At 38.4% G+C, this 72,089-nt stretch overlaps 2 protein-coding genes across 2 annotated transcripts in view; one reads left to right on the top strand and one right to left on the bottom strand.

The window, feature by feature from the left end:
- atrnl1b (attractin-like 1b) overlaps positions 1–22,171 on the top strand; it is a 74,953-nt gene extending 52,782 nt beyond the window's left edge. The window contains exons 25-29 of the mRNA XM_079658475.1: positions 1,465–1,543; positions 9,611–9,718; positions 9,918–9,989; positions 19,552–19,666; positions 20,302–22,171. Of these exons, the coding sequence (XP_079514601.1) occupies positions 1,465–1,543; positions 9,611–9,718; positions 9,918–9,989; positions 19,552–19,666; positions 20,302–20,426 (499 nt within the window). The 3' untranslated portion in view covers positions 20,427–22,171. The remainder of the gene's footprint in view (positions 1–1,464; positions 1,544–9,610; positions 9,719–9,917; positions 9,990–19,551; positions 19,667–20,301) is intronic.
- A 15,462-nt stretch (positions 22,172–37,633) lies between these two features.
- Positions 37,634–61,106, bottom strand: gfra1b (gdnf family receptor alpha 1b). The gene is made up of 10 exons (XM_079660528.1): positions 60,597–61,106; positions 59,986–60,294; positions 59,201–59,284; positions 50,377–50,555; positions 46,361–46,533; positions 45,720–45,829; positions 44,087–44,221; positions 43,031–43,233; positions 40,135–40,182; positions 37,634–39,281 (listed from the first exon to the last, which is right to left on the bottom strand). Exons 1-10 carry the CDS (start codon positions 60,634–60,636, stop codon positions 39,141–39,143), a joined length of 1,422 nt encoding a protein of 473 aa, XP_079516654.1. The 5' UTR covers positions 60,637–61,106; the 3' UTR covers positions 37,634–39,140.
- Between the last annotated feature and the right edge of the window lie 10,983 nt (positions 61,107–72,089).

The raw sequence follows: 72,089 nt of genomic DNA, 5'->3' as shown, positions 1-72,089 counted from the left end.
CGTTCTCATCTGTCACCAGGATAATGAAGTGGAAGCTTTCAATCAGTCATATTTTTATATTCAAGCAGCCCTCGGACCTTGTTGAATTTCCCTTGACTAATGATTTTACTCTTGGGTTATTAAGTGAAGTAATCGGCCAAAATATTCAGTTTGCCAAGAAATTGATGTGATACCTTTTCATATCATATTCGTTTTTTTAAAGTAGGAGCCAAACTATGAATTAGGGATGCCAGTGATTATTCTATTATTCGAATATTCGTTACAGTCTCCATAATCGAATATTATTCGCCAGGGCTGCCGAATAATCGATTTTGATCATGGTCAGTTTCTGGCAACCCTACTATGAATATTCAAGTCTATCCTGTTTGAGGCAGTAATAATTACATGTTACATTACATTACATGTCACTTGTTAAGGCCGCTACACACCAACCTGAGACCAAAGAACGCGTACCGAAGGCATCCCGACTTTTACGTCCGCTACGTCGCCTGTGTCGGCAACGCCGCCCGCCTACGAACACACCTCAAAGACTTCAGTCGACGAGTGGCAATAACTGTCCTTACCAGCAGGCAGCGGTAGTGTGTATTCGTCATTCAAAAGAGGCAACAGCCAATCAGAGTGATTTCTTTGGCCGACTTTCTTTGTTTCTTTGTTTGTTGAATCGGCCGCGGGAGGTGTGAAAATGTGCCGTAAAGCAACGACGGTGCGGGACACACCAACCTGAGTAGAACGCCGCGAATGCCCGACTGCCTCCGACTTACGTACTCAAAACAGCGGACAATCCCCACAGGAGCAATTTGGGGTGAAGTGTTTTGCCCAGGGACACAACGACGCTGACTGCAGTGGGGTTTGAACCTGTGACCCCCTGATCCCAACACCAAGGCTCTATACACTGCGCCACACGCCTCCCAATAATGTAGTTGCTAAGTAGTTTTTCACAAAATACTATATCACCTATTATACAGTAAAGGCTTTAATAAAATCAAAAAACGTGTGCAATGCATATAGATATAGGATGCAAAGCAGCACAATAAGTACAGGACATATAACCTTGATAGAAATCTGTGTAATTCATTGTCTGAATTAAAAGCGTAAGATGTGAGTGCATTTTGAAAGTCAAACTTATTTGGCAGACATGAGGAAAGACTCAAATGTGTGCGTTAATGTTTAAATATATCAAGAAAACAGTGTGAAAATACAAATGATTGACATGTAAATTCCTAAAAAATGCTTGGAAGAGAATGTAAAACCACAACATTTGTTAAAAAATCCAATATATATTGTAGATAATCTTACAATATTCTAGGTTGCATGTTCATATTCTGTTAGTATCTACTGATGCTTTGAAATACCCAAGGGTTGACCGCTACCTATATGCAATGGAAATATGTGTGTACTTCCTCGGGTACAGATGTTATTAGTTAAAGTCATGCTGATTGATATTGTTTCCTCTCTTTCCTCCAGTTGCTTCCTGTCTCTCCTCCTGGTGGCTGCAGTGGTTTGGAAGATCAAACAGACCTGCTGGGCTTCACGACGGAGAGAAGTAAGTCCTTAAAACACATTCTGTGGACATATGACCATTACAATATTTAAAAAACTTGCAGTTAACATTGTAGAAATACTTTAACAATATGCTAGCTAAGGCAGCATTATTGTTAAAATCTAAACAACAATCGAAAAGGTCAGTATGTGTCAATGGCTAGTGGCCAAGTCGTCACATTTTAGAAAGGTTTATTTTCTCCAAAAGTAAATATGGTTTAAAGTAGAGATCATTCAGAAATGAATGATTGAAGTAAGTCGAGATACTGTGAATAACTCAAGGAAAAGGGGATAGAAAGTAACATTAATATTCAGAGTTTCTTTGAAAGATGGGGTTGAGAAAAGATGGGGATGAAAGATGAGATGACTGGCAGTACAAATAAATAAATAAGAGGGCAAGAAAGAGGAAGTAAGGAAATGGAGGAAGTGCGCAAATATATGTAAATTCAGCCGTGAACTCAAACTGCATGTGGTGGTTCCTGGTTTCTTTAAAAGCTGCCATCATTTCCATCTCTTCAGACCCAATCCTGTATTCTCCTAGATGCTGTCAGATACTTGATATCAGGAAGTTTCACTTGGTGCTCATCCAGCCTTATGACCCGCAGTCTGCTAATAAAACTCCCACAATTTATTTCCCCTTTGGGCATGACATTGATTATCAAAAGATCCACATTTTTATACCCTGTAATTGATATATCAAAGTAAACAAGAATGATAGCTACCGCAACTCGGGAATCATGCCTATCCAAAGAATTAAAGTCAATAAAAGTTAATGCAGGCAGATGGGCTCACGTCATTGAAATTCTGCTCGCTTTTGCTGTCTGCTCTTGGCATTCCCGTCATCTGTTTGTCACTGCCCTTCAGCTGCCACATGAAGACAGATTCATATTTAAATTAAGATCTCTCATCTCTCAATTTCAGGTGATTGAAAAGTTTTGTCACCAGCCAAACTAAATACTTCTCATTCTCTGAGAAGGACTGACAGTTGTTTGTGGATGAAGCATCAGCTTGTATTTATTAATTAAAGTTACGTTAAACTTTTTTTTAGCAACAGGACATTATTTATTTATTTAGCTTCTTTTTTTTTAAAAACATTACATTCCTCATAGTGATCTTATTTCTGAATTTGACTCCTAAACCTTTTTGTTGGGTTTTTGCTACAGCTGTAGTTGGCTGCTGATTTTTGATTTATCCAGGTTTGATTTGAAAAGGTTTTAAAACTGTAGCTACAATCTGACTATCCTAATCCTTTATGCAGTTAAATCCTGTTAAAGGTTCAAAATATAGCCGTCATACTGGTTAACCAGTTTCTCAAAAATGTCTGCCACATGGCTTTATGAAGCTGAGAAAAAGAATACCTTAAGGTTCCTGCCGTGGCATTTTCAGCTGCCCTACTTTTGACCAGAAGATGTAAAGATGAGCTGTTTGTTGGTCACCTCTTCCTGAAAGCTGTGACAGTCTTCAGGGCTTCAGTGCCTTTTCAGCTTTGCTTGTAGACTTTAACATCTCATGTGGCTGTCAACATTTCACATGTCCAAAACCAGCAGGACAATTTGAAGTGATGTTATCTAAAGTAGTTAAGGTCTGTCTATCACCCTGCCAGAGTAAAATGCTTTTATGTTTGGAATGGGGCATCCACTTATGTAAGTACTCGAGTCTGGAATGTTTTTAGCTATAAGGTCAAACCACTATAGCTGTTTTTATATCTGCAGACCTCAAGCTGCAATCAATGTAAGCTTTTTATATAGGTGTAGAGCCTTATGTTTATTACCACCATTATGACTGATACAAAAAGTACCCATTTAATAACACAAACACACATTTATCATAGAATTGAATACAAATAAAAACAACAGTTTGTCCTCTGGCCAACCTCCAATTTAAATATTGTTCTCATTTGTTTTACTCTGTTATCAGACAGGTGCAGACATAATAAATCTCTCTTTAAAAAAATGTATATGGAACAGTACATTTTTGTTTTGTTTATGTTTATTTGCTTTCTTAAAGGGAAACTATACATTAAAGTATTAGTCTCTAATTCAAAGTGCGCACAATTTCATGCTGCGGTTAACAAAACCAAAAGTGCATTTGTTCTTGTCAAATTTAAAGTATCATATGAATGTATATTTTTAGTTAAGCATATAAAGATGTTTCTATATTTCCCCCCATTTAGACATTTTAAATATTAAGAATTATAAACTGTGCTGTTATTTTTTAGCTTCCTCATATGGTACAATACAATCAGCATTTGTCTTAATTAAATGCCTTTCTTCTTTATATGGCCAATTACAAAAATCCCAGTTCATTAGATTTGTATTGACCAGTTTTTGGAAATGAAGAACAAGGTATTATGAAAGAAAACATCTCTGGTTGTGCTCTACGATTTAAATTGTTCCTTAACTGTCCATCCTACAATGTTATAGGAATCCAATGCTAAATCAAAAGAGTGCCCTTTGACGTTCATCACATACAAAAAAGTGATCCAGTTTGTGATGGCATTAATAACAAATCATTTCCCAAATGGCTTGTAATAATAGCCGGCAGCCTTGTTGCATACAGCATCCCATCATAAAGTAAAGTGAAGTTAGAATCAGAGTTTCAATGGAATTTGTGATGACTCACTTGTGTTGAGAGACAGGAGCGAGTCTTGTATGGTATCAGATGATTGGCTGAGTGTTATGCCTGTTTCATTTAAAAGGGCTTGTGATCAGCCCATGCATTTACGAGGCTTGTCCAAATATGGACAGGGAGGATTTGGGCTGGAGGCCATCTAAAGCTCACAAGCCCCCATTTAACATAAGTACATGGAATAAACTAGTGGTAATGAGGCCTCTAGAGATAGCTGGGACAATAATGAGTCACTGATCCAGCCCAGTGACATATGGAAGTCTGATAGTGATTGATCTTTTTGGATTGGCTTCCTGGTTTGGAATCTATTGAAGTCCGACCGTTTCCTGCTTGACATAAACAGCTATGTGTTAAAAATGAAACCGTTTTTAAAAAGAAAAATGTAATTCAAGACATTTGACATGAATATTTGTTCTAAACCAAGCTGCCATTGTCTGTTTGTAATGTGGAAATGAGCTGAAGATAAGAAAAACAGCCTCTTAAGAAACATTAGGTGGTAAATGTGTAATTCCTGGAGTGCTCTTATCCACTCAAAGCAGATCTTCCAGCACACTAATGCACTAATTGGATAAGCAATTTCTCTTTTTTGTCAGGAGTTGAAAGGACTTGGTTGCAAAGGGGCAACGGTTGTATTTGAATAATTTGAGTTGAGGATAAGTGACGAGACTGGGGTCCTGAGTGGGGGGGGGGGACAAAGGGATGAAAAGACGGCAGCTGTAAATGCCACGGAGGAGGACGAGGGCTGACCTCTTTGAAGCTACCTGTGGGGGGAACGGGGGGGGAGGGGGCGCTGACATTTCACAAGACTGCAACACGGAAGATGTCTTACACACAAACATGTGGATTTATCTAATGCTCTCTTTATCTCTCTCACACACTCTTACCAACACGTGCATAAACGCTTGCAACACGGTGTGAGCGGCACTCTGAAAGCCCTCCAAACTATTATTCAGCAGCCGTTACCATAAAAAGGTCCATTTTTTTTTAAGCATTCCATAAATCGACACTTAAATAATAAGGATATTTATTTAAAAAGCATATATGTTTTCTGCTTCACTGATGTTGTTAATTTCTTATTGTCTTATAATAATAATAAAAAAACTTTTTTTCTATAGCGCTTTTCTTGAACCTTATGAATCTTATGTACATTATTTAACAACGATAGTGGTGTTGCTATAGAGACAACAATATTGGTTTGATACAATACCTTTTTCTCTTTCACCACCAACAGATCACATTTTTATTTACCTATTTGATCAACTACTACCTGAATTGTCACCAAGAAATTCACGGTGACAATTATTTTATAATTTGTCATAACAATTGTGAGGCACACGGTAGAATTACAGAACTTTAACACTGATATTATTAAAGAGAATGTCAGCTTGCACATATTTGATGGCAGATAAAGTTGCATTGCGGTCCAGGTTTATAATTTTAGGGGGATTAGTGTTATTTTAATTTTGATGCCCTCCCAGCTGGCTTTATTTACTGGCTTTTTACATTCAGATTTGTAGTTGTTCGGAACAAAGTGTTGTTTCTGTAAAAGGAAAGAACATATATACGTTCTCAGTGTAATACTAGTGACTGTAAACCACCCATTTCGATCAACACAACTCTTATTATCTATGTGCTTGCATTGACAAATCTGAAAGCAACACATTGTCCACATAATCCTCCCATGCCCCTTGAACAGCTCAATCAGCGGCCATCGATTGCTATAATCAGATTACCCTGCTCTTAAGCCCCTGGTCACCTTGATTGTCCCGTGTTCGGCTTTAAAGTTCGCACTATAATAATTTCCTCTAAAGAAACAGATGATTGAGCGTTCCTGTGATTAGGATATTGGATAGGAACTCAGGATATTGTTTACCCTTGGACTGTACCACTAATGAGCAAAAAGAAATTACAGCAAGGGAACATTTAATGAATATGTTAGAGTTGAACCTTATTACTTATCTTTTTACCACGACTTTAAGTTTTTCTATTTCATTGAGTTCTTGCTTCTTAAGCCTACACAAAACCATCAGTATGGCATACAGTGATGGAATATCTTCATTGAGTTTAGTCCTTTAATCCCATTGTTTGTACAGATTGTGAAAGCATTTGTTTTATTTTATTTTCCGTTTTTTTTTGTTTCCTTCAGTTTCTTCTGCAGGGCAGCGCCTTGTGGGCACAGCCAGTGATCTTTGAAAAGGACAAAGTGACCTGCTTAGGTGTAGGAAATGCTCAGAGGCGGGATGACACATACCCTTTTATAGGATCCAATGAAGGGAGCAAAATGCTGTATTCAAAAGACGGATAATTCATGCACTCATCTGCCAAGTTAATCAAGAGGCATAGCAGTGCACCCTTATCGCAAAAGTGAATGGCTCCAGCTTGTGTTCTTGACCAAATCAGAACGAGTTTTTGCTTTCGAAGGGTCCACTCCTGCCTTTTGTCTTTTACTTACAGTAGTGTTCATTTGTGGAGTCTATCTGGTAATACAGTGGCCTTTTGATGATTGTATTCCAAGCACATTCTTTGATGCCTGTGCCGCCGCACACAGCAAAAGCTTCTGTTCTCCTTTTTTGCTATAAATGCATTCTGCAACATGATAAATAACATTACTGCTATCTGACATTTAGGATGAATGTTGTTGGATTTGAGGCTCTTGTGTTGGAAACTGTAATAAGCCGCGAGCTGTTTTCTTGTTTTGCAACAACCCCGCCGGGCCCTCCATCTTGCTTTTATCTTTTGGAAAAGGGCAAAAATTTCTCATTTTGACCTGCAGTGGCCCAGCAGCTTAAATGTAGCGGTTTGGTGTTGCTGGTTTTGATGTTTAATAGTAGAGATGTCCAACAATCTAACCCGAGCCCTTTGATTTAAAGTTTAGAAATCAACGCTTCAAAAAGAAAAATCAATCGCGTGATCAATCTCAATTTCATGTGGCTGTTGTTCTCTCTGTCCCACCTTAACCTCCCCCGGGGAATGTTTTCAGAGTGATTCAACAATTCTCTCACTCACTCCCCCTTCAGTGATCCTTGACAACTAGCCAGTGTTGATCATTCAAAATGTGTCATTATGGGCTGCATCGATACAAAAAATGCCTTATTTATGATTCACAAAACATAAATAAAACCCACTGACCATATTTCTCAGTTTTTGCATTTTTACATTTTGACTTCTTTTATTTTATAAAAAAAGGTGGAAGCCTAGGCATTTTAAAATAAATAATAAACACATTACACTTTGAACACGCATTTAGAAGACGTCATTGTGTCAGGAAGTGATTTTCACTGTTGAATATCAAGAAGAAAATGCTTTTCATTACATTGGTGTCTGCCATTTCCTGCGTTTCAGACAGGTTAGAGTGCATTTACTCAAAATGTTTCTTAAAGATCAGCTATATTTGAAAACATGCTGTTTTGATTTTTTGCTTGTAAGCCTGTGCAAGGTCTTTTTTTAGTCGACCTCTATAAAAAGCCACAGATGATTGAAGTGCTGGACGTAGAACAGCATGAGCCAGTACTAATAATGAGGCAATGTTTGCTTTCAAATATCTAATCAAGGTTTTTGACATAATTGAATAACACCATTTCCATGTTTTCCTGTGTACACCCCTAACAGAAATATAACAACTTGATAAAACGAATACAGTGCTCTGGCTCTCTCCGTTTGTCACATAGATGGGGACATTGATTCCTCATGAGTGTCATCTTAAGATTGAGTTTTTCTTCACTTGTTTGCTTGTACAATGCTATCAACCTCTCCAGACCTCATCTGAAATTTGCCAATTAATAGCCAGACTAATGAATACTTAATTAAATTCAGAGTGAGTGAGTGTGGGGGGTCTGGACAGAAGAATGCCAGGGTTCATTACTACACCAAGGACAAATTCCTATTCAGGTTTCAAGACCACCAGAAAACTCAGAGCCATAAAACTATTGACCCAGTTTTATTGTACGGGTAATGTGAGATAATTGGAAAGTGCGAAACAATCGAGTGTACCTGCAAAATCATTAAAGAGGTGGACAATGAAATCAATGCTTGGATTTACATAAATGTAAGACCACAGTACATAAATGTATGCTACTCACTTTAGCTGATGACCATTTATTTTGCCGCTGAAATCAAATATGTTGCCTTCAGATTTTATTTGCAGAAGCTAGCTAACTTTATAAGCTATCAATGTCTCTGCCTGACTTTCTAATAAAACCAACTGACACATTTTGAACCAAAATCCATATTAAAAGTGTCTTAAATGCACACGTAGTATAGACAATTTAAATAAAATCGTGCTACAAGATTGCTAAAGCTAACCGTTCCCAAGCAAAAAGGCAGGGTCCATGTAGAAAGGGAAACTTTGTAAATCAAATTTTTTATTTTTTATTAGTCAATTTATTGAACATGTCAGAAACAACAATAATTATAACAAAGAGAAGCAAAACAAACAACAACAAAAAAAAACGTTCAAGGTACAAAAACACACATTTCTCAAATAATCTCTGTCATGTTCAACAGGAGCAGGAAGAAGCTTAAAAACGTTTCTTGTCCTACCGCCTCTAGCGTACATTTTTCTTGAAAATAAAAGATTAGGTCATCGTCATCAGCATCCGTGATGTTAGTTGAAAGTAATGCTGAGATACAACTAGCTTAATACCTAACAAGCTTACGTTTGGTTGTAAGCTAGTTAGCCAGGCATGCTAATATATGCAGCCATGTTGTTTTTATTTCTTCAGTAAAGAACAGGCACATCTTGATGCCCATCATCACAACCGCTCTGTGTGCGTTGTAATCCGAAGTACAATTAGTTCCTAATGCTCAACACTTAAGCTCATCACAAATCCAATACCCATCAGTGATGTCCTTGGCGCTAAAATGGTGGCTTGTTAAGATATCGATCCGACACCGCGTTGCTGGTGAAATGGTGCTAGTTGTTTTACAATATTGATTAGTGGGGAACAAGAGAGTGTAGTTTCTTTACAGTTTAGGTAACAGGAATGGTGTCATTTCTAAGCGGAGAGTTTGTTTTTTGAATATTGAAAAAAAGGGTCTATAATATTCTAATACAAAATGAAAGACAACAAAATCCTCAAATTATTCTGGGCTTGGTGGGTTTAGAGGCACAATTAAATAATATTGTATTTATTTCTATTAATATGGATATTGCATAAATATAGTGTATTTATGGCACTAAGGAAGTTGGAATTTACCAACTGTCAGAAGTTGTGTTTTTATGCATGGTATTGATTTAAGTGTCTTCCTGTAAGTCCTCTTTAATATAAAAGGCTGAAATAAAACATATGTTTTTCAGTTTTTTCAACATCATGCGAACCCCAATGTGCTTCCTCTTGATATATGATGCTATATTTCATGTAATCAATGTACAAACTTATATTTATTCATATTTGGTTATTTAATTTAACCATATTTCGAACTCCTTCTGTGTTTGTTATTACAGCAGCTGATGAGAGAGCGTCAGCAGATGGCCAGTCGTCCGTTTGCCTCAGTCGCGCTCTCACTGGATTCCAGGGGAGAAGAAACGGAACTGTTGCGTCCTGTGGTTGAAGTGAGTCACACACACACACACACACACACACACACACACACACACACACACACACACACACACACACACACACACACACACACACACACACACACACACACACACACACAATGTTAACGACAACTGCATACCATAATAGTCTTCCATATTACAGCCTGGCACTTTTTTTTGTTGTATTGTCCTCATCTCACCATCACAGATTTCACCCAAAGTGTTCTTGAGTCCTTCAAAGCACCAAAGACACCCAGTGGAGAATCTCAATCCAGAATTTGTAAGTGCTTCCACTGACATCGCTACAATAGTTTTGTTGTGCCACATAATTGGACGTCATTGTGATGTAGTCAACCAACTCATGCCCTCCACTCGCAATAAGTCTGCCTTTTATCCACTTCTCACATCAGTGAGAAATCGGCCATCGATGGTCCTTTATTCCCATGTCCCTCTCTCTATGAATTGTCCTCTGCAATCAGGGCGACAGACTTGCTGACATTTTTCAATCGATGTTATAAATGTTCTTTATGCGAAATGATGTCATCATGAAGAAAAAAGGTTATGGTTGTATTAGGAAAAAAGTGGTCATTACTTTGAAAAGCTTCGCTGAATTGAAAAAAGATTGCTCTGATATTAAAAGGATGACGTCAGGATGCTTTATTGAACATGTCATGATTGTTCGTTTGCCTGTAGTGTGCATGTCTTCATTTAACATCATTTCTCCTCCAGGGTTATTTGCTGGGAACATGACGCATGCTATTTCCTTCAAATTGTGATTCATTAGGCTCACATGATCATCCCCAAATGTTCTATCCAATCCTATTTATTCCCGCCATGTGAATACCTCCCATAAAAATAGAAAGCAGTTCTGAAATCTGGCGCTTAGCACAGTCCAGGGCTCGGTGACACATGGGATAAAAGCATAGCTTGAAGCAATATGGGGAGCTACATCCTCAAATTGACATCTGAGGTCCAGCAGTGTTTCCTCAGCCAGAACCACCTCTGTGTCACCTGCCGCTGAGAGGAATAAAATCACTGTGGCAACCAGGAAAGAGGCCCCTGCATTAGCTATTAATGTATAATGCTGAGTGGTACTCACCGTGCATTACTGTGTTGTGAAGGGCAAGAGGAGAAAAACAATGCTTCTTAGCTCTCTTGAGTGCACCTTTTTGTTGTGCTTTTAGAGCAGCTACGTACCTTCTGAATCCGAACAGTTTAAGAGACTATTGCTTTGCCTTGATTTAAGTAAAAGGTTAATTATACACTTGTCCTCAGAATGTATGCTTTAATCTGTTCAATTCAAGCATTTATACCAGGAGTGTTGCTCCCTTTTCTGCACTCTCTGCAAAAGTGTGAGAGTTTGCATCCACTGGAGAGCATTGCTGTGTAAACCATACCCAAAGCTGTTCTGGAAACGATAACTGGGAAGAAGTGTCTTCACTCTTCTGTTTCTTGACCCTTTCAAGATGCAGAGTGAACCTAGGAATGCTTGACTTTCAGTTTCCCTTAGATGTCCCTACAGCTTTGTAGAAGTTAGTATCACAGTTTTGCCAGAGAAAACACCTGAGAAACCTGATTGACATGCCTGTGTCCTGAATGTATTTCAGCTTTATCCTGAATGCTAATTAGTAAAATAGTACACGGTATATTCGGGATACAGGCACATTTCCAAATGTTACCCATTATTTAAAATATAAAGGCATTATGAAAACAATCTTTTAACTGCTGTCTAAATGGTAAATCCAGCAAACAAAGTTTGTGTCAAATGACATCCAATGAGTTGAGAAGCATTACTTTATGCGTGGTGTCCAGATGTAAAGTACACACACATAACATTATTCATTTGCTGAAAGGTCATACTAAACATACCTTGCAGGTAAACAAAAGGCAACACTTATTTAACTGTTGAAAATATGTGTTTTCAGAAATGTAGTTGCCATAGAACTTTTTTATATTGAAGTCTCTGATTGCAAAAAATATGTATTGCATATACTTAATTGCATTAAGTCTATAGAGTAGGGCTGCTTGATTATGGCAAAAATCATAATCACGATTATTTGGGTCAATAATTGATATCACGATTATTAAAAACGATTATCCATTTACTTTGAAAACATCAATTTATTGAAAAAAAATGTGAACAGTATGTTTTTAACTGTTGATTACCCTGAACATTCAGTATAATTCAACTGAAAACACAATACATTTTTAAAAAATAATAATAATTGTTTTATTTCGATTACGTTGTTTTCGTAATCGTTGCAAGCCAAAATCGGAATCGAGATTAAAATATAATTAATTGCACAGCCCTAATAGAGCTCTGGAAAGATTTAAGAGACCACTTCAAAATGATCAGTTTCTCTGGTTTTACTATTTAAAGTTATGTGTTTGAGTAAAATGAACATTTATTTGTATTATTCTATAAACTACTGTCAACATTTCTCTGTGTTGGAATTGAAGAGACACTGGAATGGAATGGCTGCCAAACACATTGAGATTTGAGAACATTTTCTCTTTATTTATTCTTGAGCTTTGTGATATAATTTAATTAATGCTGTCAAAATCATCGCGTTAACGGCGGTAATTCATTTTTTGAATTAATTCCGTTAAAATATTTAACGCATTTAACGCATGTGTAGAATGGCCCGCCCCATACATCCCACCAGTGGCAGCGCTGCGGTAGGCTACAGCCATACCAATAAATGGCTTAGCCCCACCATGAAAAATGATGTTAAAGTATTGCACAGACAGCAGTTAGTAAGATTGATTTCAGTAGTCACTTGTCTGGAAATACCGAAGAATAGAAACGGTTTTGAAAACTGAAGTCACGTAGTGATCGTCTTCTCAATAGAACGTCTTTGAAAATGTCTTCTGGCCAATCAGAATCAAGATAACGGCGTGGTGTTGTTGCAGGAAGTCCTGACGGAGAATACTTTTGCTGTAGTACATCTCTATATACATCGATACAACATTACACAGACAGAACAATGTTATCATAAACATACATGCATACTGTATGTTAAATGGATATATCCGCCTTCTTTCATTTATCTTTCCATTCCCACAACAATATACATAAAGAAATGGCATATTTTGGACATAGTTCGAATGGTGATTAATCATGATTAATAAATGTTTAAGCTGTGATTGATCTGATTAAAATGTTTAATCGTTTGACAGCCCTAATTTTAATATATAGGAGCAAAAGGTCATAACTCAACCATCTTTTTAAATATACCTGTGTGCTTTGGACTCATCTCAAAAGAAGTACTAGTTTTCAGTGTGCGTTGGCCCACATAGAGCTCCATCACATGCCCTGGCTCCAGCTGAAGGTGAACCATATGAAATGAGCTTAATTCTCTTTATAAAGGTTGATTGGTCAGCATCTGGCACCACTTAGCTATCGGAAGCATTTGTTGATGTCAAAGAGGACACTGATGTCACGCTAGCACTAATGGTTCTGTATTTGATCCTTCAGATCTGTTGGTACATCCAACTCAGAGCGTTCACTGAGTAAGTGAAGGCAATGCTTTTGTTTGTTACTAAACTATATGATAAAAGAAGTCTCTACCTCAATGTATTTTCGAGTCTAAAACACGGTTGATTTGGATACAGGTTAAATTGCTAATGTAAGAATATATAAACGTACATTAATTTGACTTTAAGGACATAGTTCGGAGCATATTTTAGAATATCATAACCCAACTAATAGATGATCCAGCTAACACAGGAAACACAGAAGGACTTCCATACCAAAATGATCCCTCACATCCATTTGAACTCATTTCTAGGGTCTTCTTCTCCGTTTGCACTGATCTCACTGCATTAGTTATTACCAGCTTTTTCTCACTTTGACCCTCCAGCTGGTCCGAGAGCAAATTACCAAAGCCTTTGTGCCAATTCTTTCCATTTTTGGTCCATTTGAAACCCCAGGAGATGGACATTGCTTTTAGTGAGCAAGAGGTCAACAGCTGTTGGACAGAGAGCCAATCCGGGCCCACAGGTTGCGGTGTCACAGATGTCTCCATCACTATGGCCGGCATTCAACATATGGAAGCGCTAACAGAAAGCTAGTGTGATGGATGACACCTGTCAGCAGGTCAAAGGGATGGTGTGTGTGTGTGTGTGTGTGTGTGTGTGTGTGTGTGTGTGTGTGTGTGTGTGTGTGTGTGTGTGTGTGTGTGTGTGTGTGTGTGTGTGTGTGTGTGTGTGTGTGTGTGTGTGTGTGTGTGTGTGTGTGTGTGTGTGTGTGTGTGTGTGTGTGTGTGTGTGTGTGTGTGTGTGTGTGTGTGTGTGTGTGTGTGTGTGTGTGTGTGTGTGTGTGTGTGTGTGTGTGTGTGTGTGTGTGTGTGTGTGTGATTATGAGATTATGAATGAGCTTGATTAATGCATGGTGGAATTGCAGGCTGTGTCATTTGAAAGATATGAAAATGGAGACAGCCATTTATAAAAAAAAAAGCCACCTCTGTAATTGAAATGAAATGATTTATTGATGGGATTTTTTACTCTGAATTTTGGATGATTATCCTAGATTAATATAATCACTTTGCAGATATAGCAAGAAGAAATAAGTTGCTATAATGGCTTCCTAGGTTACAAGAGCATGGTGCAAGGTAGAGCAGTAACTACAGCAATAGCTTTGTAACATGGCAACAAAGAGAGTAAACAACCATGTGTCAAAGAGAAAATATCTGATTGAATATAATCTAAACGTAAACCGGTTTCATATTGTATGTTGTAAGGCAATCCATCTAATAGTCAGGCCAAATTGGCGTTAGATAAAAAAAAAATGAGACCAGAGTTTGAAGGACTATTCTCTGGGGATCATGACAATGTGTAAGAAATGTCATCAACACATTGCTATCCCTGGAGCAAAGGCTGAAATGGCGTTTGCCACGTAATAAATTAAATATATCCATTTAATACCCAATGCAGGGGTAGACATTAAGGGTACAATTCCACTGGCCCAAGAGCATTCGTCCAAAATATCAACTAATAATGAAGAAAATTAACACATTTGTTGCAATAATAATTTGTGCAGAAACTACATTACTACTTTTACTACAACATTTGATTAATCAGTTCTTCCTAATTTTCCTCAATTGTTCATATTTGGTTTATTAAAATAATTATATTGTGGTCATTGTTAAAAAATGTCTGCTATTATGAGTAAGGCCTATTTGTATAATGCACTTTCTGCCTTCCTGTCATTAGGAGTTAGACATGTAATAGCCTAGATTAGAACCTTCATTATCCTAACCTGCTGGGACCTTTCCCTTTTCCCAATACCTTTTATATTTTCTACTCTTCACTTACTTGTCAGAATCGGCATTGATGTACAGAGCCGACAAAATACCTTGTTTATATTGGCATCATATTGAAGCAAACTCCATCAATCACTCAAGCCGGCTTTAACTTTCTCTCCCTCTTCTTCTCATACTCCCTGTCACTCTCCTTTAACTCCTCCAGTGACATTCTTTTATTTGAAGATTGTTTTTTGCCCGGCGCTTGCCCGGTTACCGCTGGTATTAAAAACTTCTTTGGCGAATGGTTAGATGGTGCTAAAGTCTGTAGTGAAGGAGCGCGCTCCCACATGGGAGACTGCTCGCGCTCCGCAGCAAAAACAGCTGTTTGCTTTTTATCAGACAACGCCTTACAAAACGCTATGTTGTAGCATTAATAAACGAAACAATTTAACAAAATTGCTTGTCAAAATACCTATACCACTGGACCATTTAAAAAAATATATATATATATATATTTTTAGTGGCCCGAGCGGGCAAGTGGAAAGTAGCCTACATTATGCTGGCCCGGGGTGTCTAATGGCGCATTTCCACTGCAGCGGGTAGCCCCGTTCAATCGTCCTCAAGCGGCCAGGCCAGTTTTTGGTGGCCTTTTCATATAGCGTAGCACCGGCTAGCGGGTACTTTTCCCCTCTTTTCCGGCCCCATAAAATCGTGGTTCTATCAGGCCAGGGCCAGGGCTGAACTTGTGACGTCAACACTCTCGACTGCTGATTGGTCAGAGAGAATCGTCACAAGATCGCGCGCGAGATCATCCCTAGCGTCGCATACATATCTAGAAGCAAGCTTGCAGCATTTTTATACACAGCGTTTTTCATAAACGGAGGAGCTACAAAAATGGCAACGTCAAAGAAAAGCACACCGTGGTCGACCGAGGAGGTGACGGTGGTCGACTGAGAAGGTGACGACGTTCGTACATCTCATTGGCCCAAAAAAAAGCCGATCGCCCCGCCTACACTGATGCGTTGCTACCCCAGGTCCTAAACTGTAATGGAAATGCGCCACGGCCTCGGACGGCCAGCGAGGCAGCCCGAGGCCAGAGCGAGGACGTTTAAGGATGCTCAAACGGGGCTACCCCGCTGCAGTGGAAATGTGCCATAAATAGTGCTTCCGGGCCAGCGGGCCATTTATAATGTCGAGCCCTGCCCAATGATTGACACAGTATTTCTAGAATTCTACAATTAATTAGTTTCGAATGGCTGTAATGACGTTTCAACCAGTGGTCCATGTAAGTGTGGTTTGCAGTGGAATATGCTTTAATAAAAACTCAGCATAGGTTACAGTAAATGCTTGCTTGGCTGTGGCTTGTATACTGTGGCTGCTCATTAGCAGAATCACTTGAATGGTCATGAAATGGCTGGAAATGTAATTGCCCTTGTATGTAAGCGGTAAATCTAAATGGGCCTCTCGATCATGAATGTCCCCGAAGAGAAGCAATATGAGAATACTGTGTTCTGATCATGGGCCCTAATGAATGGGGTTGAGTCATATTGCAGATAAACAATCGGTAAGGCTCGATAAGGCATGTCTGCAATACAGAAACATGTCTCCTGTTGTTCAGCGAAACACTTGTGATTGATCAGAGAGTTAAGCAGTGGAGGAACGGAACATACATTTGACTAGTATTACGTATTTTACTTGATGTTCTGACATACTTGTACTTAGTATTTCCATTTTATGCATCACATTTAATGATACTCCTGCTGCATTACATTTGGAGCCAAATATTATTATATTTACTCCACTACATGAATTTAACACTTATATTTACAAGCTATTTTGTACCTATAAAAACATATAAAATGCTTACTTTATATGAAATTATCCTTTGCTGTATTATTAATCTACCCAGTATCAAGGGTAAGTAACTAAATGTGTCTCAACTCTAAAAAACTGGCACATTAAAAATAAATAGCATGTATTTGTTGTTGATAAAAACACAATAGTTATCTAATGATAACACTGTAACAAATCTGCATACTGAGTACTTTTACTTTTGATTATTGAAGTATATTTTGCTGATAACATCTGTACTGACGTACTTCTACTTTTAATTCATAATTTTTACTTGAATATTTTAAGACAGTATTTCTACTTTTACTCATTCAAAGAATATTTAGTACTTCTTCCACCTCTATTATTCATTATTTTTAAAGTAAAGTATGCTCTTTATTTAAATGAAACATATGGTTGAATTGGAGGTATCAGAATTTGTATTGTGAACACTCGTGAAGTTAAATGGCCTGAGTAAAAAGTGCAGTAAATGTTGGGCTTCTTATAAAGGTTTAACCACTGATTAACAATTGGATTTTGTGTCCAGTGTAACGACTGATTAACAATCCGAGTTTATGTCTGTCACATTTAATATACTTTCTTCTCCCACATTGCTCCACCTTTGTCCTGCTCTCTGTTCTCCTCATCTCTCCGTCCCTCTGTATCAGTTCCAGATGATTAGCAGTTCAGGCAGATCGAAATGAACCCAGGCCAATGTGGACAGCTTTTATAACCTCTGCAAATTATTCAAATTTGGCAAAGAGGGTTCTCTTTTGATGAAGGACGAATTGAGTAACCTCTCAGAATCAACGTTCAAAAGTATCTTTGGGTTAATCCTTTAAAGAAACAAGGTTGCATTAGAAATGACACTGCATGTTTCATAGGAACAAGATTGCACTTTTATATTAAGGACTCCAAATCTACATGTAGTTTCAACTATCAAATATACCTAACAAATAAAGAAAGAACGAGTCAATGCTCATTAATAAAACACATGTTAGCATCAGTGTTTCAGTGAAATATGTGTTCCACATTGATTCCAAAGAGCGCATCCCACCCCCCGATTCTTTTCTTGTTTCCCTAACATGTTGTCTCTTCTGGCTCTTTCATCTCCATTTTCAATTCAGCCAGCCACAGAAAAAAAGTCAATTCTATTCAGACATGTTATTATTCCCCCATTTCTCTCCCCTCATCCAAAACATGTTGTGAAACCCTTGACATTCATTATCAGGATGACATGTTTTTCACGCTTGAGAAAAACTGTTTTGGCCATTAACTGAGAGGGTAGGTCATTGTCGCAACACATGGACTGACACACACACACACACACACGCACACACGCACGCGCGCACACACACACACACTCACTTGTTTTTGTTAAATGTAGCAACTCCAGCGGCTAATCTGTGTGCCTGTTGTTCTCCTGATCCTCAACTACCAAGGGTTTCCAATGATGGCTACCACATCACTTTGATTTAAAGGTCCCATGTCATGCTTTTCCGGTTATTACCCGTCCCCTTGTGTGTTATGAAGGTTTTTATGCATGTAAACGGTCTGCAGAGTCAAAACCCCCTCAAAGTACACCCTGTAGCGAGTAAAACTCTAACACAGAAAAGACCTCCCCAAAACGCCTCGTTGGAGATACGTCACTGTCCATTGATTCTTCCGGGTAACTCATGATGTCATGCGTTACCCGGAACCAAATGGACCAATCCGCGGAGCCGTTACGTTAAGCCCCCGCTGATTGGTCCAAATTGACCAATCCACGGACTTCCTCACACACACACTCAGTGCAGGCAGCTCTGCTGATCTCTCCTCCCTGGCTGCAGGCTGATAACAGACAGTTGGGATCACGGTGAAATTCTCTCTGCAGACCCATTCTCACAGCGTTTATCAACCTTTTTCTTACTCAATATCAAGCCACACTTATTGTTTTTACTTCGGCTGTGACTTTGTGTGTGCTCAGGGTGAGTTTGGCTGTGTTTCGCTGTCGCTAAACAAGGAAACCACACCTCCATGGAGCTTAGCGCGATTCACAACGTCCCGACCAATCAGAGCACACTGTGCTCACAGGGAGGGTGGGGGCTGGAGCTACTGGAGCTACAACGAGCCGTTAAAGGCAGAGAGTGAAATTCAGTGAATACACGTAGTTTACAGAGATGCTGTATGAGAAACCAAAGTGCTTTTGGAAAATTGCACAATATAAATCTATTCTAGTAGACCTCAACAATGGAATTATGATCAGTGGAAATGGCCATGACATGGGACCTTTAAAATTGGATGGTAAAGTGATTGTGGGATTATAATCCATCAAATCAATCAAATGTTATCTTGCTTCCTGTTTGTCCCACATTGCCTCAAAGTACTAGTGTTGGTGTTGTCTTTGCAGGATGCAGTTGTTTTTTACTGTAAACATTGCTATAAATGAAGGGATATTTTTCTGTTTGAATTTCCATATTACTTCCCCTATATTTTGTTTTACAGCACTATGTATAGACTTAGTGTTGATGTATCTTTCTGTACAAGATTGTAAACACAAACAAGAGGAAGCTACAAAAATGTTGAACATGGAACCAAATAATTTGAAGTTTGTTCTGAAACGAGAATAAACACAGTCTGCTTTCACTCACACGCTTGCATGCTCTCGAACCCTCTTTTTGCTGGGGAGGAGGGTCCAACTAGGAGTGTTGTTATTACAAACCATAAATGACAAATCCTAATTATTGTGCCTTTAGTAAATGAAATATTTGTAATCTTTGTTCTCAGGGTGCGCCTAAACCCGTTGCCATGGAGCCGTGTTCAGGAGGAAAAGCTGCTGTGTTGACTGTCCTCATGCGTCTTCCCTCTGGGCTCTCAGACTTACCTCCTCCAGGACAGTCAGGTAACACACACACACACACACACACACACACACACACACACACACACACACACACACACACACACACACACACACACACACACACACACACACACACACACACACACACACACACACACACACACACACACACACACACACACACACTGACCATGACATTTTACAAAGAAGGTCATAAACCTTTTGCTCAGCCTAGGTTTTGTACTAAAGTGCCATGTTTTTAATCAGAGCATGGTTTTGTTCACCCATAAGTCTGTCCGACTTTCATTAAACGTAATAATTAATAGTCTTAAAATCTTCTATTACCAACATCACAAACAGCCAGCTTGTGCACCTTCCAAAAAACACTTGCCATACAACACACAAAGCACACACAGAAAAATACAATTCTTCACAAATAAATAAAACTACTATGATCTTACTGCTGAAATTGTGCTTCCAATCCCCACCGCTAAAAAAACAAATTTACTCCGGGAAGCTGCAAAACATTCTCCATAAAATTGGGTGTTTGAACTAAGAGAGACAAGCCTGTAATATCCATTGATGTGGTGTTTTACTGAACAAAGCAATCTGTTGAAATTGCTGTTTTTCTTATTCGTTTTTTACAACCCCTTTTTTTCTTTCTGCTTCTTTAGGACTCATCGTTGCCAGTGCGTTGATAGACATTTCACAGCAGAAACCATCAGATTTTAAGGACAAGTCCCATGGTTTAAAGAACAGAAAAGCCCATCATCCATCGCACCAAGGCACCTGTGTCTGAGTCAGAGACATGGCATGGCTACATGTAGAAAATAACACTTGGCTGCTACCACTCGAGTTTTCACTGAAACTTGCAAAGTCCACAAGAGCACAACCCTGCTTACTTTTCCTGCCCTCGGCTCTTGTCTACGTAAATCCACTTTCAGGTCACCTGATCTCCAATCTCTGGAACCAATTAACTCCAACTAGATGGAGCCTAATGTTCTTGTTGAGGGAACCTGCCTGATCAGCGACATCAGAGACAGATTCATCGAGAGGATTCGCTCCCACCGAAGCTTCAGTCGTGACACCTCATCATCCATTTTGCTCAGCATGAGGGAAGGTGTCTGTACATTAGGTCAGATCGTCACGACACATTCTGCCTATGGAGGTTTTGTTATTTTTGCTTGCCAACCAGTGGTATTCTATGGTGCTAAAGCATTTAGTTCCTATGCGAATGCCTTTTGCTAAATCACTCTGCCTTTTCGTGGGGACAGCTATGCCTCTTTTTAACACCCCCGTGATAGTGTTTTGACAACACCACTTTGCCAATTACCATTAATGATCTGTTTTAGCATTTCCTGTACATAGGTCTCATCCAGCCAGCTGAAGCTAAAGTCTGTATTTTCTGTGTAATACATAATACAAATGCTGCAGAGAGACTGCAAACACTACCAGCAGCACGGAGGGAACACTGCTAACTGGAAGAGGCACGGACAAACTATCAGTCATAGGACAAAAGCATGGAACAACTCGGAAACCATAGGAACAATTAGATGCATTGAATTAGCAAACTGGAATTTTCATTTGTCACAAAATGCCAGATTTGTTTTTTTTTTGTGTGTGCTTACTGTTACAAAGAAGTTACATAATGCAAAGACACACCGACGTTCTGGTGGGTCTTTACTGTACTTTGTTATTGTGTCATTTTGCTGTGCAACTTTTTACACTTGCCCTTGGATTGGTGTGGTGGGCAGATGCCGTCGAAGAAAAAAGGTGTCTGCTTTAAAAAAAAAAGAAAAAAGACCAGGGACATCTCGCTCCTGTTGCTGTTTACCAGTTTGTTTCGTATGTTTTTTTTAAGAGCCCGATGACTTTATTTCCTTCCTTTAGTACAAGGAGTTACGTTACCTTTTTTTATAATGCCTTGGATTTCCATGGAAGGAGCGGGCCTGTTGATCTGCAGAATTTTAAAAAGCTGTCGACCATTTTTAGCCCCGGCCTCCCCCCCCCCCCCCCCCCCCGAGCTGTACAGTGTCTTGTTGGAACAAATGTGAGTCTTTGTCACTCTTATCTCTTGAGATGTGTTTGTCAGGTTTTTATGACAGAACGGCAAGAGATTACCATTTATTTTAGGACTTGTCACCTGTTACTATTATATCTACGATGCATTGTCTTTTGCTACACTTGTGAAAAGAGCATTTCTGTTAATATTTTTTCTTTTGATATTTAACAGATTCCTATGTAATAGCATTTAACTTGATTTTATCGTTGACTTAAATCGGTTGTTTTGGACTGTTTGGGCATTGTCTTTTTTGTTGCAAACCTGTCCCTATGATGCATTTCATAAGGACAGTATGCCAGCTATTGTGTTTTTATTTTGTGTTCGTAGAGTAATCTGATTACAGTGTCATTACATAGGAATTGAGGTCAAACTGTACCGTGAACAAAAGATGATAAACTGCATATCAGTGTCTTCAGTGTATTTTAAAAATGGACAACATGCCAGAAAATAAAAAAAAACAGACCTTTAAAATCTTTTGTGCATATCGAGTCTTGTGTATTTTTAATGTGTACAATTTGTGTTTTTTTTACGTGATTGACAATCGTCCACACTGTTTTGAATTTAAAGATTCAAGTTTTTTCTTAAATTCTATCTTGGAAAAGTCCAATTTAAATGGAATAAGACGCATCGATGAAGCTTGTTATCATTTAGTCTTCCTCTACAGCCCTGATAACAGGCAAATTGAATCAAAACCCAAATGCCAGTAAAGTTAAATCTATTTTTACCTTTTAATATTCAGCAGGCGTGCGGTCAAAACAAGCAAACAAGTGCAACGGTTCTGATTGAAAAAGGATAGTAGTTGATTGAACAAATACATTACAAAAAACAAATTATCCTGTAACAAACTTTTTCATTTCTATTGCGAAGTACATGTGACAAAAGAACATGCTGCATTAGCCCTTTGGATAACCCGCCAGATTAAGAGGTTTGTCCTTCGATGTGCCAACACCTGAGAGTGCTCTTCAGCCTCAAGTGCTGTGCATTTGAACAAGGATGTAAAGAAAAAGGGATGCAGCCTGCCAAAGAGCTACACTGTAGAATCATCACTTACTCAACAGTAGCATAATACAGTGGGGCAAAAAAGTATTTTGTCAGCCACCAATTGTGCAAGTTCTCCCACTTAAAAAGATGAGAGGCCTGTAATTTTCGTCCTAGGTATACCTCAACTATGAGACAAAATGAGAAGAAAAAAAATCCAGAAAATCACATTGTCTGATTTTTAAAGAATTTATTTGCAAATTATGGTGGAGAATAAGAATTTGGTCAATATCAAAAGTTCATCTCAATACTTTGTTATATACCCTTTGTTGGCAAATGACAGGTCAAACGTTTTCTGTAAGTCTTCACTGTTGCTGGTATTTTGGCCCATTCCTCCATGCAGATCTCCTCTAGAGCAATGATGTTTTGGGGCTGTCGCTGGACAACACAGACTTTCAACTCCCTCCAAAGATTTTCTATGGGGTTGAGATCTGGAGACTGGCTAGGCCACTCCAGGACCTTGAAATGCTTCTTACGAAGCCACTCCTTCGTTGCCCGGGCGGTGTGTTTGGGATCATTGTCATGCTGAAAGACCCAGCCACGTTTCATCTTCAATGCCCTTGCTGATGGAAGGAGGTTGTCACTCAAAATCTCACGATACACGGCCCCATTCATTCTTTCCTTTAAACTGATCAGTCGTCCTGGTCCCTTTGCAGAAAAACAGCCCCAAAGCATGATGTTTCCACCCCCATGTTTCACAGTAGGTATGGTGTTCTTTGGATGCAACTCAGCATTCTTTCTCCTCCAAACACGTCTAGTTGAGTTTTTACCAAACATTTCTATTTTGGTTTCATCTGACCATATGACATTCTCCCAATCCTCTTCTGGATCATCTAAATGCTCTCTAGCAAACTTCAGACGGGCCTGGACATGTACTGGCTTAAGCAGGGGGACACGTCTGGCACTGCAGGATTTGAGTCCCTGGTGGCGTAGTGTGTTACTGATGGTAGCCTTTGTTACTTTGGTCCCAGCTCTCTGCAGGTCATTGACTAGGTCCCCCCGTGTGGTTCTGGGATTTTTGCTCACCGTTCTTGTGATCATTTTGACCCCACGGGGTGAGATCTTGCGTGGAGCCCCAGATCGAGGGAGATTATCAGTGGTCTTTTATGTCTTCCATTTTCTAATAATTGCTCCCACAGTTTATTTCTTCACACCAAGCTGCTTACCTATTGCAGATTCAGTCTTCCCAGCCTGGTGCAGGTCTACAATTTTGTTTCTGGTGTCCTTTGACAGCTCTTTGGTCTTGGCCATAATGGAGTTTGGAGTGTGACTGTTTGAGGTTGTGGACAGCTGTCTTTTATACTGATAACAAGTTCAAACAGGTGCCATTAATACAGTTAACAAGTGGAGGACAGAGGAGGCTCTTAAAGAAGAAGTTACTGGTCTGTGAGAGCCAGAAATCTTGTTTGTTTGTAGGTGACCAAATACTTATTTTCCACCATCATTTGCAAATAAATTCTTTAAAAATCAGACAATGTGATTTTCTGGATTTTTTTTTCTCATTTTCTCTCTCATAGTTGAGGTATACCTAGGATGAACATTACAGGCCTCTCATCTTTTTAAGTGGGAGAACTTGCACAATTGGTGGCTGACTAAATACTCTTTTCCCCAACTATTAGCTGCATGCACTTGGGGAAAAGCCACCATAGGACCCTAAAGGAGTTTGGCTATGTGTTAATGCTGTTGATAGCAAGACATCTAAAGAGAAAACCATTTAGCACTACTGTATTCAGGTAAATGTAAGATTTTTTCCTTAGATTTTAAACAATGCCCCTTTTTCAGAGGAATAGCGTACTACAGGGGGTCCAAACTTTGTTCACTGAGGGCCACATACCAACACAGTCTCACGGCATTTCGTGTTATGGCCACGAAATGAATCTATTGATTCGTGTTACACGATTTTCGCATTTTTTTCGTGTCACACAGAACGATTTTTAAAGCAATGTATTTCTATTGGTAGTATGTCTCATGCCTGCACCAAATAATAACAAATTACAAGGATATATATATATTTTTTAATACAGATTTCAGTATTCTGAGGCTCTGAGCCCCATTTATTTTCCTCGCAGACGGCAAAAAAACTCCAACATTATACAATTTAAAATAAAAGGGTTAGGCTTAGGGTGTATTGAGTAAGAAACATTTTTTATGAACCACAAAGCTTCTGGTCTTCCAAGACCTGACCAGACAAAAAGACGTGGTGCAGGCACGAAACATACTATAGAAATAAAAGCTTTTAAAATCGTTCTGTGTGACACGAAAACAATGCAAAAATAGTGTTGGTGAACACGAATCAATATATACAGAAAGAAATACAAAGGGCTTGGCCACTCACTGGAGGTGAGTTATATTGCCTCATAAGTTAAGTTATAAGTTAGCAAAATCAATCAAATGTATGTCAATTATGCTTGATACTTGAATATCCTTTAAGAAATAAAAGAGCCTACATCTGAGCTTTCAATATTCAATTATTTTGTTGGCAGCCTTAAAATACAAGCCTAAGATTGCTTGTAAGAAGGGGAAATATGAAGGGTATATTTCAAGCTTGTATAAACTAAGATTTGTTAGAAAATGCTTTCAACTTTTATTGACTGAATTTGTTGGAAAAGTTGGCTAATTAAAGAAGTAGAATATAAGACAAGCACAAGTTTCAGGTGGGGGCCATATTCCATTATACTTTTAGAATCTGCTGAGGGCCAATTAAAAATGAACCACGGGCCGCATATGGCCCTGGGGCCGTAGTTTGGACACCCCTGGCAATGGCATACTACATGACTTGTAAAATATATTGCTTTTAACCCAAGCATAGATGAGTTTTTGACCTTAACTCTTTATAACTCTCTATTTTCTATGTTAAAGGACAATTTGCCCGCCCTGTCTGCACTTGTTAAAGAGGGGTGAGGCTCTGAAGTTGACGGGTGGTCTCTGCAGCTGCATTGTGCTTTGCAATTTCGTAGTACTTACAGCTGCCAGTCCTGCATGTGAAGTGCTGTATGACTCTCATGTCCTCCCCTGCTGTTTGAGTGATGTTGACAATAGAGACATCTTTCAAAAAGCCACAAACGTTGCCATTTGTGCAGAAGCCAATATAGTCGTGTTATGAATAATGAATGATAGAAAGGATTGATAGAAAAAAGGTGTGAGAGGGATTGTTCCTCAACATCTGGATAAAGGGTAATCCCAAATTACAATTGTATGTTCATTTATACATCTTCTGAACAAGACTGATGGCTTATGCAATAGAGCAGACTGTAAATATTAAAACAAAGAAAAACATGTGCTGATTTATAGATATACAATGCAGCACACCATATACTATATATATATATTGTCAAGATTTATTGTAGCTTTATAATGTTTTTGCTTTTTAATCAATACATACACATTTATTTAGCAAGTCCTTTTGCATATGATATTAAAATGTGATATAAATGGTCCTGTTTTAGAAAAAAATATCTAAGAAGGCAGTGAAATCTGAGGACTTTTCACCAAACATGCTGCTGTTGTTCAAAGGTGTGACTGAATGTTATTTTTCAAACTGACAGCTGAGTGAACAGAGGTTATTGCTAAGTACTGAAGAGGGATGCACCAAAAATATTCAGCATGACTGCTGTGATGCGCCTGAGTCATGGTTGGCAAGTCTTTTCTGTTCTGATCCAGCTCTGATGGTCAGGTTTTTGCTGAAAGAATTACAGTACAGGACTACTTTATGAAAAGCAGTTGCTCAACAGAGAAACCTCTTGGAACCTCATCTAAGTCTTTCTCCTCTCATGGCAATGTCAAAAAACAGTCTTTCAATGTCAAAGTGTCTCCCCCTCCTTATAAATAGGACCTAATTCAGTTAACTTTGTTGTTGCCCTGATAACATTTCAAAATGTTCCCGAGATAAATTAAATAAAGGAGAAGAGACCTTGACCTTGTCTTTCTTGCGTAAGATGTCTGAATGAATTCAAGGCTTGAGTGCGGGACTTTTACATATAAATGAGTGTCCGTTACATGCCCTTGCTAGACAAGTTCACACAATTCTGATTAACCCTATCGCCGCCAGGAGAGCAATCTGTATTTCACAAAATGTTGGAATGAAGTTGTCTGGCATCTGTTTGAAAATTAAAGTTGGATTCATCTAACATGATATGTAAACTCAACATCCAAACAATTACAGCCCATCATATGTACCATCCCTCCAGCTTACACTGACTCCTATTTATAAATCCCTGGCCTTTCCCAAGCGTAAATGCCCCTTGTTGTTGATTGGCTGGAATAGTGTTTTGTGGCTCAGTCTAAGCCACTTTGTTTTCCATTTACAGAGCCAGGGCTATGTATGTATACAGGATTTTTTGGGACACACACAAAACACACAGCTAGCAGACGATGAGGAAATATTTGCAAACTTTGACTAATACTGTATTGAATTACAATTGATGACCTCACCTTTAGGACTATAAAGCTCCCAGATTTACGAGTATAAGAGTATGGACTTTCATTCCTGTTTGTCTCCAGTATTACCAAGAGATGATGATTACACTGTCACTTTCAGCAATATAATTTATGGTGGGGTGTCAGAAGACAGGTCTGCCAAACTATTCAATATAATCCTGCTGGAAGAATTTGGATGGCTGTACACATTTTAAATCAAATTGTACATGCCTTCAATTCAGGAGATATTAATGTCAGTCCACTCTATATATAGGGATAGGATCTTAGATTTATGAGGTAATCTTTTTTGATGAGTGAAACTGCTGCCACCTCATCATAACTGCTTATTTGCATGCCAAATTATGTTCTTTGGAAGTTAATAATTATTTGTATAATGCTCGAAAGACCTGTCACTGTTATAAAGTATATACTGTACTGTATTGTTGTTGCAAAGCTTTTAGGCCTCTTATGTCTGGTGTGGCCAACCATTAAGTGCATTGTAGCTACTGTTCATTACTAGGAAAGCATCAAGATAGGCCTACTATATGAGTTTTAGAAAAGGATTTAATGATTCAGCTAGAATTGTTTATGCTTGTTTTTGTATATTAGGCCTATTTAATATCTGCCCACTTTTTAATAAAAAGGGTTTGCTATTTCAAATGTTTTCCCCTTTGTGCTATTGTTGAACTGACTTGCATCAAAAACACCTTCCTTAAAGAACAGCACGAAACGCGAATCGCCTATTAATGCTGCATTCAGGGCTCGCCAGAAGAATGGGAAAAGTGGGAAATAAACTCGGAAATTGTGTTTGTCATTTGAATGTTTAATTTAGTTTATGTAGAAGCATGTTCTTAGCAAGATAAACTTGACATAAATCAACTATGATTTTTTGCATTCAGTATAGTGGACGTAATTTGCGTAGAGATTCCGTCATGACACTAACCCTGAGAACACCTGTGTTTCACCAACTATCAAACATTTGACAACTTTCGGTCCAAGTGGATTATTTCCCAAACCAGCTGATCATAATAACAGTATTTTATTTACCAAACCTGCGGCAAAGCGGGTTATTTAAACTGTCCACCCCTTAACACACAAGTGGTTTGTACTCAAAGTTAAGCCCTGGAGGAATACTTGAGATTCAGTTAGACTCCCTGTCATTCAAACATTTAAAAAAATGGGAGCTGCACGTTTTCATAGGACTGTGGAAATCTTTGGGATTTCTCTGAGACTATAGACAAGTTTACGCGCCAAAACACGGGTAGCGCCATGACACTACACAAATGCACTTCATTTCCGCCGGAAGTCTTTTGCACAGCGTCTGTCGGTGTAAACCGATGTAAACAGTCAGACGGGCACTGGTGTAAACACAGCGATTTCGATGCTAACAGTGATGCTAGCTTGGGAACACGATTCTACTTCTTTGACTGGAGATGGCGTTACTCTCCCCCACCCGAATTCAGTGCAAAACTGGGAGGATAACATGACGACGTGGCCCAGCATAAAACCAAAATAAACTGCCTTATTTAGGTCATGCCCACAGGAGCCAACAGTTGTCTGTTGTTTACATAATGCACAATTTACATGATCTCTTTATGCTGTGCAATATATCATATGTGCCTGTACTGTTTGAGTGAAAATAAAGTTTGATGTAATTTAATTTCATTATTGCACTGTTATTGCATTATTGCATTTCATATGTTCCTTAGAGTGCTACAATTTCTTTTAACACAGTTCATCATTCATATTAAGCTCATACTGTACATAAATAACACTGAATTAATTAATTGTTGAGAGGAAACTAAAGAAATGGCTTCAACAAGAAAGATCACATGTTTAATCCTAACAGGTATTACAAATTAAAATATAAAAGCAGCCCACACAATTACATCACTATGAAAATATTCATATATAATATTAAAAAATACAATGCATGCAGTATTTGTTGTGTTTATCTGTATTTAATGAACAACATGGCTGGGTGCTGGGTGCTGGTTTGTGGTCGTAGCACTCTCTATCTAACCACTCGTTCAGGTGCTTTCTCGAGTGATTGCAACCAACTACCGCACACGTAGTTCCCGAACCACTTTTCTTCATGTTGTAATTGTTATATCCTCTTTGTCTCTGCGATATCAGTGCTTTGTCGGCACAACGGAGCTAGCTAGCAAAACAAACCCAGTCCGCCAAAACGGAAGTGCATTGCATCGAAGGGAGGAGTTCAGGATGTAGAGCGGAAACGGCTCAATAACTTGTGTATACGCTAGCCTTTGGGGATTTCTGCTTCTCTTCAACAAGGTAAGACTTTGCTTATGTGTTAAGTTAATGTCTGCTGATCATAGAGCCTAAGCTTTTGACATGTGGCTGCTCTTCACTTTGAGGATTTTAACGAATTGCTGTCTATAGTGTGTATTGACTTTGGCCGTCTAGTAGGGCTGCTCGATACGGCAAAAATCATAATCTCGATTATTTGGGTCAATAATAATATCACGATTATTAAAAACGATCATCCATTTACTTTGAAAACATCAATTTATTGGAGAATAAATGTTTGAACTGTATGTTTTTAACAGTTTATTACCCTGAACTATATGTATAATTGTATACCACTAGACGTTAGGCCTACTTTTCTGAAAATGCACAGGAAATGTTTGTTCAGATTTTTCTTCCTCAATTGCCCATGCTAACAACTCAGTAAATGAGCTAGTAGACCATTTTAATTATAAAATAACAAATGCCATGGATACCATTGCTGCCATTAAAATAAAGGAAGTATCTGGCAAGAAAATATCTCCATGGAGAAAAGCCATGACCGCATAGCCGTGGGAACATGTTTCAAATGGGGGGTGCTGTGGGGATCACATCCTCTAGGGGGGTCCGGGGGGAAGATTTTTTTTTAACATTATAAAGTAAAATGCTTCAATCTGGTTGACTTTGAGCTGAATTGCCAGAGACTAGATCTAAGGGGTACAACTCTAAACACCCATATCGAAAAGATCGGTTTAAATTTTAATAATCAAATAAGTATGTGGATTGACTAAAGTGAACTATCTAAACACTCAGTCCTTTACCTCACTGAGCCTCTCAGTCTGTCTGGAGAGGACTCTCTCTCCACATTATTGTAGAAACAGCTTCTTTTATCCGTTAGCGCAGCAGAAGCTAACAACAATCCCCGCCGGTATCTCTCTCGCTCTCTCTCTGTGTGTGAACTGCGGGCGCCTGGTAAGCCAACATCCCCCACATTCATCGTACAGGGCAAATGGAAACTGTAACCGGGGTGAAAAGGGTGTTATCTTTATTTAATTATGAATGTTGTTACATCAGGTCTGAATTTGTTTTTGTATTATATTTCCATTTAATCTTGTGGAAGTGCAGATTCCCTGTCCTCCATCAGGGGGTGCTGCAGCACCCTCAGCACCCCTACTTCCCATGGCCCTGCATGACCGTGAGAACAGCAAAAAGAGTGAAAAGCTGAACGCAGGCGTAGAAAAACCAATCTCTGAGTGCACTTGGAAATATAAAAAGAGAGACTCTGCATAATCAGGAAATAAAAAAGGCACGACAGTCTTTCTTCTCTGACATCACTCCCAAAAACAAAAACAACTCACGTGCCCTGTTTGCTACCGTCGACAGACTAACAAACCCCCCAGTGTCAGTATTAGCCTCTGAATTTCTATCCACCAGGGCCTGCAATGAATTTGCCTCCTTCTTCATGGACAACATTCTGAAAATTAGACAAGCAGTCAGTGCCTCTGTACCAGGTACAGCAAATGTGTTGTCCCTGTGTCCACCTAAAATCAATTCAGACATCATGACACAATTCCGTCTGATAAATGATAAAGACCTGGAGGATATTATTCAACATCTGAAATCCTCCTCCTGCTGCCTTGATATTATTCCAACAGGATTTTTCAAAACAGTTTTTCATTGCATGGCCTCAGATCTACTTCACACACAGTAGTAAACAAGTCTCTCCACTCGGGTGTTTTTCCACAGGCCCTGAAAACTGCAGTAATTAAACCACTCTTAAAAAAAGCATAATCTAGACCAGTGGTTCTCAACTGGTCAGGCCTCGGGACCCACTTTTTCCTTTGTCAATAAATCGCGACCCGAAATGTTGAACCACTCAAATCTATTCAACAAAAAAATCGTTCTTTAATGTATATACTTTTCAGAATACAATATTAATTAAAGTGAAGTAAAGTGCATACATCCCTTACAGTATATCCCTTCACAGAACTAAAGTATGCTTTAAAAAAGGTTTAATGAGATGATGGAATCAAAGCTGAACTGTATAACATAAAAAGGCACACATGCTGGAAACCCAACCCCAGCAGGGGGTCTGGGGGGATTCTCCCCCAGGAGATTTTTAGAAATACTAACATATAAACTACACATTCTGGTACACTCTCAGAAGAAAATAAATAAATCTATTACTACCCGACATATTAATAATATTTTATGCCATTGTTTGTTTTTCACTTTGTTCTGACAGTTGAACTTGCTGCTCCTCACAGGGAGAAGAGCAAAGAGGAGAGTCTGTGTGAATTACTTTAAATTGTGGATAAGGGTAGATAGCTCCCATTGTTCTGTGACCTGTCAGTCATCAAACCGGGGGTCATATTTCATTATGTGTTCATTTCTATCTGAAGTTGTACCCATGGATGTATTCTACCGCAAAGTTAGTCTCCGTCGGGAATCTTGATTCTGATTGGCCAGAAGACTCGAAAAAATATCAGCAAAGATGTTTTATTGAGAAGATAATCATTACTTTTTCAAAACCGTTTATGGTCTCTGGTACTTCCAGTCCAAAGCCTACTGCATGCACAGCGTTAGAAAATCGGGCCTTCAAAATAAAAGTTTTTTTTTTTTTTTTTTTTTCTCTCTCACACATCTGCAACCCACTCGAAACAGGTCCGTGACCCACTTTTGGGTTGTGACCCACCAGTTGAGAACCACTGATCTAGACGCATCCGTAATGAATAATTATAGGCCAATATCTAACCTTCCATTTTTAGGCAAAATTATTGAAGAAGTTGTTTTTCAACAGCTGAGTCATTTCATGCTTTTAAATAACGGTTTTGATGTGTTCCAGTCAGGTTTTCGACCAAACCATAGCACTGAGACTACTCTTGTTAAAGTTTTCAATGACATCCAATTAAACACAGACAGTGGCAGAATAACAGTGTTGTTGGTATTATTAGATCTCAGTGCTGCGTTTGACATTGTTGACCACAACATATTGCTAGACCGACTAGAAAACTGGTTGGGACTTTCGGCAATAGTCCTACATTTGTTTGATTGCTACTTTAAGGACAGAAAATAATGTTGTCTCTATAGGCAACTACACATCAGCATTGACAAATATGACATGCAGGGTTCCTCAAGGCTCCATTTTAGGACCTTTTGCTTTTTAATATCTATATGCTACCACTGGGCCAAATTATGTTATCATATCTATGCAGATGACACCCAGATTTATTTAACAATTTCAGCGGGAGACTATTCTCCGATTACAACACTGAGTAAGTGCATTGAGCACATCAATGACTGGATGAGTAGGAACTTTCTCCAATTGAACAAACAGAAAACTGAGATTATTGTTTTTGGAGCAAATGAGGAACGATTAAAAGTCATCGCAGAGCTTCAGTCGGCAGACTTCAAAACAATGAATAAAGCTAGAAATCTAGGTGTAGTGATGGACTCATCACTCACATCACTCCTGTTCTGAAGTCTTTATACTGGCTTCCAGTCTATCAAATAATTGACTTTAAAGTACTATTGCTGTTTTTTAAAGCACTAAATGGTTTAGGTCCAAATTATATTAACGATCTCCTGCAAAAGTATGAATCATCCAGGAGTCTCAGGTCTTCTGGGACCGGTCTGCTCTCTGTTACAAGAGTCAGAACTAAACATGGAGAAGCAGCATTTAGTTTTTATGCCCCGACCATCTGGAGCAAACTCCCTGAATCCTGCAGGTCAGCTGCAACTGTTAATACTTTTAAATCGAGATTAAAAACATATCTTTTTGACGCTGCATTTGGATGAGTTGTTCAAATTCAAACCGCAGTTTGGCTTTTATCCATGTATTTTATACCTGTTGTGTTTATTTTATTATCTTTGCTTTTTAAAATGCCTGTTTTTAAATGCCTTTTTTATAATATGCTTCCACTGTATTTATTCTTAAATGTCTTTTATTGTATTTTGTAAAGCACTTTGGGTTGCCGTGTGCTGAAAGGTGCTGTACAAATAAACTTGCCTTGCCTTCATGTTTTAGATGTGTCTTTGCATCTTCTGCTTTTACTTTCCTTTTTTCTGCTGCTTGCTTACAGTTTTTGCTGAGTGTGTTTTCCCATTTGTTTGTTTGTCAGATGGATTATGGTATTTTGATTTACATTATAGTGAAGTATGAGCAATTATTTTCAAGTATCATGAGTGTTGTTGGCTAACAACATATTTCCTCTTTGCTGTTTTGGTTGTTTGTTGAAAACTCAGATTTGTAGTAGTATTGAGCATTGGCTTCGGGAACCTTTTTCACTGTTCATACACAGGTTATTGGACAATCAAACGTGCTGTCATAGACTTGAGTAAGGGTCATACCATTGTTGTTCCTACTGTCTGTGCAGATTGGCTTTTATATGTGCTTATGTATGTCATTTTGTGTGCTGATGGGTTTTTAAAAACAGCGTTTAACCGGCCATATGTGCATTATGTGCTGCAATCACGAGTCAATTGTGCTTATGTGTTTTAATTCTGCTCATGTGCTTTTACCTGTGCTTATGTGCTGCCATTGTGCTAATGTGTTTTTCTGTGCTTATGTGCTCTTGTATGTTCTTTAAATGCCATCAGCCTGCCATGGACTGCACATGAAAATGAGCCTTTATAGGTAAATCTGGCACATTTACATAATGGACTTAAGTGCTCATGTTAATTAATGTGCATTTGCAGTTGCACAGTAATTCATATGATGATTATTGTTGTCCTGACAGTCATCTGCTGCTTATTTATACCAGAAAACGTGTTTAGAACAATTCTTTTTGAGAGTGGAATATGTTAAAGTTAGCCTCATAATTATTATCTCCTGCATATCTGAATGATTATATAGCTTTATCGACTAAAGAGTAGCATGTATTCTGCTAGTGGGTATAAGCGTCTAAAAAGTGACATGTAATGTAATGCTATGTATTCCATAGCCAGGACAATATGTGTCTTCTTTTCGCTGAGTGCTGATCTTAGAACAGCTTTTGGGAGTGACAGTGTCAGGGCCCGGTTGCCATATATCAACTGTGTACATATTGTTTTTACATAATAACTCTGCTCTAAGTGACTTGCCTGCTTGCCAATATCAAATAGCTTTAAAACACAAAGTTTACTCAACTGGAGTCATTTAAGGTATCGTGTTTGTGTAACGATTAGCCTCCAGCTGGCTTCTTCCCGTGAAGGACACAGCCAACATGTCAAGGTCTCAGATGTGACTGCTACAAGCAATACTACCTCCAGAATGAAACAGCTCTCGACAAACAAATCATAATTGTTTCACACATTTCGCAAAACTATATACATGTAATCTCTAACTCGACAGAACACATTTGCAGTAGGAGTAGGGGATTTGTTTGTAGCAGTAATAAAGCTGATTAGTAGTTCCTTTTTGTGGAGTGGGTGTAATCTTAAAAGCAGCCAATTTGTGACTAAAGCAGAAAGACACTGCCTTAGTAAAAACACACAGATAGGAGGTTAGCGACTGGTTGTGAGGAGAGCAGCAGGTTTTTATGGGAAGTGAACAACTAACCATCAGTAATTTAAAGGGAAGATGAAGGTAATTCTCATCTGGGAGAGTCATTACTTTGATTGAGAACAGCTGGTGTCATATTCTCCAGTTTCACCTCGGGTTGCCCTTTGTGGAAGTGGCGCTCTCCGTGGTGCCGAACTGCTGGCTGAGAGGCATTACACTTCAGTTTGATTCCCAGTATTACTCAGGAGAATGACCCAGGTTATCCAGTAAGAGCTTTACTTTTGCAAAGTTAACAAGTCTTTTTTCATTACTGGCTGTTAGCATAGACTCGGTTCATTAAATCATGATCAAAGAGCGCTTGTAGAGATGCAAACCCACTTTAATGTATACAGATAGCTCTTCACTGTGATTCATCTTATATACTGAAGTTTTGTAAAGGTTCTACAATACTAACAGCTTTTTAATATGCTCAGCACATGTACTGAGTGATATTGTCAAGAACATCCACCTCCTATATACTGTAGGTAATTTCATATCTTGTTATGGAAATATATCATGTTATATAGCATGCTTTCTGTACAATTCAACATGAAATAACCACATGTGATTTTGTAGGCCTACTTCTGTCTGTATTAATACTTGACAAATAAGGCAATATTTTAACAACTTAAGGGCAAAATAAACAATAGACATTTTTGAGTAAAGTTTTAGAAAATAAATAAATTACAGACAATATTGCAATAAAAACAATACAGAAAAATATGAGAGACTTTTATTATTGTTTTGACAACATATATATCGTCATATCGCCCGGCACCAGTCAGTAGTAACTAAAGTATGTTAGTAATAGCATTCTAAATGTATATTATTTCTAAGGTGTCAGGTGATGAGTCATCAGTTTGCTGTATCAGGAAATACCAAAAGGTGTTTAGTTAGTGGTCATTTTAAGAGTTAATTATCTCATTTTGTACAAGATATTCTGTTCTTAAATAAAATATTGACTTGTGTGTGATCAAATACTATCGAGGTCAACAGGGTTATCTGTCTCTCTCCAGTACATTAAAACGCCTTCTCCATCTATCCAGTGATTTAAGTAGTTTTCAGTCTTTTCAGTTAAGTAGAGCTTATAGTTTTGGCTCCAATGTGCAATCAAAGAACGGCTTTATTATCTCTTATCTCTGCTCTGCTGTGGAAAACATGGGGGGGAAGCCTCTCAGAATAACTGAAGCTGTGGAATGTTTACTGTGGAAAAGTCAGGCACTCCCTGACATTTGGACACAACAGAAAAAGAAAGTAATAAAGTGAAATTGGTGCTGCTCTCCTGGCTAATGGAAAGGGTGAAATCCACAGAGCAGCTTGGAGCGGCTGAAACGACGTCGCCGGAGAGCTCAAAGTGGCGGTAATTAGATGTGATCCCTACCAGGCAGCTAAGATTAAACCTTTTTATCAGTTTCTCTCTAATCTATGCCGCACATTAGAATTTGGTATACCTGCAGCGGTGCTATAGTTGCGGGAGGGGGCATCTCAAAATACTGTTACCCAGTCCTCTGGGCTTTATGGCGAGGAAACAGTTACACTGGCGAGTAATAGTATTTATCATAGGTTAGATGACAACTGTTATTATCGTAGTCACTAGGCTATGTGTTACATTTTTAAATCCTTAGCAGTGCAATTTTTATTTTAATCACATCTCTGTTATAGTACCATCAAATCCAATGAAGAATTTGGAAATATGAGTAGTGCTGCTGCGTGGGTTATTCAATGACATGTATCCATCTATAGAAACTGATGAACATGAACAAATAAACACAAGGACAATGTAACAAACATACAAAAATTGACCAAACTTCTATAAATGTTTCATGATGACTTTCATTTCCATGTTGTAGAACCCCCTTGATTGATTACCATTTCGTGTCACATTATGTATGGATACCTTTTTATATTTATGGCTGTTAATTATATTAGTTTTTTAACACATTCAACACTGTGTTGGTCCATCCTTTCTATCGCTCTCAACCCCTAGCTCAGTCCTTTTGAAGATATACATCTTTAATCTGCCACAAATATAAGCTTTCCTTTTAAGATAAAACATAATAATATCCTTTTGTTTTTAGCAAACTTTTCTCATTGAGTAGTAAATTGTTTGGTATACCATTTTTAGCCATGAATTAACAAGTCATTGGTGTTAAGTGTTTATGGCATCCAAAGGACCTTGAAAGCGTCATAACTGTGTGTTTTATGTAGTTTTTAAACGGCAATACAGCTCAATGACAGATATTGTGCACTTAAGTTTTAGCTACACATGTATCGTCCCAATGTATTGCAAATATTTGTTAGAAATTCATGTAATACAATTTCTCCAACCACTCTACTTTCCCTTTATCAGTTAAAATGGAGAGTTGTCATTTCCATCTCATGCATAACATGAGCGGGATGTTTTCGTCCTTTTGGTTCAGGGACATAAATCTTAGACTCTCTCTCTCTCTAGGTCAAGTATTCCATCACTGTGCCAAAACAGGTGTGTCATATTCTTGGCGAGACATGTCCAGTGAGCAGTCCGTCCTCTACAGGCTGCGTCCTTGTACGCCGTGTCACTCCGCAACGGGACCGATGTGATCGGACTGACAATGGCAACCTGTCTGCTGCTCTCTTATAATCCTACAGTAGATGCTACAAATACAGAACTCACATTGGGGTAAAGGAATATTATGAGGCAAAAACAGGATGTATCGCAGTTGATCGTAGAAACCAGCATGAGTCATTGTTCACCATTTTTATTTCAGATTTCCAATGTTTCAAATGGTCATGATGAAGACTTCTTGTACATAAAAGTGGCCTCCTTTATGAGATGTCTTCAAGTGTACGCTGGTAATATCTATAGGTCAGATACACAGTTGTATTTTTGGACCAAAACATTACAAATACATTTGAAATCTAAAAAGAGGTGTATCATTACAGGCTTTAAAGTATGTGATTTGAACACGTATTTTTTGAAATGGCATTATGTTGTACATTCTTTGAATGATAAAAAAGAGTTGCCCTGTTAATAATAATTATGTTTTCATCTTGGCTTTAATCTTTTGGCATTTGCTCTAGTGGATATGTACACATTGTTATTAAAAAAACAAACGTAGTTCCTTATACTGTTCAACAGGACGTTATGACAAATCAAATGTAATGGAGGCAGTGTGAAGAATATGGATCAATATCAGAACATATGTACTTTCATTAGAACAGAAGCATAACATTACTTTGTTTTATCCATTTAAATCACTGTTGTAAGTCTGTATGTTCTTGTTGGTGTTACAGATAGTTTGCTATTCCTCGAGGAAAAAGTACTGTTTAAGATAACGATATGCTCTTTGCATCTAAAACATCACACAACAGTCATATCTGTAACCACGTGATTAAAGAACCCCATCACATTTTTTAAATCATAGCTACACTGGGTAATGCTGAGAGGCCTCAGTCTCCAGATACTAACATAGACTCTCCAAAAACATTACAGACGATATGTAACAAGCTGACAGCAGCACACTGTAATTGAGTGTACACTTTATACATCGTATGTACAAAATGTTTTTTAAGAGGCGATGTGATGAAACCACAAACCACCGTAACAATCAAATAAATCTACAAAACAAATCTATACCTACTGTAGTACCGAACATGTAGAAGAGAAGCTGTTTGCGTTTTTGAACTTTGAGAATACTCTGACAAAATGTTACGCTGTTGATTTAGTTAGCATGTGTTATGAACCATGTTCCATACGTTGTGTCTATGATATGTGTTAGTTGTCCCTTGTGACATTTATATATCAGCACAACACCTAGTTTTCCTGTTGTTGAACTAAAGCAGTTTACTGACTGGACGAATGAAAGCACAGTTATGCAAACGTTGATGATCCACTTTATCCCGAAAACACTCCTCCGCACGTTGGCCGTCCATTCAGTCAAATGTGCACTGATTTGCAACGGTTCCCAAGAAGAGACATGACGCACGTGCTCATCAGATCACAGGGTTTAGCTCCAAGAAAGTGAGTCTTCCTCAGTGTGAATCTGATTCTTGAAGGACCCGAATTGCCCCTATGGAAGGCAAATGAGTCTGATTTCAGCATTGTGGACTCCTCGGATATAATCCTCAGTTTTTCTAGGTTTGTAGCACTTTTAGTTCCATTTCAAGAAAAATGCAGGTGTCACACTTAGGCAAATGTCTAAATCAAAATGAGTTGAATCTGATGAGTGTTGATCCGTAGTCCTCAGATCTTACAAAAGTTGGAAACCTTTGAGCCGTATTAAAGCGACGGTTAGTGCGAGGAGCACACTTGAGGGGTTTGAGAAGGGGAAGTCTGCCGCTGCGCTGCGAGCGTTGGCCTTAGAGTCAGCGGACTCGTCCAGCTGATGGTTCTGAGGGAAGAGAGCATCGTTTTGAGGTTAGCTTGAGTAGAACGATATCTAAAAAATATGTTTTTCCTTCACTATGAAATCTACTACAACGATAGCACCATTTCTGATAATGTTGGGTTTGAAATTCAGTGTCAGTTATTTACATTTTAGATATCTTTTAGTTAATTTGTGCATATGAAGACCTGATGAATTACAACGGCAAAGCAATTATCTGCCTTTTTGTTTAATTGTCAGTTATATTTGGATGGTTAAACACGGATCACATTCTTTGTGTTTCTACATTTGTCAGCTTTTCAATGTAAAAAAAACATGTGTCGAGTTTTGCTAGAGATATTTGGACTGTGAGAAGCACATTTTTGGTCTTTTTAATAACAACATTTAAGGGATCCATATGTTGTATCTTACGGCCCGTACACACTACAGCTTCGACAGCTTCAAAAACGGTTTCCAACGTGTCTGTCCATTCACTTTGAATGGGGTGACGTCACGTTGCCTCGCTTTTCGCCGAACTGAATTGTGGGTAGCAGAGCGGAGCTTTCCTGGCGTTTCAGGCTGCAAAAGTTGAGCAATGTTCAACTTTTGAAGTTTCTGAAGCTTTCGGTGGAAGCGTCAGCCAATCAAATCATATGCCAGTACAAGCTCTAGCCAATCAAACCGCTGCTTGTGTGTCAGGGGCGGGAGATTCATGTGATTGGTTGTTGGTCGAGCTTCAGACACGTCCGCCGGGAAGCTTTTTTTGAAGCTGTAGTGTGGACGGGCCGATATGATATCAGAATGCTCACAACAATAATTTGCCTTACAAAGTTCAACACTGAAACAATGAATTGAATAGATTGTATAAAACGATACTTACCACACATTGAGCAGTATCCACCGTTAGATTCAAATCCAGTTTCTGGGCCTGGAAGGGAAAAAAAGAAGTAAGTGACGGAACAGAAACATCGATTTTCATTCTTCGTTTGCCTGTATTTTAAGATCGCAGTCTGGCTGCAAAGAATGCTCTGAAGCAAATGGCAGACTTTCTCTTAGTGTCAGCGTAGTGGAGTGAACAAACTGTCTCTGTCTGGAGGCTGCTAGAGGAAGAATCGACTTTGAAGTAAAACAAGCAAAAATCATTACTGCATCAACAATAATAAGATGTATGATAATGCTTTCAGTGCCCACCAATTCCCATGGTTTAGACCTACATGCACCTCTTTGTATAATCCTCCTCCTCGGGCAGGAGATTCCGTGTGTGTGTGTGTGTGTGTGTGTGTGTGTGTGTGTGTGTGTGTGTGTGTGTGTGTGTGTGTGTGTGTGTGTGTGTGTGTGTGTGTGTGTGTGTGTGTGTGTGTGTGTGTGTGTGTGTGTGTGTGTGTGTGTGTGTGTGTGTGTGTGTGTGTGTGTGTGTGTGTGTGTGTGTGTGTGTGTGTGTGTGTGTGTGTGTGTGTGTGTGTGTGTGTGTGTGTGTGTGTGTGTGTGTGTGTGTGTGTGTGATCCCCAACTCAAGGTTATGACAGTTTAATACATTTAAAACTTTTCCTCAAACCTTTTCAGCCACACACAAAAATACCCACACACATTTTGTAGACACTCAAACAAACACACACTCATAGATACAGATGAAGAACAGAAAATGATAAAGTGACTCCATGGTGCTTTGGGGACATTATAAACAGTCCATGCGTTGGTTTTTAAGTAGAAAGAATTCTATGAACCTGAGAGGAGTGATTCATTGCTCTATAGGAGGTCTTTTCTCCTGGAGGATATGTTTTTTTTTTAACTGAAGATAAATCATATCGCTATTAAAAGCCAACATGATAGATTTACTCCCTTTATGTGATATCATCTCATTTAAAAATATAGCCCAATAGTATTTATCAGAAGAATATAAAAGAGGTCTGAAGTGTTGGTGAAGCCAAACAGTTCCTTTGAAGCACATTTATATGGATGAATAGACACATGTTAAATGAAATGTGAGTCTAGTGTAAACAATGTCACAACAAGCTCGATGCCGCAGTTAGCTGTTCTTAAAGCTTGCGATCACATCACACAATGTTCCTCAACAGATGGATTTGTCCCAGGAGTCTAAGATGTTAAAATTAGATGTATTTTTCTTTACATTTTGAATTGGGAGCAGTAGTTGAAAGAACTCTCAGTGGTGCTTGAAATGTGGAAACTTGATCTGCTGAGAAAGATATGCAATACGATCAGTATGTTACTTAATGGACATTGTGGTGAGGTCATTTTGCCGACTACTGTCTCCAAGGTCAAACATGTACTTTTGATTTGTTGGGTCAGAGCAACGCAGTTCTCAAAATGATTCTCAAATTAGCATTTTTTTAATAGTTGTGTGTCTAGTTCTAGTAATCGGTATCAACATTTACATTTTTCAAGCATGAACAGATAAGAGTTGTTTCAAAACTAACAGAAATGTCAGCAAACATGCACCTAAAAATGAAGAAAAGTGGTACACCTATACTGATACTTTTAATCATGTGTTTTTTCTTTTAATGTTTCTTTTATTATCTTTCCTTTTTAATGACTGTTTTTAAATGCCATTTTCTTAATGTCTTTCATTTTTGTAAAGCACTTTGAATTGCTTTGTGTTGAAAGGTGCGTTTTATCATATATATACAGTCTATGGTTTTATCCCACTAAAATGGTCCTTACTGTATGTCCTCTACAGTGGACGTACTGTAAAATCCAGAAATACAATAAAAATCAATGAAAAAAAAAGTCTAAATTGCAAGATGTTTTTTTTTAACCCTAAATAGGTAGGAAATCACAAGAAAAAGGAAATTGGAAGATACTTTTTTAATAAAGGATATAAATAAACTTGCCTTGCCTATACAATAAAATGGTTTCCCTGCATAAACACACACACATGAATGCACACGCTACCCCTGTGGCCCATTTGTGATGTTACCCTAGCAACGAATTAGCTTTGACATGATAGCTTGGGAGAATCTGACTCCGCTCTGACGTCTCATTTTTCTGCCCGGGGGGGGGGGGGGGATTCTGTGGCTTCATAGACCCCCGATCCATCAAGGTGACGGAGCCAGACGACTGACGCGCAGACACAAAGCTCTGAATAGATCTCCCCCTGATATTAATTTAGAGTCGGGCACTTTAGCTCAGAATTTTTGAGAGGTTTCTGATGCCTTTTTTAAAGGACAAAAAGGAAACATCAAAATCCTTTGTTGTTGTGGTAAATGTTTTCATCTTATTTTTCCTTTAAAATGGCACTGTCCTATTGTAGGCTTCAGCCATAAAAAGAGAAAAACTCACTACAAACAAATGACTTCATAAGGATTAACATTTTTAATGATAATACCAGTAATAAAAGTAGCTGTACTTTTTTTTCAGCATGGAAATCCTTAGAAGACTAATACAGTTTCTCTATTGAAGAGATTAGTGGAGGTAAATTGACTGAGAAATTGAAAAGTTATATTATGAATTTCCATACACTGATATGTTTTTGTCTGTAAGCAAAAAAAAAATGTTGCAGTGAAAAATAATTTACTCCTTGGATTAGATTTGCATCAAAATGTTGCGTGTTTCTTTAGATTAGTTTGCGTTAGATTAATGTTGTTGTGACTTTAAAATCTAATAAAAACTGATGCAGTTTCCATATCTTCTACTCTTTTTTTTTTTTAAGAAGCACAGATTTAATGGTTAAATTAAATATACCATTTCAAAAAAAGTGACATCCTATATTTGAAAACGGAAACGTCACTTTTTAAACTCTCTACTTTAAATCACTTCACCTGTAAGGTCCCACACATGTTGTATAATGAGTCGTCATCGAGGTCCAGTTTGTTCATGTCGCTCAGTGAATCCAGCCCGTTACCGGTTCGATCCTTCCCCCGCCGCCGGGTGATGCTAGGCTCCAGCGCAGTGGGCTGGATCGGGGGTTGGGGTTGCCAAACTCCAACATCAGTGCCATTACCAAATGCCTGGATGGCATTACCTGCAAGAACAGTGTATTAATGAATGAGGCCTACTTGATGCTTTTCTGAACGTATGCACTATTATAGGGCAACTGTGGTTTAAGTGGATAGAGTGCTGGACTTCGAATCAGGGGGTAGCAAGTTCGAGTCCCACTGCAGTCCGCATGTTGTTGTGTCCCTGGGCAAGACACTTCACCCCAAATTGCTCCTGTGGGGATTGTCCACAGCACTTTGGATAAAAGCGTCTAACAAGTAACATGTAATGTAATATTCTGTTTAAAACTAAATGGAATGTCACTGGAAAGCAAAATAAACCATCTGTTTTCAAGCATGAGTTAATATGCACCGTCCCAATGTCATTGCTTCTATGTTATAAAAACATGTAATACTTTAAGTATTATCTAACAAAATACCCTCTGAACCTCCATTTAATAACAAATTATGCGCCATCTTATAAGTTAGCAGATGCTTTAGAAATAAGAGCAAATGCCATGGCCCTGAATCATTTGTCCAAGTTCAGCTTCAATAAATGATAATTGTGTAGGAGAAGAAATTACTTGACCTTTCTCAAGAGATCCTTTTTAAAAGCAGCGTCCGCCTTTTAATATTTATGATTCACAAAAAATGTACTTCATCCCTGCTTGACTTAAGAAAACGTGTAAAATAAAAGGTTGTAATGCAATTTCTATTTGAAAAAAACTGTTAAAAGATATTTCTTATAACACTCAAAGTAACACACATTGTATCGAAAGTGAGAACAAAGATCATCATACAACTCCAGGGTTTATTCCTCATCTCCTAGTCTTTAATTACAAATAGAAAATGGTCAAACTGGCATTCTGTGGTGAAGAAAAGTACAAGGTTTGAACTCACGTAGGCATCTGTTGTTGGTGAAATACTCAGAGAATTTGTCACAGTCTGGCTTGCTGTTCCCGCTGCTGCTGCAGTCGCACCAGGGTGACAGGGTGATGCCAAGAAATTGCACATAATTGGGTGTCATCACTGTACCTGCAGCATAAAGGAGGACAAAACTACTTTGAGTCTTTGAAACTGTAGTCCCACTCTCACAGTTGAAACCCTCTATAACGGGACTCTTTTGGTTTCAAATGTCTATATTCAGGTCAGCCAATGAGAGTGAGATATTCAATATTACAGGGTGCCTTTATCTCCATTCTCCCCTTTGCCTTTTCACTGACGTAACGACCTGCTGCATCGTGATTATAAGCCTCCATGACTTGTAAAGTATACGCATTATATATGCCAGGGCCTGTGCAACAACATGCAAAATATTCAAGTGTTTTTAAAAAGTTTGGGATGCTGCCTTCCACCTATTGGAGTCGACCGTTGTGACCGAACTGGGACACACGTACTTCAAGTTGAATGAAACCATTTTTGGCCAATTTTGTCATCTTGATGTAACTAAAAAAGAGGACAATTTGCCTTTTTTTTTTAATTTTTTACAGGAAGCATGGGTTGAGTAGGCTCTTAGTTATTAGCTGTGCAAGTACATGCACATTTCTGTGTATGGAGACAGAAGTGAGTGGTGAAGCCAGGGGGCCCAATTAGAGGGTGTAACCTGTGTGGAGTGCAATATGAATGGTGTAGATTAAAATGTCCGCCTGTTGAGTTTGCAATTGGTCACTGTTGCCCTGTGTTTAAATCTCATTACTAAAACTCAGCGTTGTTCCTTTTCTACATAATGGAACCCGCTGATGGCAGAGAGGCTGAACAAAAGGAAATAATCACTACTCTTGCACAGAGCAATAATGAATTGTACCCTATGGATTTGCAATTCATAAACTGCGATCTGGTGCCTCAATCTCCACTGGAGAATACATGAAGTTATTTGGCTTGCTTGTTAACATCTGAAAATCATCTGTTACACAGCTTTGTATTATTATACATGCCTACAGAGAAAGATTCGCAGTTCCTGTGTAATCTTTGATAAAGCGCTATCTGTAGGCTACACGTCATGTGACATTCGTATATGGTTTGATTTATATTTTCATATATCCTTTCTCCTATATTTTATTAAAATGACATTTGTACCTAAGTCTATTCTTTCTTTAACAAGTGCTGTTTGGAAAAGTGAATTATTTAACTGTTTGAACAAGGCCATAGCTGCACAGTGACTGTCATGGTAAAATATCACCACCATTGTTTTTAGCTCAAAGAACTAGCACATACTATGTGCAGCTCTTTTGAAAGAACAATCAACATTCTGCGCTTTAAATGGGTTTCTGCTATCTTTTGGCTTCAGAAAAACAGAATCCAATTAAAGCTTTTTACATCACCTCTAATCATGCTTCTCATTAAAAAATATTGTCCGGCAAATAATCGATTTCAAAAACTACCTTGCAACATGTTAATCTGAATGGATGTCACACACTGTTGAGTAATATCAGAGGCACAGAACAAACTGCACCAGTAGTCCAGCTTTAGGTCCTGTTACCAGTCTTATCTGCACAATTCTGAGGCCAATTTTCAAATGCTTCAGAGAACTTACCAATTAGACCCGAGTAAGACAGCAGACAGTCAGCGTAGCTCTCCCTCAGACAGCCCGATATGGAGTGAGCTTCTGGCTGACAGTTACTGATAAAGTCTGCCAGCCTTGACCTAGAAACATAACAAATTAAAGTAGCTTATTTCCTCATTCTGCATCAGATATAAGCTTAACTTGTTGTTAAATACCAACTATGTGCAATATATATATACCTGGCTGCTACATCTTCAGAACTGTTACAGGATGTGTATTTTGTAAATTGTGTAATCTTTAAAGAAAAGATTGTCTTAATTTTTTTATGCATGCTTCTTAATAATAGTAATAGATTACATTTGTATAGCGCCTTTCAAGGGACCAAAGGCCGCTTTACATGGTGAATAAACAAACAAGGCAAATAATAAAGTAAAAAGTGAAATAAATAGCAGTAGGCGTGGAAGCAGGGGGACTGTGTTCTTAGTCAACATTAAGCTGTCTTTAGCTCTTTTCCGCTGTAACAAATGTAAATGTCCCCTCTGTGGGACAAATAAAGTATTTTGCCACATATATAATGTTCAATAATAAGTCATAATAAAAACCGACACTATTGTGAAGAACGTTAGACTGCATAAGAGTGAAGATGAAGCCCATTAAGCGTCACTTCTTACCTGCAGATGTAGTTGGTCTTGCATGAGTTCTGCAGAGACAGACAGTTGGGTTTGTCTTTGTCCGCATAGGAACAAACGGGGACAATCGTTTGCCGTCGGCGTTCTGCACATGCTGTCTGATGCCCTGAAGGACAGGCGCAAAACAGCATCCCATAGCTGTATTTAGATGGGACCTTTTAATGGAAATAAAACATAAAAATTGTCCATTGATGTCTTAAAAAACATATTTTAATTCCAATGCCACTACCACCTTTACTAGCGTAGTTGAGGAACTTACCATATCCAGTTAATAAATACCTTTTTATAGTTAAAGGTACCTTATTATACTGTTTTTCATCAATATATTATAGGTCTCAGATATATATACAAAACATTTCTCTGAAGTGTTTGGCTCAACATACCAAACTGATCGTGCATTGCAGCATCCCATAATCCCCTCTGTTTCAGCCCTGTTTCAAAAGTGCTGATTCTCTGTCTGCTACTTTAGATGAAAATAAGGAGCCACTCCCAACGCCCCTCTGAGAGATATTTGCTTAAAAATAACACAATGGTGCTCTAGGACAGGGGTTCCCAAAGTGGGGGTCGCGAGATGATTTAAAAAAAAAAAGAAAAGAAAAAAAAGATATAAATAATATAATTTTTTTTAATTTGTTATTATTATCCAGTGTTTCCCCCATAATTTGATTCTATTTTTAGGGGCACTGCACCCCCCCGCCCCACCATGCAAATGAGCCATAATCTCATTGAATATGCGCATATTTTAATACATTTCAGGAAGACAATTCTGAACATTGGATAAAGTCAGGTTTGAAATTCTTGTTTCATTTGTAGTCATATTAGAATCTAAAGTTTTTACAGAAGGGATTTTGGATATCTCTTTTGATCTCTCCATAAATCAGAAAATACTGTCAATGTCAATGTTATATAATTCAGGCTATGAATGCTATATGAACAAACCCTTCAGTAAAGGCATTCAGAATATTGATAGGAATCTAACTGGAAGGTTGGGTCTATGTAAGTGCTACTGAAGTGGAGATTCCTCACTCAGAACAGGAGAAAAAACTCATTTTGAGAAAACTACCTTTAAAGATTGCAATGTGGCGCTACTTAAACCCTGCTGTTCTTTGGATGACTGCTTGCGCCTTGACGCACGTGAAGGTATTTCATATTTCACGTGAAGGTATTTCATATTTCACGTGAAGGTATTTCATATTTCACGTGAAGGTATTTCATATTCGGGATCATTTGGTTTTTGTCTAACATTGCTTCGTGCAACTGACAATTGTTGTCGTCTTCTATGTGAACGTTTTTTTGCTGTTCTTTTTTGCCATTTTGAAATTTAAATTTCCAGCGAAAGCTAAACCAAGAAGTGTTTTAGCACACCATGTGACGCATCTGAACGAATCACGTTGTCAGAAACATTGGCAGGGACACCAGCCAATGAGATTCAGTTTTTTGGTTTAAGACCCGTTTGTACTTTCACGATTGGTTGCTAATACAAAGGAAATGACCATATTTGGATCCGATGATGAGATTGTGCAGGAGAGACTGAGCTTTCCAACAATACCTCTGATCACATGGTGCAAACAGCGGTCGCTGTACTTTATGTTACGTTAGAAGAGGGGCGGATCTAGAAAAATATTCATGGTGTGGCAAGAGGGTGGCAGGAGAATTTGAGGGGTGGCATCCCCTGGCAGAAGTATATGCTGATTTAATCGCATTCATATCAATCAATGTTAACTTGGAAAGCCACAATATTAATATTTTAACTCAATAACATTAGGTGACATTATTGTGGCACATCAGTAAAGCCTTAAATAGAAATATATAAGGTGGCACACGTAATTTAATGAATTTTAACTGAACAATAACTGAATAAGTGTGTCTCACTCTTAGACCAGCAGGGGTACCAAATCTATGCAGACGGCTGCAATAAGTACATTAATTAACTGTCTCGTCTATGTTTGTCTGAATTAATATGATGCTATTAACAATCATATTATTCCTATCATCTGTCAATCACTGTTATGATTCACATATTCAGTGTTATTATGAAATAAACTATATTTTTTGGAGGAGTTAATGATGAGTGTTCCTCAAGATGCTTGCTCACCCTCCTTCAAATTTGAAAGACAAGTAATTACTATCATAAATCAAAAGAACAGTTCAGCGCCCCACGACTTCATTTCAAACAGTTACAACCTTGACTTTTCATCAGAAAGAACAAACATTAAAGAAGTGACTAACTGCATCAGTTAGGGTTAAAAAACTTGTATTCAGCTAAAACATATACATCGCTGCAGTTATTATCCAGTAGAAAGTCCTACTTTTTTTTGACTAGGCAGTGTAGCTTTACACACCGTCTTATTTGACTTTCTCAGGACTGTAAACTGTTTTTTGGGGCAGACCCCCACAAAGAAGAAACACACACGTAAGGTCATCATCTTAAAAATGTGTTATGCTCATCGAGTCATCCGTGAGCAGAGCATCAATTGGCATGCCTATAACAGCTGAATATGGCGATTACCATCTTGTTCAGCAAATCGCCTCACAAACTGATTAAGATCCAAAGCTTTAGTGCCTTTTGATTGAATGCTGAGTACAGCCAACCTGAAAGTCTCTTCTCTGTCATTGTAGACCGCAAATACCTCATTCCTTCCGTCTACTTGGGTCCGAATGCTTCTCGTTTTGCGCCGTCCCGAAATGAAATCCCCGCAATCATATTTCCACGCTTGTGCCAGGGCCGGGGGAGGGGTTACAAGGCTCGCGTCTTGTGCTGCATTCACTTGCACTCTGACGTTAGAGATTTCCTCTCATAAATGTCCGATGAGCCACAACTTTTCTTTCAAAACAAAGCTGCCAACTGGGGTGGCAGCTGGGGTCGCAAGGCATTTTTCTGAGGTGGCAGCTGCCACCCCGTGCCACCCCGTAGAACCGCCACTGCGTTAGAATGCTAACTTTTGGTGAATTTAGGAGAAATCTACAGACGCAAATAGACAAACTATACTACAAATAAACACCTAAATGTGTATTTTGTACGTTTTCCTTCCAAAAGCGTGAAAGAAAAGATGTTATGGAATCAAAATTGCACAAAATCTCAAAATGTACCAGTGCATGAAAAACGATGTTTTTGCCTGCCGTGTCTCGCCTTAAAGAGCATCTTGCAGGTTGTTTTTTTTCTACATTTACTGCATGCTTAAACTTGCTTGAAAATTACAATTAAAAAAGTGAATGTAGGATTTGATATGTTTTACGAGACATAAGGGCAGGAATTCAGAGGGAAAGGAGCAATTTTGAGCTCTGCTCTTAAAAACGGCTTTTTTTTTAAAGTTCATACGTCAAACGCGTCACATTACATAACAAGGGGGAAACATCTCCGCTCTCTGACCGCGGGTATAGTTAGTAGTTGCGTTGAGTTGAGCGGTTGTGTTTTAGTGAGCTGGTATTTTTCGGTAGTTTTACATTGTATTTCACCATTTGTAATCATGGTGCAATATTGTGTTTGTGCAGGTTGCACAAATACCAGCCTGTCAGGACATCGAGTCCACAGTAAAAAGGACCGGAGCTAGCGTTCGTTCCTGGGTGCGTTGTGCATCCACCTCCCTGCAGCACATACTCTCCACAGCTTCATCAGGAAACCGTATTACTTCTCTCTCCCCCCCCCCCCCCCCCCCCCAATTTATTCATCATTTTCCTACACATTTATTCACAGGTGTCTTTAACCTGGAAGTTGCTCTTTAATGAGTGAGACACACTGGAGTTGAGGATCTGTGGGGTTTGTATTTCGATGTATGGGAAACACTGTATATTATTAATAATAACGTGTGCAAAATAATAATGCAGAATAATAGGTGACCTTTAAGTTCTGGTAAGTCACTGTGACTTTTTCAGAGCGATTGTGTTCAAAAGTTTCAAAGAAAAACAATTTGACATGTATTTTTGATGTTGATTTTAGCAGCAACATCAAACGCACACAAAAGCAGAACACAGCGCTGAGAAATCACATGCCTAATTACCTTGTCAAAGAACTGTCGTAGGGCCTTTTGGCATTTGCGCTTGTTGCAGACCTCAGACACCGACACCCTGCTGGTGCACGGGGTGATGTAAGACGAGCGGTACTTCTTACATGTGTCATTCAGGTTACACGCCTTGGCAGCATTCAGACAGTTGTTCTGCTTTGTAGACGCAGGCTCCACTGAGGAAGAAGAGAAATGCATCAATTCATATTTCATCATGTAAGATGTATTGTACAGTTTCTCGCATCATGAAGGATTAGTGCTTCAAAGTGAATTATATGAGGGGATACAGTGCAGCCAACAGTGCAGCCAAGAGCTTTTCTAGTGAAAAAGAGAAAGAAATGCTCCGCAAAGAAATACTGTTGTCCTGCAGGGCGATTTTTAAAAAGGGATATTCCACTCATAATCCATATTTTCAGCTTGTAAAAGTTCCATTACATCTGGATGTGACACTGCCAGTTTATTTACATTATACCTGGTAACAATGCAAATCTCCATTCCTCCAGTCATAGGGAGTATCTTTGAGGTGCATTGGAAAAAGGTATTGAGTAGATAACATTTAAATATATTTAGCTACTATGGAATTATCCAAATGATGAATTATCCAAAATGATTAGAAGAGACTATTCGTCTTAAAGTTATAACCAGAATAAATCTTTACAACATTTTCAAAAATGTCCCTCCAGATATATATATTTTCTATATTTTTTAACAAGTTCCTCATAATGTTATACTATGCATTATTGACAATTAAATAGAGCAACTGAGCCAGGTTGAACTCACTCATGCTTGTATTTCCAAACATTATATAGCAATCTTTTAAAGGGGCTTCATTATGAATTATTGCACCAATGTGTTGCTCCAGTTGATTCAGATGTGTTGCAGTTGCTTTGTTACACATCTGAACTCTCTGGGAAAAACAAAACAAACGTTCAACGTGAAAAAAACCTGCCCAGACTGAGTGCATTTTCCCTGCTTCAAGGTAACGTAAAAGTCACCCATCTTTGCTTCCATCCCAGTTTGCCTGCCCTTCCATCACATCACATCAAAAGCACTCCATGGCCCACATAATGACTCCCTCACATCTCATTTTTCTTTTTTGTTGGTATAAAGTCCTTCCTGCTCCAGCGAGTCCTGCACAGTAACACAAACTGTATCCTCAGCCTCGACATGGAAGGGTGAATTCTGTAATTCTGCCTTTTGAGGTGGAATTGAAGCTCACTGCACTCTTTCATGCACCGCAGAATGAGCCATGATTACATCTGAATGCATTGTTGAACCTTGGGTTAATCACATATTACAAAACCCATTACTTACATCTGACAAGTGCCTAGAGATGTGGGCTGTGATCCTTTAGTGGTTGTTTGTAGGTCTGGGACCATAGGTGTGACAGTTCTACCTCAATTACAGTTGCAAAGAGAGACATGCTCTCTCTGGTCTTAAAAACACACATTTTAAAAGCAACTACTTGTGGATTAAGACATAATTGTATACATCTAAGTATGTGGATGTAGAAGGCAGCCCGAGCTAAGTGTGAGTAAGAGGATTGGAGCTGTAGGTCACAGTGTGACTCCATAAAGACGCAGCACCCCACGGCAGGAGAAAACCTTTTCTATCTGGAGCATTTTTGCATTTAATAAGCCAATTACGGGGTCAAATATTCTCAGTTTCAAGGGTACAATTCATATTTAAATGTCTCAAAGATCACATTGAAGTCAGAGGGAGAGTTATGACATTGTTGATGTGGCAAAGTTCAACATTTACTTTTATTGAAACCTCCCACAAAAGAAAGTTGAGAGCATTAATAGTAGCACATTCTAGAACAGTGCTCAACACATGCTGGTCTATGAAGTTATTTAACAGTCTTGAAAACAGGGATTTGTTGGACATTATTATTTGTCTGTGCTTTGTTCTGTGCTGCTTGCACTGATTGTAATCAATAGAAAAACACTCTTTCCTTGTTTCTGTAATCCTCTCACTTTCTTAAAGTCTCTATGGTCATGTTTCTCTTTTAAAATGCAGTGAGTGAAGCCTAACATTTAAAAAAACTAATCGACCACAAAGAGGTCATTTGTCAAAAATAATTATAACACGACTGTCCCAACATGTAAACCTAGAGTATATGTTAATAACTCTTAACTAAACATTATTCTAGTTTCTTGTATAAGAAATGTATTTACCTAGAAGTGCATTCCAAGAACTGTAATGCGATATGCCCCCCCTTAAATATAACATATCTTGTTCAAAGATCCATAGGCTTAAAGAAAAACAAATGTCACTTAGCCTTCTTGAGTTGCACCCCTGAGCAAGGCCACCATGCTGCCATTGATGTGGACCACAAACTAAACCAGAGTATCAAACACTGGAATCTGACCCTTTGACCTCTAATTGATTTATACAAAAGACCTTTTTGAAGGACCACCAGCATGGTAGGGTTAAATGTATATCTCAAAGAAGAGGTTAATTATGGTGTCCTGGGGGCGTGCATTCACTAAAGTAAAAATATGAGAACCAAACTTTTCTATTATACAGCATCCAAGAGTTACAGTGTCTGTAAGGCCCTCGATTATGAAATCTTGGCAGCATATAACGTTTTTATATTTAATTACAAACAACACTTCAAATTAGTGAGCTTAAGCATGTTCCAAAGCTTGATTGACACATGGCTAGCATCTTTGTTTAGCTTTTAAACATATGTATCAGGACTTAAGTACACTTTATACTAAAACAGCTGTTAGACAAAATAAGCACTTCATAATAAACAAACTAGGATTGTGCAATTTAATGATTTCTTTATCGGCTAGTTGAATCATTGTTTGAGCTATAAAAAGCCAGCAAAAATTACAGAACTCACACTGGTGTACGAGCTGCAAATGATGCTAATTAAATGTCTGAACAGGGGAGGTTTAGATGGATTATCATCACTTCGCTCATGATATAAAAAGCACCAAATGAATTTCCTGAACTGATGCCACCATTCAACAAACTATAGAGGGGGTGAATTGGGTCTGACAATATCAACGTCGTATTGTATTACTTACAGAAAGTAACTAAATGCCACCTTTTGCCATCTAATGTTCTCTTTTGTCAGTTTTTGTATCTGTTAACCTCAGCAGCCATGTATTATTGAGAAAATGGCTTGAACTAACTTCAAAGCCTGCTATTCTCCTTTCCCACAGTGATGACAAATTAATTTGCCAGTCATTATCTTAACTACATGTTTCTCCAAGGATCCAATAAATCCATGTCGGAACCATTATGAGCGTCTGACTAATATCATCATTTGTAGTTTGTAAAGAACCATTTTTGGTTTATTTATATTGGTTACAGTAATTGTGATATGAATCGGCTCTCAGCGAAGAAATATTTAGAATAATTCAAAAATGAGTTGAGTTGTAAAAAATAACTAATAGGTGTGGCAGAAGCAGTAGAGCTGGTATTAAACCTCCTTTCTCTATATGATTGAATTCCATTGTAGCAATTCTGGATAAAAACGTTCTGAAAAGCAACTGCTCAAGCTTTTCTTTGTAATCCCAGAATATGTATAGGAACATGGTGTCATGGAATTTTTTTATCTGCGTCTGCCATATAAATCCTCCTATATGTAACACAGATTAGAGTAGAGTATTAGTGCGTCCAAACCTCCAGAGCCAGCTGTGTGTATGGAGATCAGTAGAAGAAGTGGATTTAAAGTCTTTCAATATGGAGCCCACTTCATATGGTCGGTTAAAACTGATCAGCATTGTTGAGTCCTGTGGCTCACAACGATGTTAAAGAACAGGGCTGCGTATTTTAATAAATATATTTGTTAAGGTTTCTAATTGTATATTTCATAACTCGATCTAATTAGTTATTCATGTATTTTAAGTTAAAGCATTTTATATAATAATTAGAATAAGATCAATGCATTTTTTATTATATTGTCCTTTATCAACAGTTCTGTAACTGTATTTTTAACAGGGTCTAAATCAAGCATTGTGTTAAATGCAAAATTACTATTTCTGCCTCAATGAAAATATGTATTAGCCTTTCATTCCCTTTCTTATGCATTGTTTCCAGGTATCAAAAATCTACCTTTTTATGCAGATGATTCATGATTATATATGGCGCATATTATTTTCCCATTGGTCTATTTTGAATGAAACTTTTCTGGCACCTGAATCCAGCTAAAGTATGTATATTATGTATATTTGCCATGTAATGTTTAAAAGCTATGTCCAAACCTTAAACATGTTATCTTTATTTACCTAAAAATGCCCTATCCCACAAACTGCAAGACAACTATATTGCTATATAGTCTTTGAATGCTGTCCAGATTAATGCCATAAAATCCTCCTTTACAATGTATCACTGCTTTATTTAATCCTTCTAAACCTATCCCTCCACTTAGTGCCCTCTTTGTCATCTCCAATAATGGAAAACAGCGATGGTCAGGGCGTATTCCTTCATGGCACCCTGCCTCCTATCAGGTTCCCTGCCAGCACCGCTAAATCCACGCCAAAGTCTCAGTATTTATGACCAGACCCAAGGCCCATTTATAAAGTGCACCCATGTAATTAGCAAAATCTCACTTAGTTCATACCGCACCAGCTATTCCTCCTTTTATTTCCATTTAATCCTCCAGGTAGTCATCCTATATTAATTCAAACGGAAGTGAAATACCTCCTGCATGTCTCAAGTGGGCCATGTTCAGAATGATTCTAATAGAAGATAAGATTGTTTTAAGATGACTAGACACATAGCGCTGTTATGACTGCAGGATATCAGAGCAAGAGCACGAATCAATGCCTTGTGTTGTTCATAAAGTCAGTTATGAACTTGCTAAATAATAATAGGGGGGTCTTTTCTCTTCCCTTCTACTTTTAAGCATTGATTGTCATTAATGCATCAATCTGAGAGGTGTAAGGGAAAGTCTGAGGCACTGAGAGGATGTCACTGTCTATGTAAGGGAAAATGTGCAGGCAGGGTGATTTGCATGTAGATGAAGGTCTCTATGCAGCACAAATGCACATAGTATGAATGATGAAGTGTTTGTGTACATACGTGCTTGTGTGTGGGTGCAGGGTGTGGTTAGCTGTGCACGTCAAATACTTCCACGCCTGACCGAAAACATCATTTGCAGCCGACAGCGTTTTATTTTTCTTATCTCAAAGTCATGATTAGCCATTGCTTGCATCACCCATGGTTGCATATCTACTAACTAGGATATGCATTTGATACAATATGCTTACTAATAAATAAGATAAAGTTTGCCACTGAATGCTTAAGTTGTACTATTTGATTACGCAGCATCTAAGTACATTTCAAACTTGTAATCCATAACTTGTGTCTATTATTGGGTTTGGATCTCCCTCTGGTTAATTCAGTTGGAACAAATGGTGTTATTCTGCGGTCACAGAGGGGCAGAAGGAAATCAAAGTGTGGGAAAGGAAATGCCTTCCGATGATTCGCTGATACGGCTGAAAGCAGTCTTGTGTTTGAAGGATCAGCAGATTAAAAGACTGTCTTCTATACTCTGATGTTCAGCTGGAGCAGTTTGTTCATATTTACTTCATGGTCTGATCGGACCAATGGCCGAGGACAAAGACAACAGAGGCTGATTCTGTTGCTCCAGGCAACCACTGAATTATTCTGGAGATCTTTGCAATGGAAAATCATCATGCCTGTCTTCATCTCTTGTTCACCGACTTGAATCTCTGTTGGACTACCGATGAGGATAGACTGGGAGGAGTGGGGAACGGTATTGGGGTCAGTGGTAGGGTCAGTACACGTGAGTTAATCCTACAAGTAAACCGAGGATCGGGTTCGAGGGTTTAAAAAAAGAAGTTTGTCACTAAAACGAAATGTATGATGGTTATATCATCATAGGAACATGAGTGGCAGGAATGTATTAATAGGAATAGATTAGAAGTGGTTTGTCTGCACATACAAATGGTATTAATTAAGGCCCTAAGACTGGTCTAAATGGACATATTCATATTCAAATAAGCACTAATTTAGCTATTATTTCATTGTTAAAGGGAAGCAGTGAGACTTAATTCCCTTGCTTATTCTTAAATGTAGCATGTACACTCCAAAGATTTTCCTTGGGATGTAATCTGCTCTTACATCAGTGGTGTCAGACTGGTTGAGGAAATGCACAATCCGTTCATCTTGTCTCTTAAAATCTGTCTAATTATAAGTTGGGAATGTGGTTGTACAAGATATACCCTTCAACAATGTTTTCTTAACTCTCGCTATGGGATTGCAAACGAAGCATAACAGAGAAGCTAGAGTTACATCTGGAATCACCTAAAGTTGTAATAAGATCAGTGGAATTTAGCAAAGATTTTTTATTTAAGCTTACATAAAGATTATATAGACATAAACACACAGTATGTTGTACAGAAGCAGTTTTTCTTTCTTTCGTTTAGAGTTCTGTAGTCACCTCCTTCCCTCAATCGGCGCAGCAGCATTGTAACGTCTCTGAAAGGCACTTCATTAACTTCATTGATTTCTAAATGACGCAGCATTTAATTCAGCTGTTTCTGGAGACTATATTCGAGCTGTTATTGACTTGAATGTCACTCCTTTCAGTTTGAATTAACAATGTAATAACATATTGGAAGTGACGCTTTCTGTAGACACATATGACAAAGTGACTCGGTGAAGGTAGAATTTTAAAAACTGAGCACAACAAAGCTAGTCCACCTTAAAACTCAGCCCACCTTAAGTGAGACTTGTTTTGCCAGCCCCCTTCACTTTAATCAGTGGGTGGTCAGCAAGACACTTAGCACAGAACTTGGCTTGGATCATAAGTAGTTGTATTTATGACACAACAAATAGGAAAAGGTTCATCAGCAAAGATTGAGCTGTCCAGTTAATAACATGAATACTTCTGATTAATAGCATGGGTTGCGGATTGATTAAATATTAGATGATGATTGAGGAATAGCAGTAAACAATGGCGAACAACATCTCTGTGGATGCTGGCTAGGATATGAATGCCTATTGTTTCGTTAAAAAACATGTCGCCAAATAAGTAAAGTCTGTGTGGAAAGCACTGCTTTGGTTTAACTACTGTAATGACATTCCCATCAGCCTCAGCTGTAAGGCATGTTAGCTTGGTGTATTCAAATGGTGCTTCACATCAGCGTGATGGCTTTTTCATTGTGAACATACTGTAGCCACTTAGCTCAAACACTGATGTACATCCTCAGAGAGCAGTAAGCATGGCTATACTGTAGACTTGTGGTCTTGTTGATTTATTGTTGCTATTTTCATTAGTAATGTCATTTATATGAGAAGATATTACATCATATTTAATTTTAAAAAATGGGGTTATAAGGAAGTTGAGATGCATCTGCTAATTCATATATATTACATATAATGATATATTTTTGTATATATTGCCTCAATGTATACAGTAGTAACAAACATTGATTTTCAGCTTGATTTTCTACTACTGCATTTACACTGCGCATTGCCTGAGGCCTGGTTTAGTTGCAGAGAGGAATGAGGTCACTTATGGCAAATGGATTCCTGATATTCAACCCAATAGGTGGTTTATTTCTTCATATAGCCTTTGACTTTTTACACAGCTATACATTAAACTGGCTACTCGGCTGCATCTCAATTTATATTGCTCATAGATTCACAAATACATTGGTGATTATTTATGGCACCAAATAGAGATTCACTAGTTAAACTGCTATGTCTGTATTAGTCCTTGACTGTGAGTGAAGAGCACGTTGAGGATCAGATTTTCTTTTAATATCCTAGAGATCACGATCAAAACATTTCACATTTTTGTTTGATCTACAAAAAGCAAACGTGTTGTTCTTGTCCTCTAGTAACTTTTACTAGTACTCTCATTATCTGAAAGCCTTGTGAAACCACTCTTCCACTTTCAGCTTTGTTGCAATTTGTCTTAGTCTGGCATTGCTGTGGAGAAATCCGAATTCCAATAAATATTCCTTTACTCTGTGTTTGAAATACAGTTTGCCATTATGTCATCGCGTGTGGAGCAGGGCCACTTTGATACGCTAAGTGGATTCAATCACAGCGAGAGCCAGACGGAGAGAGGGAGAGGGAGAATCAAATGACCATTTCTTTTCCACTGGAATGGTAGCTGGCCGGTGAAGCAGACGCCCTCCTGCAGCCAGAAAGCCAAACACTGACGATAGCCAGAGTGCTGCACTTGTCACACACAGCTCTTGTTCTATCAGTGCCATTGAAGGCAGACAGATGGTTAATTGCTTCTCTGTGTGTGTGAAGTCTAAATATGGACCTGCATATATATAAGTCCAAATGCACTCCTTTGACATTTGAAAGCATCCACTATACCATATACATTCGCAACAACAAACCGCGACATATCTGTTTGGCTTTTTCTGTTTTTTTCACAATCAACACATTAAGCTCTGCAAGCTCCTGGTGCTCGGACAACACAGGCTTTGCTATAAAAGGCATAATTAATTCAAAAATACCTCTTAAATGCTACTTCCAGTGTTATTTCAGTGGAAAAAATGGAAACCCCTCATCATCGCTTTTCGAGCTGAAAGTGAAATATGCTAAATGACTCTGCTTTGTATACGCTGGGTCACAGTGGCAGATAAAAATCTTTTGTGATAGATAATGGGCGTTGAAAGCTGCAGCCTGAAACCAGACGGCAACAGAAGAGTGGTTGTCAAATAGTGACAGATTTGCAGCAGTGAGTTGGTGATTTAAACCGGGTTTAGAGTACAACTGAGAATTAATGGCTCCGTGTCTGCTGTGACTTAACTTTGCACAATGTCCAAACTAAAACCTGAGGAATGTTGGCGACGTGAAAGCAGCTTCTTACCTGCGATGATGGGGGCCAGGCGGAAGATATCTGAGAGACGGCTATTGACTGACTCATATGGAGAGTACTCCAGCAAATCATTACCTGCATGGGAGAGAAAAGAACTGTCATCAATATGAGCTTGACATTGTGTGTATGCAAACATGTGGTGTGCGAGGATGGTATCTGATACACTTGAACATTTTGTCAATTACACTATGAATCCCTGTGAATTACTCATTGACCTACGTGGTTGTTTGGTAAATATGAGTATACTGTTGTGTCATTTGACAATAGTTCTCATGAAGTAGTTTGATCTTATGTTACAAGTACAATACGATATGAGATAATTGCTTACTGCAATCTGATTCATTCTGGGATTAGTCAGTGTTATCAATCAGCAACTATTCTAATTTGACCGAAATACACGTTTTTAAGCACTTTCTTTGAGTATAAGCCACTTCTACTCTACTACATTTATTTCAGAAACAAATGTGGTGCTTTTTTGCTTCACTGCCTTTATCTGACAATTTCTTTGCAGTTCAATATTTCACATATAAAGTGAACAGTATGGGGAAAATGCATTATTGAAGATTAGACCAAGCAGTTGTTTTATAGATCCACCTTTGCCAGATACAGCAGTGGTAATTACCCAATATAAGCCTAATGCTTTTTACATACAAACAGAAATGTTCTGATGTTATGACTGTACTTAATGGTCAAATCTAAAAGGAAGACTGCAATAATCTTAATACTTCTTCTAGCACTTATACATTAAAAGGTGTATCTTATGAATCAGTGCATACCCTGTAAACTTTGATAAATGCTCCAGAAGATCCGGAGGCAGTTCTTCTCCTTCTTCATGCCTCTTCTACACCTGCAGTTATTCAGCGTGCTCTGCCTCATGGCTTCTATGGCGCTGCGGCACTCGCCCTGCGCCTCGGAACCTTGCACCGCGCTGAAGTTGCTCTCCCTGCCCGCCACACACTGCCTCATGGTCCGGTACCGGGTGCTGCAGCTGTACTCCTTCAGACACTGCTCGCTGGCCTTTACGCAGTCCAGGCGCACGGGCCGGGAGGACGAGCTGCCGTCACCCTTCAAGGTGAACCCGGAGTCTGGGAGCAGGAACAGATTTGTGATCCAGATGTGAACTCATTTCTTAATTTGTTTCTATACACCAAAAGGTAATCGATCAGTCAATTAGCAATATTTACAAGAGAGTGATTGATAATTTTGTCAGATGCACAATGACACACTTCCCTAATAATCAAAACATATCATACGTTTGGCCATTTGGCTAGAAGTGCCCTATTCCAACCACTGTCTGCTGCGTGTATTGTGTTAAACTGTAAAGGAACAGGTGCAGTTTTAAAATATATTATAGCCAATATAATCAACAGATGAAAGCGTAACTTACCCGGGAAGGACAAAATCATGACAAAAGTTATTAAAAACATTGCGCTTTTTGAAGTGGTTTTTAAAGAGGGGATTCAAATAAAAGTTGTCACACAGATCCGCTTTTCTTCGGGTTGTACATCATGTTAGTTCAGGTGATGATCCGTCCGCTAGATCCAACAGTGAGAGTCCAAACTCTCCACCCGAGTCCACCAGCTAAAACCACATCGTGCAAAACTGTCGGACTTTCGGACGATTGAAAAAAAACACGCGTGACACAGAGAGGCGCGCTGGTGGTGGACCATTTCCACTTCACTCCGCTCACATCAACTCCCACTCAGGCTGTCAGTGGGTTGGAGGAAAAAACTTTACACCTGCGACCGAAAATATATCACAATGAAACTCTAAACCAACTTAATAAAGGAATGCATTCAACTTTAAGTGTCCATAACTGCCCTTATTGGACTGTGTTTAAACGATACATCCTCTAAAAGCTGGAGAAATCCATCCCGTTCCGCAGGTGCAAAGACAAAACAACCCCGTCTGATCCAGACTGTCCTCCACTCTGATGACAGAGAACTGAGAGGCTCGAGATGCAACGCGTGAGGGCGTGACGTCATGAGACTATGCGCACAATAACCTCAATAAACCCATTAACAGCCTCCATTTACATCAGCCTGCTACAACACTCAAAACAAATTGATGGCCAGCAGCGACTATGTTACATATGTAGAACATTTCTGCTGGATCAAGTTAACTTATTAACTCTGTGGAAATTCAACATTTATAATAGCCCATTATACATTTTATGTAACCTGCAGGCCAGCACAACATGAGAACCTAACCGATTTATGTAATATATTTCCTACTTGAACAGCTAAATTGCAGCCATTTTTAAGTGTTTCAGTATCTCACTGAAGGCACTCTTCAGCCAAGGTATTCCATATGTATAGATAGGCTGCAGCCCTTTGATTTAAGAGAGTGGGTCGCCTGCAATTGTGTTTTTTGTTGGAGGTTTAAACATTTCAAGGTATTCAATCTCCAAAATAGAAAGTAGTAAGTGGAATCTGGCTGAGAAAAAAAAAATGACATTGCTTCTTTATCTAAAATTGCAGTTACCGTATAAATTGTAATATCTGTTGGCAGAACTTTTTCTATCAAAGTTTGTTTTTCTGCCCCGAGAAATTAGGGGGGTTTAGGGAAGGAGTGGAAAAACAAGACGTAGCACTGAATAATTCACTGGGTAAAGGATTTTGTGTATGAATGCTACCTTAAAATACTGTTTACAGAATGTTCTGCTTTTATATGTTCTCATGCTAACAGAATGTTTTCCACTTAGGGACCAGTATGAAGAAAACAAATCAAACCGACTAAACAAGTTGGACAGAATGGATAGTGCCTTGCTTTAGGGTTACCCGTTAGTCATAGAAGTTGGTGACCATCCCTGAAAAAGTAAGACCACCCATGCTATTATCAAGAAATAACTAAAACATCAGCCTTGTTTCTCACTTCACATACATGCAATAAATGATAAAAATACAAGATGCTTCAGGATCGGTGTCCTACCTATTAGATATTTGTAAATACAACTTTATTGATGCTGTAATGCAATGATAGCCAATTAACAGAACAAAGCCCCTTCTGTTCCAAACCACCTTTCATTTAGTAATTATCCTATATCCTCTTTGGTTTGCTTTCGGGCATCATACGCCCAGAGCAGCACAAGCATTATCATCCCCATGTTTGAAAACTAAATGGTGACGAGACAGGTTTAATCAAACGACCAGTCAAAATCGAAGGATCCAACGTGTTTTTAAACGGAGCAGAAATAGAACTAGTCTCCCACTTCAAGTATCTTGGAGTCATACTGGACTCGAACTTGACTTTTAAGAAACATATATCCAATACTAAATTGAACTTGCAAAGTTTTAAACAGATTAGACCGTTCTTAACTGTCAATGCTGCAAAGTCAAACCTCCACTATATGATTCTATCCCACATTGAATACTACTTTACAAACTGGTCGTTTGCTTTTGCCACAAACCTGAAACCGATAGAACAGCTGTACAAGAGTGCTATCCAGGTGTTTGACAGAAAGCCTTATTCATACCACCACTGTACCATCCTTGAAAAACACAATTTCTTGAGCTTTGACAATTTCAAGTCTTTTAAAAGTATGTGCTTTATTTATAAATGTGTAAATGGACTGGCCCCCCCTCCCTTAGGGGAATTCATCCACACAAAAGAAAAATATTGGGGAAAAATAAAACATTTTTATTTTTAAGCTTTAAGTCAGGGTGCAAAACTAATTTTTTTATACACCAGCCAAAGTTGAATGTTCTTATTTTATTTAGATTATATATTTGTTTAGCAAGTGAGTGACTCAAATGCTCTACCCATTGGCAGTAATGGTGCAAAAATAAATGTTTGATTCATGTTTAATATAAAACGTAAACCTCTAAAATTGTATATAAATAGCCTGTACAAATTAAAAGAGTCGAGCAAAGATTTCTCAAGCAAATTGAATCGATTGGAGCAGGACTGATTCATTAATTGTGAGTGCCCAGCAGTGGATTACATTAGTATCATAATAAAAACTAATTTGGGTAAATGTAATTCATGTCACACTTCCCATCCTAAGTAAAAGAAAGCAATTAAAGACATTGATTTGTCTATCTATTGTGCAGACTAATACAAAGATAAGAACAGCTTCTGTAGACCTTATCACAGAAACATCCTTCAGCCTCATGCAGCGCCATTGGAGATTTTTCTCGGGCAATTTGTGTTCAGTTGTATTTTTAACCACGTGGCAATTCGTCCTCTCTAATGAAGTGTTTAGAGATTATTGTATGGGCTCTTGTAAATGCATTGTGCTATTTGACCGATACGTCAATATCTCTAGCCTGAGCTGAGCTGACCATTAAATATGTATTTGCTTGTTAAAAAGGAAATCTTTGTCCACATTTAAAACCTCAAATAATTTCGACTGACTTGACAAAGCAACAATACTTACATCATACAAATAATAGGCCAATATTGTGTTAACTTGCATTATCACCACCTCTCAGTTAAGGATTATTTATGACCCTGTAGCTAAATAACCACACAATGATATAGTGTTATAGCTTTAGGATGTGATTGATTCAATCCCCAGTGGAGGTGAGGAAGCTATCCATGTTAAGTTTTCCAGTGACAGTAGCTAATGTTGTATTTCCTGCATATGATATGTCCTACTTAAACAAATGAAAAATCTATAGGGAGTAAGAAACAGGAAAAGGCTCGAGCCCCATTCATGCCAGGACCCTTTATTACCTTGCAAAAAGCTCTCGCCTCAGCATTATCCATCCCTAGCCCTTTATAGTGATCATTCATTTGATGTGTCCCCTAAGAACACTGAAACCTTCTCTGCACAGGAACGCTTGCATGATGAGATTTATAAGGGGCTAATCAATATTATTGTTCTGTGTATATCACCAGATCGACACTAACCAATTACCGGGTCCCTAGGCCAGCCCCTGCACCTTTTGACGGGATGCTATAACTCCATTCATGTTAAAAGGATTACATTGTCTTTAAAAGCCCAGTCAGTCATTTTGTTGTTCATACAAATTACGTTTATACTCCCTATGAAAAATTGAGTGTGACTTGATCCAAGTTATCTTTGCGTTTTTAATTGAAAATAGATAAGGGAATTGTATGATTTTGATTGACATTTAAGCATTTAACTTATCCTAGTATTGGAGCAGTGGGCAGATATTACAAATCAGTGTGGGGGGTCTTACACCTTGCTTAAGGGCCCTCTCAAAGTACCAATGCAACCTACAGTGGGACTGGAACTGGCAACCTTCTGCTTCTCAAGCCGATTACAGACTGAACTGCCTACCCATATTTGATAAACTAGTTTGATTTATGATTTATTCAAACACTCCTACTCTCAGCCCCTGTCAGCTTGAAAGCTGTTAACTGCATGTTTTTAGACGCTTCCTCAAATCTAATCTCTGGTCAGGTTTATTTTACTTGCATTGGATTTCAATGGTGACTAGATTTTCCTGACATTGACACTTACAAACACATCAATAGAAACGTCTCCTGCAGCATAATCCCCTCCATCTGCATGCTCACCATGTTCCCAAACACCCACAGTTGTGCCAGAGTATGGCAGAATACACAAACTCACATCAATGCCAAAGATGTGAATGGCATGGATGTGCGTAAAGACCATGAAAACAGAAGAGTGGAAGAAGCCATGTTTTGCTCAGTGTGCTCCAAAGGCTTGTTATTCCGCCAGATCCCGAGAACACTGTGTTGGAAACACACTGAGCATATGGATGGGCAATATGTGTGTTTATACATTTTTACCAAAAGATGGCTAATCAGAAATGTGGTGAAAGAAATACATTGACAATGCTACAATGTTACATTGCAAGTGTGTTTCCACCCTGTTTATAGAGTCAGGTCTTTGTGGGGACGTTGCATCCATACAGAGTGGGAACTTTGTATTCATTTGGATGTTTGTATTCACGGGGATTTTTTGATATTTCTCCTCCTGTTGTGAAACCTGGTTATCTAGAGTGTGTTTGGACCAGCATGACTTGAAGGTGACTACCATTGCTATTTCCTCAAAGAAGCAACATATAGATAGCACAGATTTTTGGAGGTGTGAGCGTCAAATAACATTTTTTTTTTTTACTGCTGTTCATCTTTGCATAAAAGTCTGTCAAGGTTGCAATCCTCATCTTGTTTTTAAGTCTGTAGTTGACCATGGAGGAAATACTTGAGGTTTGCATAGATTTGACATATTACATAAAAGATCAAAATCATATTTAATGCTGTGTTATTGCCTGTAACTTCCAGCCATACCACCAATAGGATTGGTCTCTCTAACCAGGAATCTCCATCATTATAGCCTGTAGACCAGTGACCACCAATTGTCGGACCGCGGGCCACATCCGGCCCGCCAGACATTCGCACGACGGGGGTGACTGTGGCGTTGGCGGAGTGGTTACTGCATTTGCCTCCCACCCATTTTTTTTTACAAAGTCTAGTGAGTAAGATGCAGTACCGGAGTCCAACAGAGAGGCAGCAGCTGCGGGTCAGTAGACTGCGTACTGTAGACCAACCCCCTTTCAAATGGCATTCTCCCATGAAATCCAGCAGTTTAACTTTAAACTTCTCAGCTCGTGTCATTTGAAAAATTGTAGAAGCCTGAACTCGGTCCAAACGTTTTTAATATAAAATCAAATGTCTATATTCACAAATGTAAGGGTCTTTTAACTTGAAAATCAAAGCCTAGCTGTTGTTTTCTTTGGCCACAGTAACATATTTGTGTTTCTAAAAGTTTCCTCTTTCAATATGTATTTACAGTAAATGCTTTACTATATAAAGTTCTATTATAAGCATCCATGATCACATTGGAGCAATAGGAAAGATGGCAGAACTTGCAGGTGCTAAAGATATAAAGAGACGACAGTACCATCTAGTGGAAAACACAACTCTGTACCAGCCTTCCTGACCTGCTGAATCATGCTCTGCTGTTATAACTTTTACAGTTTATATTCATATTGTTGATTTGTCAGACACACCCTCAGAGAAATTGAATCTTTCCTTTGTTATGGGTTGGATTGTTATATATTTATGTCATGGCAGGCAGCCTTTAAATGGAGAATGGAAAGTTATGGGGTCGAGAAAATACATTTACTACATTTTGTGTGAGAAAACTGGCAAGAGACAAACAAACAACCGACCTAGCCTTGAAATAAACTTTTCTAACCCAAGTCAAATCAAATAATGAACCTCAAATGGATTTAATTTCTGCTATATTTGACCCCTCAAATTGTATTTCAGCTGCTGTTTAGTGAACCCATACATAACCCTTCCCTCCTGTATTCCTGGGGATAAACATATGCATCTCTCTCTATGTTTCCCGTCTGTCTGTCTGTAGACACATTCTTCCCCACACAATACCTGAAAAACAATTGAGAATAGAAACTCCATATTTCCCCGTTTCCCTCCGACAACTGATGAGCTGATTAGATTTCGGGAGCACCTTGCTGCATTAATTTGCATATCAGAGATGCACATGAAAAAAGATCATTAAGCAGCTCAAATGCCTTGTGTTTAACTCCCAGCCTCCCTCAGGCAGGAACAAGGTCAGTCTGGTTGTGATTAGCATCGAGGAGAGGTTACTTTGATTTGGGTAAAGTAATTGGAACAACAGACTCGCAGTGAGGTGGAGTTTGGCAACGGAGAGCACATCTGTCTGGACTGAACAATAGGAGATGCGTGTCTTAGAGAAATGCCTTCCTTGTTTCCTCTGTGACCTAGAAAACATGATGTTTGTGCTACAGTGTTTCATGCTGTGCCGGTAATAGAGGATATAGAAGAGGTTGCACTTGTCTCACTTGAAGAGAGAATGTGACATCAATGATAGAATGGGAGAAAACACAGCAAGGGGAACTACCAGCTTGTAAAAGAAACTGGAGGATAATTACAGATTACATTACAAGTTATCTGTGCTTATTCAGAAGTTCGATCTCGACATACCTGTGTAAAGCATACTGTGAGGTAATGCACGTACATCTCCTCAGTTGCAGACATCCATTTTTGATGAGGTAGAATATAAACGGCCTAAAAGAGCCTCCACTTCCCCTGGCTACCTTCCTCTCTACCTGCACTCCTCCACTCTAAGTTACTTTCCGGTAGGAGAAGAGTGGCTTTTAAGGAACATGGCTATTTAAGGGCTTTGTTCATATCCAAAGGTGTTTCAAAAATCCAGATTTCAGGAAATTGAAAAATCAAGTTCTCTCTTATTTCTATTTATATAAGTGAATGTTAAAGTTAACTAGTGCCTGAAGTTATTATATACCTTTCTGATTATTTTCTATGGTGCTTTTCTTGTACTGTATTAGATATGTCATTTGAATTACTGTTGGAGTCGGGGATTAGTTAAGTTCTAACTAATTTGTTGACTTTATTCTTTAAAGATGTTGCTGATGGTAAAGGTGTGTGGTTGCTGATCACAATGCATCTGTTTGATAAAACATTTTTCATGAATAAATAAAAAACCTATCCCATAGGCCAATGTTTCAGGATAAATGTCATTTGATAGGCCTATTTTTTTTGTTTTAAGCTGCCTACAAAGTCAGCAGTATTTAAGGCGAGCTTAGTTGTTTTGCGGTTTTCAACAGAAAGGCACTAAGAAAACACATAAAAGAACACAAAGGCAATATAAAAAGATTATTTTAAAGACACACATAAATAGGATGTTTGAATGGAGACTAGATGAATTTAAATCAAAAACAAAAAGTAAGACAGTTGTAGCATTAAGAGATTTTCGCACCATGGAAAATTGAGTACATGCAAATTTGTTTTAGTTTTTTAGGCAGATGGCTTTCTTTTAATACGAGAAGTGTTTCTGTATTGTGTATGATTTACTGCAAATTACCATATGTGACCAGTCAACATATGGGTGCACACACACACGCCCAAAAGTGTGCACACAGCCAGCTGGCATTTAGGAAAGCGAACAGGCAAACATGATGAGTATATTGCTTTATGGCAAGGCCACGCTCATTTGGCAATTACTCTTGTGTCAGCTGTTAGTAAAGTGCATTCTATCATTTATTGCTTTCATATGGCGAAGAAACCGTTCCCACTGAGCACAGCAGGAATTTAATTGTGTAGAGTTGGTTGTCATCTGCTGTTCATGTCAGAAACCAGCAGGGGGCAGTGTTGTTACACCACAAGGAGCAATGCAAATACATAAAGACTGCACAGCGTTTCATAACAGCACAATAGAGATTATATTTAAAATAGTGCTGAGTGTTGCACTGCCATTGTGTCATCGCCTCAAATGCTCTGGGAGAATTTAGCCATCATGCCACGATCTTGCAAGCTGCGTTTTCCCTCCCACAGTTACATTGAATATATTGACAGTGGAGGTGACAGAGCCGGTCATGTGGAACAGTGAAATCCTTCTTTTTTTCACCGTAAGCCCTTGCATTTATGGTTTTCTTTTAACTCTGCATATATGCACATAGACAGTGAGTGAGCCTAAGTCCCTGAGGAACACCATTACCATGTTTCCTGATCATGAAACATGGCTCTACTTGTCATAATGTTAATTTCCAATGCTCTAATATTGCAAGATGGCTACTGTGCTATATCAATACTGCTTCTGTTTAAACGCTCACATATCCTGCAGTTGAGTCTACACTGCCTGGCTTTGGACACAGGCCTCTAACATTTCCTTACCTCCCAGGTATCAGGCAGTGTCCTTAACTAGGCTTGAAGTTGAGACTAGGATATATTTATGCTTGTTATAAACTCACCCCGTTTTTGTAGAGCAATTATAACCCGCTGCTAGCGGTTGCTCCCATTTGGGATGCTACCAAAGTGGTTATGTAAGACGTAATTTTTCTGGGGATTGCATACAATTTCACAGGGATAGTGCAATATTTAAAGAGCCGGATCACATCATTTTATTGTTAATATATCTGTAATGAAGCTATATGGCTACAGATGGAGTACAGTAATTACATGTGAGAATACACAAATTGTCATCATAGGGATTGGATGAACACAAAGAGACAATGAGCTGTGCAGGTTTAAAAAAATTAAACATGCTGTCAGCTCTTTGTAAGATCTAGGCGACCAAGCTGACTCACTGCAGTAAATATGACATGATGTGACACTAAATATTTGATGAATTGTGTAACAGTTTAATTTTTGTAAATGAAAATTGATGATTGAATGATGATTTATGATTGAATGAATGATTTATGCTCATAAAGTAATTGCGCTTTTTGTGAAAATGATAATAATAGTATAATAATGGAGTTGTACCCATTTCAAAATAAATTAACCCTTTTCATAAGTAAACAGCCATAGGACAACTTGACATTTTAAAAATGATCAAGGTCATCGTGATGCCCATACATTATTTGTCAAATTATTTGAAATATAATTTGAAATAGAAATACAGTAATTCCCCACTGCCAAGAATCTCTTTATGTTATGGACGCACTTTTGCCTAATGTACCTTTTGTGATGAATGATGATTTCAATCTTAGTGCGCTTTCCAGCACACATATTAACCATATAATGTGATTAAAATTCATTTAAAGTTGTGATCTTGCAACATATTTTGTTACTTCTGTGCAGGCAGCTAGAATATTGTTCTTGGCTTTCACTGTTTTCCTTTGCTGTAAGTTTGTCCTCCGTATCCTCGCTTGGTATTCCCTCCCACACTTCCAATTATCCTTGACGTGATAACACACTATAATGTGACACACAAGGGCAAATGGCGACTCTGTCTAGTAACACATCTCCCCCTCTGCATACTGGGGAAGAAAGTGTCTGAAAAGTAAAACTGCTTATTCATTAACCAACAGATCTCACAATATATTTGCATCACTGTTATTTATTTAAAAAAAAAAACACTCTTCTGAAATACCATTCATTAGGCATTTTGCAAAATGGCAGAAAACTACTTCTTATGCAGTTCAGATGCAAATCACTGACTATTTAATGTCATTCAAAGGCAGAAAATGAAGTGAACCAATCCACCTGCATACAAACTAGAACACCCACACACTGTTGCAGTCGTGGGCTTCATGAAAGTCACTTGGCGACCAAGGCTACTGTCATGGATGTGTTACTTAAACACTCATGACATTCCAATCTGACAATAGAAACACACACTGGAGATTGAAATGAAATATTATATTGTTGTACACCAGTATTAAAGAAAGCATACTTGTGTTAGTCAAGAGTATATCTTTGTGAAGACTGAGAGGATATTACAGGTTTTACTCTCTCCTTCATACAAAGTAAACATACGACAAATGATTACATGTCATCCTTTTAGTACTCCTCGAATAAACCACACTGATAGCATAAAGACTCACGGTCATGCTACAAGTTATCCTCTACGAAATGAATAAATCAACAATAAGGCTAACAATGATTGATCATAAACTAATCAACTACTAATCAAATCATCATTAAGGCTTCTTCTACCAACAACCATTTCTAACATACAGTTATACAACCAAAATAATATTGGCAAAAGAGTGCACGCAACCTTTATAATGAAACTAATGTATAAACAACATCACAACAAGAAGGCCACTTAATGCACAAATGACGACATCCATTGCAATAGTGTAGTTAAAAAGTGGAGCTACCAGTCACCAAATTACTCAAAGCATGGTAGAGACTGCTTTGAATGCTTTCTTAGACACCCCTCTGATCAACGCTGATTGCTTTAAGCTCTGTCCACAAATGAACAAACACATTGATTTACCTGCTAGACCTAAAATTGGCTTTGCCTCCCACTTCATCCACCAAATGCGTCAGCCTGCTGATCGCTACAGCTTTACTGTACCTATGCTGGCTCTTAAAAGTCTCATTAGGGATGCACCAATTTATCGGCCCAACGTCAGTATTGGCAGATATTTGCCTTGTTGACTGCCACGTCGGCAAATAATATTAATAAACGTTCTTGATTATAGTGGCCGCATTTCTGACGGACTGTGTATAATCTGGCATATCCAGCTGCAAGTTTGGAGAAATCCATGACATGCAACTTGTACATGTTTCTTTAAAGGTCACCTAGTATGCAACATTCACTTCTCCATGTCTTTCCTACATAAACAAGTGTCCCCTCTGTGTAAAGAGATTCTGAAAGTTTCAGGTAAAAAGATATGCTCACTTTATGTCCTGATCCATTTATATATAAAAACCTGTCTGAAAATTAGCTGATCAGATTTTGGCTACTTTATGATGTCATAACGTTTTTTTGGCTTGTGTAACCATTAGTCAATCAGCAACCAAGGTAACACCCCCCCCACCTTATCACCTGAATCTCCTCCTAGAGCACCATTGTGTTATTTTAAACCAAATATCTCTCAGAGGGGCGTGGGGAGGGGCTCCTTATTTTCATCTAAAGTAACAGACAGAGAATCAGCACTTTTGAAACAGGGCTGAAACAGAGGGGATTATGGGATGCTACAATGATCTGTTTGGTGTTTGGAGCCAAACACTCCAGAGACATGTTTTGTATATATCTGAGACCTATAATATATTGATGAAAAACTGTATAATATAGGGGACCTTTAAATTGCACCTGTTTGATTGAGAAAAAAAATCACCTTTGTTCTCAAACACTTTGAGCTCTATGCATACATGAAAAGAGAAATAATAATTTAGATTCAACAAGGCTATTGGGCTAGTATAGCAGGCTATAAATGTTTTGAAGAAAGAGTCTTTAAAAAATAGTAATAATAATTTAATGTTAAAGATTACAAAGATGAAATGAAGGGAAAAGCTGAATGGCTTCATAACAATTAATTTTTTTATAGTGAAAATGTCTTTGTTCCCCTCTTACAGAAAGAAATAAACAACAACAAAAACTGGTATCTGCATTCAGCCAAATCACGATTCTAAACATCCTATTGGTCAAGAGTTCCACAAAGGGTAAATCCTTAAATCTTATGAAACCACTAACCGGTAA

Source organism: Notothenia rossii (genome assembly GCF_949606895.1).
Source record: "Notothenia rossii genome assembly, chromosome: 11".
Classification (NCBI taxonomy): domain Eukaryota; kingdom Metazoa; phylum Chordata; class Actinopteri; order Perciformes; family Nototheniidae; genus Notothenia; species Notothenia rossii.
Note: the sequence above shows the minus strand (reverse complement) of the source record. Positions and strands in the feature narration are given on the sequence as shown.

What these genes read in the sequence shown, in the direction of transcription:
- gfra1b (XM_079660528.1), bottom strand. Translation starts at nt 60,636, where the DNA reads ATGTTTTTAATAACTTTTGTCATGATTTTGTCCTTCCCGG. An exon ending in TACGACAGTTCTTTGACAAG is followed by an intron (nt 46,534 to 50,376) that starts GTAATTAGGCAT and finishes TTCCATTAAAAG; the next exon opens with GTCCCATCTAAATACAGCTA. An exon ending in ACATGTGTGGGACCTTACAG is followed by an intron (nt 40,183 to 43,030) that starts GTGAAGTGATTT and finishes TTTCCCTTCCAG; the next exon opens with GCCCAGAAACTGGATTTGAA.